This window comes from Triplophysa dalaica, chromosome 9 (genome assembly GCF_015846415.1).
Source record: "Triplophysa dalaica isolate WHDGS20190420 chromosome 9, ASM1584641v1, whole genome shotgun sequence".
Lineage (NCBI taxonomy): Eukaryota > Metazoa > Chordata > Actinopteri > Cypriniformes > Nemacheilidae > Triplophysa > Triplophysa dalaica.
The window spans coordinates 6,839,166-6,910,713 of NC_079550.1; the positions used below are offsets into that span (position 1 = coordinate 6,839,166).

The following is a 71,548-nucleotide window of genomic DNA, read 5'->3' on the forward strand; positions in this document are numbered from 1 at the left end:
GGTGCAAAAATCTCAAATGACTAAAAACTATAATTACAGGACCTAAAATATACAAGCTCCATTCTTTAATTATATACATTTTAATAAAAAATTCTTAACAAAGTCAACAGATTTTATAGACATCAACCGAAACGATAATATGCAAAAGTGTTATTTATGGGTAGTGCGTGTTTTAGATCTCATCAGTATTAATCTTTTGTTTTGGAGTTAATCCTTGGAAGGCAGATTTACTATAACTGGACTCTTGACCTTTGATAGTCTGATTCTTTCAATGCAGGTTGCACTTTATTTGTTGCTATAAGTGGATCCTGCACATGCTAGGCTTATGCAGAGATCAGGGTCACGATCATGTTGGCTAAACATGTCATGTGGGTTCAGTTTATGTGTGTGCGTGGGTTTTCAACATATACAGTATTGCTGGTGAATTTTAAATGGCACAACTGTAGAAGATTTTCGGGGTTGTGCACTACGAGTGAAGTGATGAATTAGAGAATGAAATATTGAACTATAGGGGAAGCATTACCATTTAGATTCAAGGTTAATCTCTCACTATTCTCTTGTTTGTAATGTGAAGACCAGCACAGCCTGAAAATATCCATAGAACTGTGACATACAAGTTCTGGAATGTATGCAAGGTCTAAATACTGTATGTGCACATCCAAATATGGTACAGAAACAGGAAAGAGGCGACCAAACATGCTTATGCTGACAAATGCTGATAATGCAAAAACAACACCTGTCAGTCAGGGATGCTTAAAGCAACATGGGAGGTGTCAACGTCATCCAGAGGACTTTATATACAGTAAGCATGGGTTTGAAACAAGGCTCTTCAGTTGTTCTGCTGGCAACTCGGCTTTGTATCTTTGATATTGAAGTCTATTTTTTGGCAATGAAACACACAGTTTTTAGAGTTATTCTTCATAGCATTAGAAATTACCACTACACAACTTATACAATGAATATTGTGAATCTAATGTGCTTAATCGTTATGTGCCCTGGGAAGCCCACTGTTGTAATACTACAACATCCATTTTAGCTCCACTAATATAAACCTGTACTTATTCTGTTCTTCTTAAGGCAATATATACACAATTAATAGGCTAGGTCCTATTTTTCTGTCCTGCATTGTTGTTTGGGTCTGTTTACCTGCAATTACACAACCTGCACACTTGCTTAGAGGAACTTTATTTATTGGACTGGATATATCAACGTACAAGTAAAATGCCTAAAATATTTTTTTAATCAATAGCAGCTAATATGTGTTGATCTTGCAGAAATCAGATTTACATAAAAATATATTAAGATATTGCAGTTTTTTTCTATATTTGCGTCTTGCAGGGTTAATGTATTAGTAGTATGCTAATAATAATTTATGTCACAGTAATATTTATCATAAACGCTCAATGTGGATGAACGACAATTGGTGACAAAAAAATATTTTTAATCATGCTAGTTTCCATAAGTTTTTGATATTCAACTGGTGTTTTTATTTGATAGTATTTTTTGGCATAGCAGCATTTTCCTTTTATTTTATAATGAGTGTTGGCTTAAAATTAAATTCTTTCTTTTCATGATTTCATCAATCATGATTTACATATTAAGAACAGATTACAATAATATAATTACAGGACAAAAGATTATTTGGAATATTCTATTGTTGTTTGAATGTAAAGCAGATTTTTCATTCGTGATTAAAGATAAAGGTGTCAAAGGCTATTTATTGACTCTAAAATGTTTTGTTTAAATTTAGCTGAACCCTTCTGTAAATAAACCCTTTTAAAATATATACATTTATACAATGAACTCAAATGGACCCAGAAACCTCCTTGTTCCTCACAAATCGTAATTTACTCTGGGAACCACCTTCATCTCTCTCGCCATGTACCTGCCGAAATGTTCTTCAATTCTTGGAAGAGTTCAACAGTTATCCAATTAAAGGGTTATCTCTCCTTTTAGTTGCCTTTAGCTTTAAGCTCTGTGCTGTCATCCGTAGTCAATCCCAGCTCAGAGTTAGAAACAGCAATCAACCACAGATACCGCACATCTGAACCTGAGAAATCAAATCTCCACATTTGAGGCCGACAGAGGTTTGTTGAGGAGTGATGGGTGCTCACGGATCCAGTCTGGATGAGGTCTTGGCTGAAGATATGCATCACTGGTACAACAAATTCATGAAGGAATCCCCATCTGGTCTCATCACGCTGTTTGAACTGAAGACCATGCTTCAGATGCAGGGTATGACGGAGGAGGCCAATGGTTATGTGGACCAGGTGTTTGTCACCTTTGACATGGACGGGGTGAGAGAAACATTTTTCATTATATCACTAGGTTTGGATGCTTTATTGAGGTACAAAACACAAAAGTCCTTTGTATTGTTTTAGCACAGAAGGCACTGAGACTTCTGAAAGAAATTTTGCATTGAACAATATCATTCTAAGCATAATTTCAAACAAATACTTTTTGTTCAACTACATTGGTTTATGTCATTTATTTTCTCCTCAGGATGGATATATAGATTTTGTAGAATACATCGCAGCTGTAAGTCTTCTATTGAAAGGAGAGATCAACCAGAAACTGAAGTGGTACTTCAAACTCTTTGATCAGGATGGAAACGGCAAAATCGACAGAGATGAAATGGAGACCATATTCAAAGTAAAGCATTCGTTTTGTCAATGCTCAGTAATCTGTTTATCTGGTGTAACGCCGCTAGTCCTGTCAAGAGTTTTGTTTTAAATACTTGGCTGCAGTAGAGATTAGTTCTAGGAAAGTCATTTGTATTTAATCCTCACCTAAATCCATCATTGGCCTTTGCTTACCTGCCTAGTTAAAAAAAAATGCAGTTTGTATCTTACTAAACCTCTCCGGGGTACAGTGGTCCTCAGATCTATCCCATCTTAATATGCACAACTATAAGTATAAGCCATTTCTTGACTGATTTTCGCAAAATGTGTAAACGGTGTGACTCTTGGCAATATCAAAGCATTTCTTTATTTGGTAAACCTTTCCAACATTGACTCAAGTGATGGAATAGGTTTGGGCAGGACTGTCTGTTTGAGAGAAGTGTTCTTGAGTTTGGTCACATTAGTAAAAATGCATGCATTACATATTTCATGTTTAATGTACCTGCTATTTCAATCTCAAATCTATACACAAGTAAATTTCACATTATTATCTAAAAAATACTGATTAAAATGGAAGCTAATTCTTATCACAGTTTCTGAACAATTTATAGACCTCTTTACCGCCGACGTCACGATTACGTCAAGGCATTAGCTGAATGCAAAACAAGATTCGCCTTCCTACACAAGGAGTTTAAAATATCATCTTGATATGTTATTTAGTGCCACAATCGACAGAATACATTATACAATTTGATATTTTATGGTTCTGGATTATGAGTTGTGTCTAAAAATATCTCAAGGAATGCCAAAATCTGAAACTTGGGAACAAGGTTATTTTTCACGTAGTGTTAACTTTTGAACGCATAGCTTATAGCTTTATTAGTTATACAACTAGCAGTTAACTATCGGCCAAAGACTAAACATAAAGGAAACTGTTTGTCATCTCGTTTTCTTTAACGTTAGTTGTCACAAGTGCATTAGTAAAGGAGAGGAAACATTGAGAAGTTTCTTGTTTTGTGTCAGGTTTGTGTTCAATTAAATGCATTTGATAAGGTTTGCCACTGTTACTACACGCAGGCATAGTTGTTTACGCTCTCAGTTTATCTTAACTATACACGCTTGGTTTCTCTGTCTGGTAGGTAGATGTCAGACCACTTAACGTCAACTGCAGGTATCATTAACGTTAATCCAGTCAGTTTGTCTCTGGGTCCCCTGAGTGAGCGTGTACAAGTCGGCCAGGTTACTTGCGTCAAGTTAACTTTTTCAAAAACAATTGCGGTGAAAGTCAGTTATTGACCCTGCATGTTAAAAAAAAATTCTAGTCGTTGTCAAAAAGCAAGCCAACAAAACGTGCTACCCAGCATTAGTAATGCGGTCAGCGGGATCGTTCTTCCTCCACCTAAACTCTGCCTACAAAAAACGCGTCACAATGTTTACAAACATAACATGCGTCTGTGGGTAGTGCACTCTTTTCGAGCATTCTGTAGTGCTTTATAACGCACAGTGTCTTCCGTCAAACACATAAGATGTTTAACAGAATGTTTATGCCTCTCTTTCTTTCTATTCAATTAAAATTTTATTTTTCTATTAAATTCCATTCATGGCTATGAAAAGCCCAAATCTTGTGACTGAAGTCCTCTTCGTTGTAACCTTAACAATTCTAATTGTAAAATTTAAGTGCGTCCATAATCACATTTGGGACAGAAGTATCTCCTCTTTAACATTTTTTTTATAATAAAATATAAATTTTCAAGTAAGTGAGAAAGAAACATCATTTTCAACCGTTCTCAACTGTTTTGTTAATGATGTTGAATACTAAGCTCACAGAAGATGAAAGAAAAATATGAAGTTATTGGCTAAAATGGTAGAGTAATAAATATATTTATTTTCATGCAGGCCATCCAAGACATCACCCGCAGTTACGACATCCCTCCAGATGATATTGTAAGTCTGATCTATGAGAAAATTGACATCAACAATGAAGGTGAGAACGGCCATATGCAAAATACAGTACAATCTCCAGGTTATATCTGAAAGAAGGAATACTTCAATATGTTATTTTGTAGACAAATAGGTGCAGTCCAACTCATCCTAACAAGTACAATGTTTTGTTAATCTTTTAATTTGGCTTAACAATTATTGTATATCCAAATGTTTTTAAATTAAGTCTTAAATTTACACAATGTATTTGGCAGACACTTTATCTAAAGCAACTTAGTGCTTTAAAGTATACATTTGATCAGTATGGGACATTTTCACTGTAATGATTTTTGGTTAGTTTCTTACTGCAGAAGTGTAGTCATGTGACAATAGAGACTTGCTTGCATTATTTGCATTATATCTGTAATTGGGCAGGTGATCCTCAACATACAATTCCGTTATAGACGGTTTCATTGGATGCATGCGCTAGAACCTCCTGTCTCTGTTTGGTTATAATCCAATCATTTATATTGATATTATATTGTATATTAATTGTATTCAATGAAATAAAAATTACACAACAGTTATTCATTCTTTGTGGAGGTCTACCGGAAGTTAAGTTTGGGCCACGTAACATTTGTTTATGCAGTTGCCGCTGAAACCGTCTATTAAAGAAATCTGTGATTTAGGACCTGCGAGAAATAAGCCTCGTTCATTAGTGCAAAATGTAATCACTGGAATGTGTCTGGACGTCTAGTGTTAGCATCGAGACTATAGAGGGTGGGCCGATAAACCCCTTCAGATCAACCTGTTGGGGTTTACTGTATATTTTGATGATGATGGACTGTATGTTATGACTTAATTTGGCAGGTGAGCTGACATTGGAGGAGTTCATCACGGGGGCGAAAGAACATCCAGATATCATGGAGATGCTCACCAAAATGATGGACCTTACACACGTGCTGGAGATCATAGTCAATGGACAGCAAAAAAAGGAGTGACTTGTGCATCGCGATTCAGACAAACATGTGAAACAATCCCCTCACAGTTAACAGATGACAAGTGCGTGGGCTTTGAAAGAAAGCGTAAAACCGACTTTCATGGTAGAGAGCAAAAGTTGGTAGCAGCATTGAAGAAGTGGACCTCAATGAACCTCATCGTGTCCAAACACATTCTCTTTATCTCTGTGCCTCTGTGTGGTCCATGAGAAAAGCTCTTTGATTATAAATTCGCCGGGGTGTGATTATGCACATTAAAAATTCATCACAGTTACAGTCAAATTTACATTTAGGCATTTAACAGACTCTTTTATTCAAACAAACTTACAAAAGTGAGGAGTATGACGCGACTCATCCTGAGGAGGCAATAATATGAGAAATGCTGAGATACAGAGTTTTAACAAATGTTAGAGAAACACCTTCTGAGAATCTTCCATGATTCTGAGTTTTTAAGATGATTCCAGAAGTGATGAACATTGAAATGGGAGAGCGCTTTTCTGCCCATTTTAGAGGAAACCACAAGGCATCGTGGTACACGTTCAATGACCACAGGGTGGGATGCTATTCAGACACTTATTGCACTACTGAATCAAAATTGTCCCATGTTTTATTTCACTCAAGCTATCCTTAACGAATATGACTTTCTTCTGGAGGAACAATACAGTCGTTTTTATAATCTCAAGTATCATTTTACTAGGATGCCTTGAGGGCGAGTAAAACATGGGGAAATTGAGAATTTTGCCTGAAATATCGCTTTAAGCCATACTTCCAAATGTATGAATGCCATTGCGAAATTACCAAAAGGCAACTTGAGGGCATTTTCAGGCAGACATTTCGCTAAAGGGAGTTTGTTTTAAACAAATATACAGTACTACACAACCTTAAAAACTAAAATGACATTATTGTCACAACAAAGTATTTCATTTTGAGAAAAAGCAAATATGCACACCAGGAAATCAAAAGCAACCGTCAATCTATTTTATGGGTCGCCATGACATTCATATATTTAAAGAGTTGCTTAAGTGTCCTTTTGGGCCCTCTGTATAGGAAGGCACCAGTGTTAAATATATAAGCGTACAGTTTTCTATTAATATTGATTTCGTGCAAAGTCATATAGAGTTCTACAGTGTGGATCTTGTAACTATTGCCTTGTATCAATAAATATGTTCACTTAAACTTTCAAAACTGCTTTCGTGTGTTTTGTAAATGCATCACTAGTATTACTCATATTAAAAGGGATTTAAACAAAACTCTAACAATGTTTATAAAATATGGCATGTTTGAACTACATACATGAATGTTAACAAAAGTGATATTTTCTGTGAGCAGACATCAGCAAACAAACCACATCTCATTTGTTTAAATTGCAGGGCAACGCCGTCCCAAAACATCATTCTCCAGTCTAGGTAGACAAATAAGTCAATTTGTAAATTTGATGTCTTTCACTCAAGCTTATTGCTGTTAAAGTGTCATATAGACAAATAATAACAAATAATATATGCAGTATTTATTATAACATCATCATTTGTTTTATTTCTGTCATTACAGCTCAACCCATGTGTATAATATATTTTTTTTATATATTTTTATAAATATATTTTATTTACTTAATAATCATAACAATAAGACTTGTGGAAAATATGCAAATTCAACGAGAACCTTTTTGGATGAATTGTTCCTTTAACACAAAAGTTGAACTAAACGAAAGGCTGCCACCTTGTGGCAGGAGTGATTATCACTGCCTAAGCAACAAACTAAGCTCTTGCTCTTAAAGGGACAGCTCACCCCCCAACAAAAATGAAAACGTCATGTACTCACACTCGTGCGTTTAAACCCATAAACGTTATCATTTTTCTTCCTAAGTTAAATGTTATTAAAAAAAGAGTCGTGCTGCTTTTCTGGTTACAATGGTAGTGGATTGTGAAGCCTCTCCTCAAGATATGAAAGGATGCAAATACATAAATTGCAAGTTTGTCATGATAAATCAGACAGAAATACTAAAGGCCCATCTGTTGCATGTGATGAGCATTTTTTATTCCCAAACATTTGCAAGGGAGAACACAAGCAGCTCTCCAAAATCTGAAAATACAGCTGCGATTGCTGCTCAATGGGGCGCAGTTAAAAAATATCATATGTTTGTTTCTTCTAGTATCTTGTAGACATTCATACAGTTCTTTTGAATTTTTTCAAAGGTTTTCCTCTTTCCTCATGTAGACTTGATGATGGTGAGACCAGATCACTGTGTGGAGCACCGGCTGTTGTCACACTTACCAAAATCTCACGGGATCATTACAAATAATGGCTAAAGGAATAAAGGGATAGTTCACCCAAAAGTAAAAATGCTGTCATTAATTACTTATTTTTAAACCTTCAAGGCTGTATGAATTGCTTTGTTCTGTTGAATACAAAGAAAGCTAGTTGGATGAACGTTTGCAACTGAGATCGCTGGGGCACCATAGACTACCATAGTAGAATATTTTCTGTTAAACACAAAATAAAGTATTTTGAAGAATTTAGGAAAACAAACAATTTGGGCACTTTTGACTACTCCAGAAATATCAGTTGCTGACATTCTTCTAAACATTTTTCTTTGTGTTCAACAGAACAAAAATAATCTATACCGGTTCGGAAAACCTTGAGGGCGATTTTTGGCTGCAGTATACCGTTAACAATGTAAACTGATGATGACACACTCCTGCAAAAGATGTAAATAACTGACTTCAAACCACACAAAAATGAAAATTCTCTCATCATTTACTCAACCTCAGGTTGTTTCAAACCTAAAAAAATCTTTGTTCTGTCCAACACAAAGGAAGATATTTGGAAGAATGTTGGTAACCTAACAGTTCTCATTTCTGATTCACTGCCATAGGGAAAATAAATACTATATGAGAGATCTGTTTGTTACTGACATTCTTCCAAATATATCTTTTTGTGTTCATCAGAACAAAGACATTTATACAGGTTCGGAACAAATTGAGGGTGAATAAATGATGACAAAATTTTCATTTTTGGCTGAACTATTCCTTAAGACTTTTGAATAGTACTGTATACGGCTAGTTCTGACCAGAAGTGGAGGGGGCTTGTACCTGAAGGGCTTTATTTTGTGATGCACGCATTTTCAGTAGGAAATCCACTAGACAAAACAATGTGAAAAAGGATTTCCCTGGTGTTCACAATATTCTGTGCACCGTACTGTATAGAGAAGAAATTTAATTGATTTCATTGGAGTGACATTGTTTCACAAATGCTGTTCAACAGTCAGGGAGTGATTCATTTTCATCGTTGTTATAAATGGGCTTTGAAATTAGGTCACTTTATTGGTTTGGTATATAATAATAAGTATTCTGTTTATATTTGAAGAGTTCATTTGATAACGTTTTTATAAATGTTCAAATATCATGTTTTTTATTGTGCAAAATATAAATCAAACTGCCGTAGGGTTGTTTTGATTAAGCAATAATAACTTAAAAAAATACAACTGACTAATGTCTGGAATACACTACAAGACTTTTTGAAACCTGAACAGATTTTTTTAAACAAAACATCAAACACTTGCAGACTTTTTGAAAGTTTCAGATAGAAACACACTAACTGATCAAATCTGCAGACTGGCACAGACTTTCTGCAACAAGTCCAGACTGAAAATCTGGGGAAAATATGAGCAAAAGTCTTGTAGTGTATTTTAGCCTCACAATAAAACATGATAACACAATATTTTTTTAAATCTGTTTTGCAAATTAACTCTTCATTTATTATTTGTGATACGTTGCAATGTAGTGCAAATGGACTGAACTGTGACTTGACGTGGAATCCAATAAGTGGCAGTGAATTATTTTGCTTTCATAAACATTATTTAATCAGAATAACGACCTTTGAACAGCCACTGGTGGAAAAAGAAAAAGCCAACTTGTCAAACCTTGACCTCTTGCATTTGGCTTTCTAAAATATATGAAGAGTTTGGTTCCAAAATGAGATAAATCATGTTTTTTATTATGCATTCCAATTAATGTCCATCAAACTGCAATTGGTTTGATTTGATTTAAGCCATAACAGCAAAAAAATACAGCTAACTAACATATTTAAACACATTTAATTTTGGAACCAAACTCTTCATAATATATCCTCATTGTCCTTGAAATGACTTCAGTGAATTTTAAAGTCTGAAGTTTTATTTCCTCACAGATATTGTGCAAACAGACTAACTGCTCTTTCCACATGTACATTCATGACTTTGTACAGTCTGATACGCTGATGGCGGTACTGAACCATTGGCCTGTACATGTGCAATCTGTATTCACAGCCAATCCAAACAGATCTGACCTTTAAAGTCTGCACTTCAAATTATGAGATATTCATCTTAAATCATATCTTAAATCATATCTGACTTTTCTTGCATTGTCTCTCAGCACTGCAAAGTTCCTGTGGTGTTACTTTTGCAAATATGGCCCTTCTTTTAAGTAACTTTATTAGCTAAATTAACTCATGTTTTTTTAAGATATGGCAGAAACAGTACAACGCATTAATGGTCTGTGGAAATAGATGGTCTTATCTTAAAATCCAGAAATCTTGGGGTCAGTGTCCTCCTGACTGGCAGAATGTCATGCTGTGAAGAAACAGACCACGGGGAGGAGCGTGTCTTGGCTCAAACGGGTGCCTTAGATAAAATCTACCTCCATATTCGAGCCAGATCTGGTCACGGTGTTGCATAACCGTCCCACACGGCCCCTCTGGACACGCTATATAAAGACTGCCTTTCTCTCTGAATCTTGCACTGCATCCAGGCCCTGACAATAACACCATCTTATCAGCCCGAAGCCATCAAAAGTAAACATGCAGTTTGCCGATGCTAAGTTCAACAGAAGCTCGCTTTTGATGGCCCTGAGGCGCTACAGCTCAGCCGTCCACAACATGGAACAGACAATCCTGCTTCCAAGCCTCCTGAGAGATGTGCCGTACGACGACAACGACGACGCTCTCGATTGTGAGGCCGCCGAGAATAACAAGGATCTGTACGAGTGCTACCTTCAGCTTAAAGCCATCAAGATCACGGTGGAGAGCGGGCTTGTGCCCTACGACGACGCCAAGGGCAAGAGTCACGCAGTCCTGTATAAAAGCCTGGAGCCACTGCTGGAGGCCGATCCAGAGGCGCTGTTCCAGTTCCATCTCAGAGGCCTGTTTGCAGTCATGGCCACCCTGACAAAGAAGTCTCAGAGCTTGACGAAGAAATATCTGGACATTATCGGGGTCAGCCGTTAAGATTCAGCACATCCGGAGGATATCATCTTAAGGACAGAAGCATGTAGCTGGGAAGCTGTTTACAGTTTAGTCGCTTTCTAAATGTGACATGCAATAAAAATGATTCAAATTGAACACCGTTTTGCTTTTTGCTTTAGCACTTTATTCAACTAAACATTTCAGCTTAGAACATAAAATGGAAATCCTGTGTTCAAGATTTTATTTTGTAATAATATCGTTGAAATGTTGGTTACAATCGTAAATGCTTTTGTGAACGTGTCTACTATATTTATCGGCTATAATATAATCGGCCTAAAAGTTATTATGCGATACCAATATTTCGACAACATTACATTCATGCATTTGGGAGACGCATTTATCCAAATTGACTTACATGGCATTATACTATACTAATGTTTTTAAGTATATGCAATTTCTGGTGCTAACGCCATCCTCCAGCCACTGAGTCACAGTAAAGGCTATTAAGCCTATTATGGCCGATAATTTATCGTCCATCCCTAATTGAAACATTTAATTGTACATCATTTGCATACCATATTATATTCCATAATGTAAGTAAACTTAATCTGTTTTTTAAAATCATGGTAATAAATTTAAAATAACTTCATTGTGCTGAAAGTATGTATACAATGTAGATTGTATAGATCAAAATTGCAAAATTACTGTCGTTTTGGAATGTGAATACATAGATCAGAATACTACACTTTCACAGTCAAGCAAGTTATGATGACTTTATTTCAATTATCAAAACTGAAAGAATGAAGAATACTGATTCGACTTTTAAATAGTTTAATGAAACATTAAAGACAAAACTCAAACCAATATACGAGTATTTATAACAGCTGTTTTAAGGTCTGTTGAACCAGATTTCCAACTATTATCTTAATTTCTTCTGACAACCACGTCCTTTTAACGGATTGGATGAAACGGCTCCACAATTTCTGCAAAAGTCTTTTTATCTGGTTTGAAGAAAAGAAATCAAAGTTAGAAAAAACATTTCCGATTTATAAACTCTAACGTGACATTATGAAAGGTGCAATGCTTAAAACTACACAAAAGTATTACCATACACATTAAACAGGGGAAACACAAATACAGTAAATATTAGTAAAATGCTAAAAAAACATGTGTTTTTACCTTTCTCTGGAAAGTTCTCAGGGTGCAGCCGGATATACTCATTCATGTCCCGGTCCAGCCTGGCATATGTGTAATTCTCATATTTTGTTAGATGATATCCAATAAACCATCCAATGGTTACGAACAGAGCTTGACGGTGAACACCTGTTAAATAAGAAGAAAGCTTAAACCCATGTTCAAGAGACACTCACTGGCTTCCCTTCTGACAAAATACTGTTGTACAATAATATTTAAAATTCCAAGACAATATATAGTAGCAATTTTTTTTAGACCGGTCTTTGGCAACACTGGTTATTTTGCATGTGAATATATATAGATTTTATAATGCTGTTTTAAATGGACTATGTAAAAAATACTCAATAAGAAAAGTCAAAGTTATTAGTCATTGATTACGCAGTACGTTGTGCAAATGCTATGTGCACTTGGTACACAATACTATGCTTTTATCTTTGTTGTTACAATTATCAAAGTACTTTAACTGCAATGGTTACGGTTAGACGTAAAGTGGTTTGTTAATCTAGTTGAGCTCATACCTGCTTTGAGTGCAGGCCTGCGGTTCAAGCTGTTGTGAAGCATCGCAGTCGCCCATCCGCACAGCCCGAGCCATACTGAGTTTCTGTTCACGAGCCCCGGAGGAGGCAACACCTTCGCTTCTTCAGGCAGAAGCCCCATAGTCCCAAATAACAAGATTTCCCAAAGTCAGGACAACCCAGACAGTTAGCTTTCCATAGGTTTATCACCCCCCGAAGGAAATCAAGGGCAATGTTTGTCCGGGAGTTAAAACGGTCCGGTGGGGAACAAGTGCAGCGTCTGCGAACGTTCCGGACTGCGTCTTGTCTCGTCTTTGGTCCTGTAGCGTCTGAGTTCAGAGCAATAGCGAATTCGTTTTTATAATGATATTTTTTCTCTATATAACAATTTTAAGCAGCACAGAAAGTTTAAAATAATAATATTCAAAGGAGGATTGAAAATATACAAGTACGCAACAACAAACTGGATATTTCACTATTATGCAGGTTCTTTAGGATATATCTCGTGTTCACGTTCTGTTATGACATCATACAGTAAAACAATGCTAGAGATTAATAACTGATATTGACACCGTATCTACACACGACACGACTTTCTTTCTAAACTAAATACGCAAACCATATAGAACTTCACCATATATTACACCGCCATATAGATGCACAAGCTATTGCAGCTCTAAAAATTCACAACCGTTTGTATTTTTGTTATTTCCGTGAATTCCGTTATATGTGATAAAATAGAAAATCGACAGCCTTCGTCAACTTTTCAGGTGAAGGAAACACTGTGAATAACAGCAGGCTAACGAACTATCCAATAGTATACAATAGAGCTACAGCTTTAAAATGACAACACAGCAAACACAGAACGTTCCCCTAACGTTAGTTTTTGGTTCCCTTTTGGTTATTTTTTAGGAAACCAAAAATGAACGTTAGGGCAACGTTTTGAGAACCAAAAATTGTTAGCTGGGAATGCATCTATGATATGTGTATAAAAAACAAACAAATATAGGCCTACGTAGGCTACGCAGGGCACCGCATATCAATTTCGCATAATAAATGTGCATTATATAAAACCACGACACAAGTAAAAAATAGAGATGAGTAAATAGTGTCGGATTTAAAAATCATAATCGTTACAGAAGTAGTAGGCAACATTCAAATTAAATGAATTGTCCTGCACATACATCTAAACTATAGCAAATAGAAATATATATATTGAAAATAGGCCGGTATTTACTTGCGAACAGTTTATATTTATCAATATTCCTATTCCAGTCAACTTGTTTACCACACATATGCATCCTCAGCAGTGCGTTTAAAAAGAACTACAAGTCCCAGAATGCATGGCCCTCTTAAGTTCTGCAAAGGGTTGCGCTATTATACCGCACCAAAACTAGATGTTTATCAATTATACTATATCATTGCCAGCATATAGTCAGATTTTCTCATATTAGATCTTGTTTCACAAATTTTTTTAAACACAACTAGTTACTGGTCAATTAAAGCTGAACTACATATCCCAGAATGCCTTTATTTCTTGATGTTATTCGGGCTCGTCTGCCACTGGGGTATGGAAGCATGATGTCATTGTAAAAACGAAGGAAACTCTGCGATCATTGTGCAACACTGAAGCCGAAAATCTGCCGCGATTGCAGGCGTTGCAAGATTGCCCGTGTCGTTCAGATCGCATCCCAGAAGAAGAGGCCGAATGCATTCGCAGTAACAGAAGCAGCGGGGTAAACCCCCTGTGTTTGGTAAGTGTAAAGATGATTTAATATGACCTTTAATGTCCAGCAGCTTGTGCAGAGCATCCTGCTAGCTTACTAACGGTACATGGCTGCTGGTTTTTATCTATCATGAATTAAAATGTGTTAACATGCTTTTACGTTTGAGAAGGAGTTTAAAATAGAGAAAAAGTGCTTAGGCCACATACGTCGTTTTTCTGTATCAGAAGTATGCGTTGCATTGCAATATTCCTATTTCCACTATTGATCATTAATGCGTGCCGTGGATTTACATTTTATTTATTTACAATACTTCGATCCCCTAAATGCAATGCAAATGTTATATAAAATTAGATTAGGAGTTCCATAATTCACATATCAGAAGCATGGGTGAGAAGTGCATGTTCTATAATGAACAGTAAAATTGCATTTCATTGTTTTCAACATGTTGATTTCAGTATTCAAAGGAAGTGAATGTAGTAGAGAAGGCTTGTGGTGATTCATTGTAATGTAAAATAAAAGTTTGAAGATAGGGGTTGTTGTTGCATTATGTTGCTTTGCAATGGATCTTTAATTTCTTTTTATACATTTTTAAGTCTAATATATTGTATAATTCAGTCAAGACAAGCACAAGTCACATAAATGAATATTAAATATAAACGTGACTGGCTAAAAATTGCAGGGTGTTTTTTAAGTCATATGTCCACAGTTGTTAATCAGCTGTTGAAAGCATGTTTGCGTGTGCATGTGTGTGCATGCATGTGTGTTGACAGGCCTATGGGAGGTCTTTATTCCTTGTGTATTTATTGCGGTCCTCACAGTATCCTACCACAAGCCTTGGCAACAGCAGCCTTTGAGCACATGCATAGCACTTTCTCCTATAGCAACACATGAGGAACAAGCGCAGGAAATGTGCCGTTGGAAAACACACAGGCACTGTTGATTCAATAAATTAAAGAACGCTTGGTTAGAAAGGGGCCTTAGAGACATGAGGCATGGTTGATTCTCACTTTTCTTTTCAGTAATACATCATTAGAGTCTCTGAAATGTTTGTTCTGTGAGGGCCGTTTTATCAGTGAAGATGAAATGTTGCTTTCACTTCAAACAGTGTTTTCATGAGAGAGATATTTGACATTCGTAGCTTGAACACGGGCTCTAAACACCCACACATTCTCTCTCTTTATCTCTCTCTATTCATTTTCCCTCAGCTGATCATGAGCATGGAGGATTATGACTATTTATTCAAAATTGTGCTGATAGGAAATGCAGGAGTGGGGAAAACCTGCCTCGTCCGACGCTTCACTCAGGTCTGTGGTACAACTCGTATCATTTCTTTTCTTTCAAATATTTTTTCTTTGGAGAAATTCTAAAGACTGTTGGATGCCATGAAGACAGTTTTTTTGCATGCAAATATGATGAATAGAGATTGAAATATCAAAAAGATATTTAAAGTGTCACTTGGCACTTTAATCCAAGTGTTCTAAATCCCATTTTTAACTTCCCCATTGTGCATTGCCAATTTATGTATGTAAAAAAAAATATCACGATTAATAATACAATAATAGAAAATTAGCAGGACAGTTGTTAACATTAATGGGTAAATTATGGTCAAAGGTAACTTATCCCACAATGTACTTTCACAACCTGAATAGTTAATGTGACTTATGGATCTGTCTGGTGTAATATACACCATGCATCAGTGGGATACACAAAGAGGCTTCCAATATTTCTTCTTTATTGTATTTTAGGGCCTGTTCCCTCCTGGACAAGGTGCCACCATAGGAGTGGATTTTATGATCAAAACTGTTGAAATTAAAGGAGTAAAAGTAAAGGTTGGTTTAACACTTATAAAGTGAATTTCTGGCATCATAATAGTATTTGCATATCAATTTGTAATTGATCTTCTGTGTTATATTTTCCTAAAAGTTGAATCCTGATTTTTAAAAATTTTCTTTGCATTCATTTGTACCATACATTGTCATTGGCCTATTTGAAATAAAGGGATAGTTCACACAGAAAAATGAAAATTTTGTCATGAATTACTCGTCCTCTACTTGTTTCAAATCCTTTGAACACATTATATCCAAGATATTTGGAAGAATGTTAGCAGTTCACAGTTCTGGGGCACTATTGACTACAATAGTACGAATAATAATTGTATAGATTTTTTTTGTTCTTTTTTTACACAAAAGAAGATATTTTGAGGAATTTAGGAAAGCAAAAATATCTGGGGTACCTTTGACTGGCATTTAAATGTTTCTACCATGGTAGTCAATGATACCCCTGAAATGTCAGTCACTTTTTCCAAATATCTTGTGTTCAACAGAACGAAGACAACAACTGTTGTAATTCATGACAGAATTTAGATATTTTGGGTAAACTATCCCTTCATTAGTTTTTTTGCATTTGGCAGATGCTTTTATCCAAAGCCACTCACAATGCATTCGAGATATACATTTTATGAGTATTTGCTAAATGTCAAGTAGACCCACAGCAATAAAAGGACATTAGGCGGTGTCTGGGCATGCACCTTTTTTTGGCATATTTCCACATTTCAGTCCACTTCCTGGTAATGAATTGAATTTGAAGCTCTGCTAGTATTGGGTTCTGATGGAACTGCAAGAGTGGGTTTGCTGATTATTTGATCCGTTCACCACCCCCAAAGCTCCAGATCTGGGACACAGCTGGGCAGGAGAGGTTTCGCTCAATAACCCAGAGCTACTACCGCAGTGCCAACGCCCTCATCCTCACCTACGACATCACCTGTGAAGATTCCTTCCGGTGCCTTCCCGAGTGGCTGAGGGAGATTGAGCAGTATGCTAACAACCAAGTGGTGACAATCTTAGTAGGTGAGTATTGATAAAAATTTATAGATTTTTATTCATCCTCATTCAGTTAGGTAGACGGACTGGTTTAAGATCAATGGCATGCACATTTTTTCTCCTGACTGCATCAGTCTACAGTAAGTATCACTGTTGTTGCATATTTGCTTCTTGTATGTTTGTTTCTTCTGTCGAAAAGCAAACTGAGGCTTTTGAGGAAAGCTTTCCAGGGTTCTTCTCCATATAATGGACCTTAACAGGGGCTGTTGGTTAAGGTCACAATTCATGTGCCCTAATAATCTTCAATTACAATCTGAAAATGCACTTCTGCCCTCTAGTGACTATCCATCTCAAAGGAAGTAGGTTAAACGGCTTGGGCGGAGCATCCGTTAACTCCTCCCCTTCAACTGTCAGTCAACTGTCCATTTCAAAATTAAGTGGCTTTTTATTAACATCCAATCAAAATTGCAGTGAAATAACAAGCCATGCCTACTATTTTTTCTTATTCTAATTTTTTTTTTTTTTTATTCGTCAGTACACGGAAGTATAAACGATTGCAACTTTGAGGACTTTAATATTGTTTTTAGAGCCGTTAAATAAACAAACAGCTCACTTGTAAACCATGAAGAAACGGCTAAATTTGAACCTGTTGTTGTTATTTGTAGGGAATAAGATTGACTTGGCCGACAAGCGGGAAGTCCATCGGCAGCGAGCGGAGGAGTTTGCGGAGGCTCAGAGCATGTTGTATCTGGAGACCTCTGCCAAAGAGTCGGACAACGTGGAGAAGCTCTTCCTGGACCTGGCTTGCGAACTGATCCGCGAGGCCAAGCAAAACACGTTGGACAACAACGACTCCACCCCCATGCCCGGAGAAGGGAAAAACATCAATTATTTGGGTTGCTGCAGCATGAACTAGTAGACTTGGCCACCCTGTACCCCGCTGAAGATGAAGGCAACATGGATTGCATACAAAGTGGTTGTATTGACCATGACCACTGTTGGTGGAAGTCTACTACTTTTACCCGTCTTCAAATCCCGGGGTATTTTTAATCGTACTCTGTACATTCAAAATAAGTAAGATCAGATAAAGCTACTTTCATGAGGGGGGACCGAAGCACCTAGGGGCTTTTACTGCTAGCAGATAGGTCAGACAATGAGATTTTTTACACTTCTGTACAATGCAGCCGTTGGGATTACGCTTCTGACTTGGGAGCCAATTCATTTGTTTTAATAGTGATTTGGGAAAAAGATAAAAGAAACAGGTCTTCATTGTCAATCTCATCTGTTTAAGGAAAAAGTTCACCCAAAAATTTAAATTCTGTCATTTGCTCACCAACTTTTACTCCTCTGCAGAACATGAAGGATGCTTTGAAGAAGGTTATGGCGATCTTTTTTATACAATGAAAGCATACAGTGATCAGGGGTTGTCAAGCTCCAACTGGGCAAAATAAAAACCATACCGATCAACCCCACCTATAGGTCACACTGCATATTGTCGCTGTCCCTCTGAAATCAGATGTCCAATTTAGCTGTTTTTCACTTTTTATATGATTAAATACTGTGTTGTCAAAGTCAACAGAAACTTTTAAATATGTTTTATTGATTAAATATTTGCAGAAAACCCAGGGACAAACACAAAGGGTGACTAATACTAATGATTTATGGCAAAAATCATAAAAACAGCAGCGATATTCATAATTTTTTGTGTAAAAATCAGTGCAGTTTGGCATCAGTGATGAGGATGGTGTGATGCTTCTTGACATTTAAATATGCACATTCGTATATGAGGCTAGTGTGAATAAAGTCGATCAGATATAATAATTTACATTTCTCCTGAATAAAGTCAGTCGGGTTTTGAACATTATGAGGATGAGAATTGACAGAAGGTTTTTGGGTGGATTATTTCTTTAAAATGCATTGCCACAATGCTGTGTGAAAGCATTTATTATTCACGCAAAATGCTCTTGCTTGTGAAATCATGAATTACGCATGTCCATTTGTTTGAGAAAGAAAGCAGACACCAAGTGAAATTAACAAATATTTTAATTCTCTCATCATTTAGTCACCCTCCTTTTTATTTCAAACCTGTATGACTTTCTTCTGCAGAACACAGAAGAAGATATTTTGAAGAATGTAGGTAACCAAACCAAATTGACTTCCGTTGTCACAAAATGTCACAAAACCACTCAGACATTTCTTTTATGTCATATACTGGTTTTGAATGACATTTGAATTAATAAATGGTAACAGATTTTTTTTAGTTTTGTGTGAACTATCCCTTTAAATCATGTTTTATAAGAATATACACTCTCCTTAAAGCTTACATGGAAGTTTGTTTGCCAATACTAAACACACATTTTTGAAAACCATTGCAAAAACCCAATGAGCCTCTGTCATGTTTCCATCCTGCAGAAAACAGCATTCTCGTCTAAGTTATAATTATAAATGATTTTTAAAGGGACAGTTCAATCAAAAGTGAAAGATCTGTTATCATTCATTCATCCTCCTGACGTTTCAAACCTGTTTGACTTTATTTTGCATTTATTTCGGTCTTCACAATTTGGGCCCCACATAATAATAATTAATAATTTGTTACATTTATATAGCGCTTTTCTGGACACTCAAAGCGCTTTACATGGAAGGGGGAATCTCCACATCCACCACCACACACGAAAACTAATGCCATTTAACATCAATTGAATCAAACATTTCGTGCTATATTTGAATACGGTTAATTATTTAGGTTGTTTTTAGGCCCTTTAAGAGATGTTTCTTTTTATGATATTATTTTCTAGACAATTAAGCACATATTATCTCCAAGTCTCATTACTGTGACTTTTATATATTTGCTTTGGAGTTTGAAAATCTTGTTCTCGAAGATGATTCTCGAATTATTCTTTCAGGACACAGTTATTAAAACTATTACAACACAACAAATCCTACAATTATAAAAAATGTTTTAGAATTGCAATATTTGAACATGGGAAGCAATGTTCTACACTGTGCAATAGGCTTTGTTTTTTTTATGCAAAAAATATTTTCTTGTTTGTTTTTTCATTGACCTGGTCACAGAGGTTTCCAGCAGCCAACCTGCTGAAACCTCCAAAGTCAACAGCGTTTTTTTTACACCCTAGCCAATGGCACAATGCACTGTATAAAAGTCTTATTTCATTCCATTCTTAAATTCCCCCCAGGAGTTTATTTATAACTATGGATATTTTGTCTTTCGGAAGTATTAGAACTGAAATGTACCAAGATGCTTCTAGTTCAATAAGTCCTGCTTTGGTAATAACCGTAGCGATGTGTAAAGCTTTTTGGTACTCGAGAGGCAGAGAGAACAGTGTATGTGTGTAGTTAATGTATGGATGAGAGAACTGTGTATTTTCTAGTTGTTGATAGGGAATTCCTGCACAATTGGTTTTGATGTTTCAATGCATCATATTGAGGAACACATGGTTGAGTTTTGTCATGGTGTGGAACAGTATGATCCTGACTTCATTTGATCTTTGTTTTGGAATTGTGTTGTGCATTTTGTTGGCTTTTAAACGGTCTGGTCTGTGCTGTAAGGTTGTTTGCCACGGTGTCATTACAATGGAACTGTGAATTTACTCTTTTATACACTTTCAGTATTTTACTTGCTGCTAAAGAGCATTTTCCTGCATTTCCTGCTTTTTTCTTTTAAAACAGACTTTCACCCAGTTCTTGTTGATGATTTAACAATGATTTATTGATAATTTTGGGAAAATCCATTCACTACTACACTGAACAATGTCTGAGGACCAATCTTTTTCATCTTATTTTGGTTGTCAATGCCAATTACTTTGCAGTATAATGCATTTTCATAGCTGCTTATCTTATGATATTACGTCTTTTTATTAACACATTTTTTCAAGTAGATACCTTTTTAATTTTGTGTAAACTGTTTTCTTTGTTACATGACGTGCCATGCACAGTATTGTGTCTGTCGGGTATATTTGTGTCGCCTTGTTTTACAGTTACTTGCCATATTGTGTTACATTATTTACCAATGACACTTGGATTATTTTTATGTTCAAGGCACTAATTTCCTATATTCTATTATTACTAAGTGCTTATTTTCCTGTATAGACATTTTATTATATGAAGTACACTAAATAGCAGGAGGTAACAAGTCCTTGTGTAGTAACGACAAAAACTTGCTGAATCCACCAGATTGTTAAGTAGATCCATTTGTTGTTTTAGTGTGTGATGCATTAGAAGGTTGTGATGCGTTATGTATAATATCATAACCGAAGAGCTGAACCCACAACTGCAACTCAATTCAATACCTAAAATGTTTCATTTAAGCAATTCTGTTTGTGTACCTTTTAATTTAATTTTCTCTCTATATATATAGACTGTAAGTTAATACATTTCATCAAATAAACATGGTAATGACACTATTATGTTGTGTTTGTAGGAACAGGAGTATATATTATTGTTGCCTAAAGACTAAATGCTTAAAAAAATCATATTTGAAAAAATATGTTACATTTATACAAAATAACTAAGTGAATAACAAAATTTGGAAAATACAATAAACAATAGACTTAATTATAAATAAGTTTATTTTAAAAGGATAAATTAATTATTTCATACTTTATCTACAATTACATTACATTTAATAATAAGGGTGACATGTTTTGATTGTGATTGTTGTGCCATTTATATTTTATTGAGTATTTTTGAGAAGTCTATTTTATGTTGCTAAAAGGTCTGATGAACTGTGCTTGTTTATTGTTTTATACTGTTAAATGAGGGTACTTATGACGTTCGTGTGGTTTTTACATCAAAATCAATAGGCTATTTTCTACCCAGGTTTTGAGGCCTGCTCTGCAAACGCTCTGTTTTAATGGGTTAATGTCCACCACATTGATTGGATAGCAGTTTGCGTAGTTGGAGGCTTCTGTGAATTTGGTTCGAGACTTAACCTTAGGTTACAGTTTTAGCACAGCATCAGTATTATCCGGAGACCTCCTGTGATTTATAAATGACCTGCCCACATCATTATTTTATGTGACACTTAAAATACAGATCAAACAAAATAATACCAAAACACTACAAAGCAGTCTCCATTATTTGCAAACGGTGTATAAAACCTTGAAAAATTATATATTATTCCACCAAATCACAGAGAGTGCGATAATCTGGTTGCGCAACCCTGGTTCTGTCATGCGCTATCCAGTGGGCGAGTCTAGAGATGTAGTCCTTTTCTGTGGAGGTGGTGTTCAACCTATCAATGTCGTCATAGATAGGTGCATTCCCAGTGTCAAGATGTAATCTCAGTAACAAGTGCGTTTTCAGTTCTGACACTTACATGATGTTCAGCGTGAATACGATTCGCTCTTATATAACAAAAGTTTGGGTTAAAATTGGGATTTTAATTCATGCCTCCTATAAACTTACGAAATTCTGTACAATGGAGGTAAAGTTCATATTGTATAAAGTTACATTTATAATCATTTTAATATTTAATTATAGACGGTTTCAGCGGCAACGAAGTAGGCAAATGTTGGCCTAAATTAACTTCTGGACATCTGCAAAGGATCATTTACTTAGTTGTTTTTATTTAATTCGTATAATTAAATATTTTATAAATTATTATTATTTTAGCCGCTATCCAGACCGAGAGCGGACGTTAATTTAACAATGAAGATGGGATTTTAGATTAGCAGCTATTTGACATGGGTATGGAAACAGAAAGACTACAACACCCATAAACCCCTGCGCTGGTCACGTGCTTACGATACGGAAGAACGTTTTGTTGTTAAACCAGTTAAACTACACTTTACCCAAACACGCAGAAATATAAGACAAAAGACGCACGGACTGAAAAGACACTTTAAATTACTGTACACATATGGTGAGCACATTTTTCATGGAAACCGAAAGATAAACTTCTTGTAGATTGAGTACGAAAACCTACGACCACAGTGTCTGTTATACTGTAATTGTCTAAAAAGTTGCACGTCTCGCGTCATGAATCATCCACAGTAGCAAGTAATTTGACAGCTCGCTTCCTTTTCCGCTATTGCTTATAAACCATGGGTGTGATGTTTCCACATGGACAGTCCAGTCATTCACTCAGCTCAACCATGAGACTGTCCTGCACTGCTGTTTTCTTCATCTCCATCTTCTTCATCTTCAGCTGTCATGCACTGGCTCTCAAACCACAGCTCTTAAGCAGACACAGGATCAAAATCTCGCCTGATCACCGTCCTCTCTCATACACAACTTTCTACTTTGATCAGCAGGTAGTTTTTTCATTATTTCATTGCTTTTCCTTACTGTAGGTTAAAAGTATGTGAATCAAAAATGCATATTTACTAGACTACTAACCAACATTGCGTGCACATTAAGTGAGAAAGTAAACTTTTCTGTTGAGTGGTTCACTGGTTGACTAATAAAGTTAAATGTCCTTATAAATGTCTCACTGAATTTGTAAGCCAATATTTAAATACACATATTACCTTAATGTTTTTTTTTTGGAAAAGATTACTACTGATTATAACTTATAATAAATACAATATTTTTAAAGCATTTCCAGGTTTAAAGCGGTCAACCATTATTGTTAATGTAATAAATTAAGGACAATATAAAACTTGTGATCCATCATATTGTTATCACTGTGTTATTTTGCAGCTCACAGCGGGTTTTATCTTTATAGTCCTCGCATGTCTGCTCATTAACTTACTACTCATCTTCCTGTAAGGATTTCCTTTATTCTATGTGTGCATAATCTCTGCGCTGTATTGTGTCTACAGGAAATTTCCTTTTCCTTTCAGCCCCCAATGGCACAACCAGATTTCTAGGCTTGGTCCTGCCTGCAGAGACTTATCATTTGATGCATGGCGTTCTGCCAAAAGGGATTTTTGATCGGCTGAAAGGGAAACTGTAAAAGTCCCTTTATTTTTGTTGCAGTGTGATTGTTTCAATTCCTTAAAATCACACTTGCAGTGTTTACTTCAAGTGATTTGCGTTTTGCTTTTATGTAATTATTGAAATGAAATGCTGTCTTTGGTACAGAGCTTTGAGTTGTTTAATAATTTACATTTCAGGAATATTTAATCTCGCGCTCAGCCTGATGAAACGGCCTGGAACTGAATGTTTCACCTGATGTCTGTATGAAAGACAGACACAGGAAAAGCCCTGCGTCTCACTTTAGACAAAAACAAGCCTGTTAGGACTTATTGTGAGATTAATTACTGCTTGACCTGTACAGACTGAAATGAAGGCCATTGTTTCATCCTCTGAGCCCTCAGGAAGATAAGGCCATTTCCTGACTTCTTGCTCTTTATTGATTTGGTTTTGTTCTTGTCAGCAGTTTGTGTGCCTAACAGCAGCCTTTAGTTATATGGTAGCAGTCAGGGCTCTTAAAAACTAACGCAAAGAATATAAGAACAAAATAAACAGGAGGTGTAGTGTTGTCCATGGTTTATATTCTGTCTGTGGTTGATTTTTCTTGAACCATAGAATATATCCTCTAGCTCTTTTGCGGTGCATGAGAACGTTTTTTTTTTAATTGTCATTATTATAAGTGAACACAGAGAAAGATATTTGTAAGAATGTCTGTAACCAAACAGTTCTGGGGCACTATAGACTTCCATAGTAGCCAGGAAAAAATACTCCGCTACAGTAGTGCCCCAGAAATGTAAAGTTTCCCACATTCTTCAACATATCTTCTTTTGTGTTTAGTAGAACAAAGAATTTGATACAGTTTTGAACAATTTGAGGGTGAGCAAATAATGACAGAATTTTCATTTTTGGATTGAACGGTTCCTTTAAACTAGCATGTTGTAACATAGTGCAAGATATGCTAGCTTTTGTGGTGAATTGTTGTGCATTGATCTTTTCTTTAATAAAATAAAGAAGACTTTCTTTCTTCGGCAGAACACAAAAGAAGATATTTCGAGGAATGTTGATAACCAAACCTCATTGGCTCCCATTGACTTCCATTTTATGAACACAAAACCGGGACATTCTCAGAATATCTTCTTTTTTGTTGTACGGAAGAAAGAGCCATATACAGATTTTTCGTGACAAGATGGTGAATTAATAAAGACTGACGTTTTATTTTTGTGGCATTTTTATCTATCCTTAATATTAAATGTGTAACATTTAAAGCACATGACAAGTTGTGCCAGTTTTAGTTCAAATCTATATTTGACTCTTGCTGGAATATGTGCTACTGTGGTTTTATTGTTCTCTTGGCTGGTACACAATATGATAAAATAGGTTACAAAAGAGTCATGTGACACCTTGACTTCCACATTTTTACATAGAAACAGGTTGTAGACTGATGTCTTGTGACTTGGTAACAGCCTTATTCTCCATTCTTATATTTTTGTTCTCTTTGCAAAAAAAATGTATAATTGAGAAACTAAAATGACAAATCCCTTCTGAAAAAACAATTGAAGCCTGCCCAAAACACAATAAAAAATGTAGTGTTTAGTGGTTTTATTAGTGGTTAGGAGAATTGCATTTTATATGATGGAAATTTTCTCTGGAAAAATTGTCCCTAGGGTGTGAGTGCGTGAGTGAATGAGTGAGTGTGTGTGCCCTGCGATGGGTTGGCACTCCATCCAGGGTGTGTCCTGCCTTGATGCCCGATGACTCCTGAGATAGGCGCAGGCTCCCCGTGACCCGAGGTAGCTTGGATAAAGCGGTAGAAAATGGATGGATGGATGGATGATGGAAATTTATGGTGTGGTATGTGATAAATTATTTTGCGGGGTGTTATCTGGCAGATAATTCCTATTAGAATAATGCTCAAAACACACAGTAGTTTCTCTTCTGTTGTTTTTTTCAGCAAGGATGTGTGTGCCAGAGAATTTAAAACAACCAGAAGGTTGCGCTGCAGAGTTTTGCACTACTGAACTACCGCGCTTGTTATGGTCCAAAGTACACTGAACTGAAGCTAAAATCCTTGTATTGGTTTGGAATTTATAAGATTGTGTTTATTACTTGAGACTATAATGGTCCTTTTAAAGCTCATAACAAAATGTTTATGATATATTTTAAAATGTAATTATTCACAAAAAAATTGATAGAATTTCTCACAGTTTTAAATGATAAAAAAACACACACAAAAAGCAAAAATCGCCTTAAAATAACCCTTTAAACATTACAGCCCACACAAAATAACTCACTAAAGCATGTGAATATATCTGACACTCATTTGACCCGCAGCCAGCTTCTAACTGCTGTTGAATGAATGTAGCTGTGAGCACTCGGAGTCCTTTTGCTGTCACTGGCTCATAAAATTTCTGCCTCTTTTGTGGCCAGCGCAAGGAGAAAGAGGGTATTTACAACAAAACAAAACACTGGAGAGAACATTCTTTATTAAGTGTTGGGTGGGATTCAAGAGGGAAAACAGCATCGCAGCTCTGGGAAGAAAATTTAACAGTCTTTTTTACTCCTTTCCTCAAACTTGGAGAGTTTTTGGAAATGGAGGACAGTGGACAAACCTTGGACAGAATGAATGGATATCACAGTTCGGCTAAAACCGGAACTAATGTGGCATCCCTGACGCTGGCACTAGATTTTAATACAAATTGAGCCTAATTATCCCTCCGTCCTGCGTTAAGGTTTACACTCAACAATACATGGTGGCTCAGGGCCAGAAGATTCCCGAGAACACCCAGGAATGAAGACAGTGGAGCGTTATTACTGTACTGAGTAATAGAGGCCCTGTCCTCTTTCATGTCCGACCACTTCCGGCCATCTTGGATATCCCCTTTTTCTATCACAGATTGCATGTAGACTTATTAAATATAACAATTGTTTTCGTTATTGATTTAATTACAGATCGACCATTTAGGGTTTTTGGAGAATGGCACATTCAAGCAGAGGTACCTTCTCAATGATCAGCATTGGCACAAAGAAGGAGGTCCAATCCTGTTTTACACCGGCAATGAGGGAGACATCGCTTGGTTCTGTAACAACACTGTAAATATACCAGTCCCACTATAAATGTCACTTTTATATGAAGAAAGAGTGAAGTAGAGATGTATTTGTATAAATGCAGATGTGGCTAAATATACAACTGAAAAGTGACCATCCAGAATAAGTCAATTTCATAAATCCGTTAAACAAAATGCACTAAAGCTGAATTTCTCTATCTCTGATTTTTTTCAAGGGTTTTATGTGGGATGTAGCCGAGGAGCTAGGAGCCATGCTGGTTTTTGCCGAACATCGCTACTATGGAGAGTCCATGCCATTCGGAGATGAGTCTTACAGCGTAAGCCCCGACCGCTGATCACAAAGAACAAAAGTGTGTCGCAGCTAACCAAAGAACTAACTTTCTTTATGTGATTGTTGTTTCTTTCCTTCAGAATGCAAAGTATCTGAACTACCTGACCTCAGAACAGGCTTTAGCTGACTTTGCAGTTTTAATCAAAGCTCTGAAAGGAAACATTCCTGGAGCTCAGAAGAGTCCAGTCATCGCCATCGGCGGCTCTTATGGAGGGATGCTGGCCGCCTGGTTGAGGATGAAGTATCCCAGTGCTGTCATAGGGTGAGGTTTCATATGAGTGCATTAAAGGAATAGTTCACCCAATAAGGAGGGGGAGAAAATTATGAGAGAATAAAAAAATTTGACAGGCTGAAATATTATTTGTATCTACAAATTATCTACTTTAATTTGATTGGTTGAAGGTTGCAGTAGAAAGTAGAAAGACACAACATATTATAAGTTGCATATATGTAAACGTGACATGAACAGTATGTCAATAATACATAAGAATCAATAATAGTAGTATAAAATCTATATAAGCGCTAACATTCAATTAAATTTTAGACAGTCAGTTATATTTCTAATTATCTGCTATATAGATTGATTATTCAAATTATTAATAAGTCATCTGCTGTCCACACTAATCCATTTTGTTTGAGGTACATTTAGTGGCCATTCTCACACCATGTGTTTTTTTTGTGAAAGATTTCTCAATTATTAGTCTGTTTACACACATGCTCACATCTTCTACCGTTGCCTTATTTCTCTCTGGTCTTTCAGTGCTCTTGCTTCATCTGCACCCATCTGGCAGTTCATCGTGCCCTGTGGAGGTTTTTACCAAGTGGTCACTCGTGACTTCACCAGTGGGGGTGTCAACTGCAGCAGTAACATCAGGAGGTCTTGGAAAGCTGTTGACGGCATCTCAGCAACAGGTTAGTGAATGTGATGTCTCTGCTGCTTGTCCCCAGATTCCTGTATAACTTGCGTCATGTTGTATCTTGCACTGCTGCTTTAAAGTCTCCCACCATGAGCATTGTGTACCATTTAGTACCACTCTGTTTCGCTTTCTCTAGTTGTTTCAACAAACACTGTGTTTTAACACAAACTGAATTTTGGTGTAACAAAATCATTGATTTGTTGTTGTCATGTAGTTAAAGGGCTTCAGTGGCTGTCTCAGGAGTTTGGACTATGTTCTCCTTTAAAGAGTTTAGAGGACGTATACGCATTCAAGGCGTGGCTTCAGGAAACATGGGTGAATTTAGCCATGGTGGACTATCCGTATGAAGCCAACTTCCTCCAGCCACTCCCACGCTGGCCTGTCAAGGTACAACATACTTAAACAATGATATAGTACTACTAAAGCTTGGTAAATGACCAAAATACCATTGTACTTTCACATATACACTGGTACTGCATGTATACCCTGGTATTTACATTGTACTCCAATGTATTTCAAAAAAGAAATCTTGAAATACCACAAAGATGTTTGTCTAATGCACAAAATGAGCTATTGTGCTCCTTATTGATCAAGTTGTCTTAAAACAAATCAAACGTCATTAACAATGCAATTTGACTTTAGGAGCAGAATTTTAATGCTACTTCACCTGTATATTTTTGTTGCTCAGATGATTTCCTCAGTAATGTCGACTTACCCCTGATAAAACTCAAAATGATTTGTTGTATTTATTAGCATCAGAATGCTAACACCTTCATTAATGTTCATAAAGGTTTATTGTTATGTCACCCTGACTATTAAGCTGTTGTTCAGTGCCGGTCAGAAGCTGGTATTATGAAATACGGTTTCTACTGTATTATGAACTTATAGTTCTTTTTAATAGTTAATTTTAGGACGATTCCTTCACTCTTGAAGTGGAGATGTTAGCGACATCCAGTGGCGAGGTTTTGAATTGTAACCAACGGCTCACTCCATCCCTTTCTTTTGAAGCAGTCCGGCAACTGACACAGGATAAACATGTCGGCATGTTTTTGCTTTTTTGCTGAAGGAGATTTTACTTACGAAACGCGCTCTGTAGAGCAGTTTGTCCGTTTAGGGCTACTGTAGAAACAACATGGTGAATTTCATTTAAGGGGAACCGTGGTGTATATGTAGATAGAAATAGCTCATTCTAAAAGAATGAAAACATATCGCTTCATCATGTAGGGTCTTTATACACCTCTGAAGACATAGTTGTGCATATTATATTGCATTTCTGTCAATAGATACTCCTATCACACAATTGACCTTTAAACAGTACGCTTGATATTTAAGAGCTTTCAGGTATATCATCTTCTGTACTTGCTCTTTCCAAAAAACTTGTTTTGAATGTGAATTTGCAGACTGTTTAGACAATACAAAAGTTCAGTTTGTTTACTCTTGTGTAGTTTTCTTCCCCCCTCACATCTGATAATATATGCAACCCCTATGGGTGGCTAAAGGGGTTTAGGCAGCGGGTTGAAATAGGAGGCTTTTTAATGACAAAGCTAATGTGATTATGTGAGTGACTGGGAGAAGGGGGTATTGAAAGCTTAAGAGTGGGAAATCTGTTGCCGGAGATGAATGTGTCAGCTTAATCCCATCTGAAAAGTAGTGGTGCTTTGGACAGCCAGTGGGGATTTTGTCATAGTACACATTCTGCTCGGACATGCGTGTAGCTCATCTCATGCACGGAAGAACCTTCTCAGACGAAAGCCTTAGTGTAATACTGTTCAAAGTAGGGAAGGAAGGAGGCGGGAACCGACGAACATTGAACAACTTTAATTCAAATAAACAAACACCCAAACTAAAATTCCAAAACCAAACATAATGTCCTGGTCCTCTCTCATCGTACAGCCCTGTCACGCCTCCGTTTATGCTTCCGATCTCCTCGGTGAGAGATGTGAGACCGGTGCTACGAGCAGCTGACACTTATCACTCGCGTCACCGGCCCCGCTTCGTTCCCTTCGTTCCCGCCTTGATCGTTACTCTTAGCGACACCATTACACGAAATCAAATGCATCTCATGGATTTCTCTTCTGTCTAAGGTCACATTTGAATAAATCCAGATTAATCACGTTGTTTGCATTTTTAAATGTTTATGAGGGTTTTTAAAAAGTCGCTTGTTTGCACTGGAATATTGCAATTTTTTCTAAAAGCTACTTGGGACACATCTAGCTACTTTCTTAATAAGTCTTAGCGACTAAGCGAAACATTCTGCTTCACTTCTACTGCCCTGCGAGAGCGAGTTTTTGACTTTTGCAATGCCTCTCTTGTCTATTCCTTTCAGTGCCTACCAGAGAGAAGCAGCTGAAGACCGCACTGATGCTTGAATGAGATTTGCAGTTTGCATGTACAAAAAGTGTTTCCAAGAACTAATCACTTATTGATCTTTTTTGAGCATTTATGGTTACGAAGCGTGATGAAACCCCAAGACTATGGACGTGTAAACATGAACACAGACGGATTTTAGCTGTTCGATGAAAATTACTGCTGGCGTGTAGTGTTAAGGGGTCCAGTTCACTCACTATTACGTAGTTTTTGTTGTCTACCATCAGAAACACAAAAATAATTAAGTATAAAAAATGATAGAACTTAAAATAACTTTATTGTGCATTTGGGTGAATTGTTTAAATATAAAATTATATACGAAGACATAAAGTTCTTAGCTTGTCAGATACTACGTGATGACGTAGCTGATATGCAAATTAGCGAGTGGCGTCAACTGGCGACATTTAGCGACTTTTCGGGCAGGCCTCAGCTACTTTCCGTTGAAAAGAGTTGGCAACACTGGGTTTATTAGTTGAGTTTTAAACCACGACTAAGTCCTTTTTTGTTTCACATGAGTTTATCGTTTCACATGATTTTCGCACATATCTGCATACCTTCATATGTTTTTCAAGGCTTGTTTGTCTTCCGAATGTTTTTCTCTTTCGTTCCAACTTGTCGGTGATAGATCCCGCTATAGTGGAATTCCTTTCCACACAATTTCACATGCAAATCAGATGATGCCACACAAAGCACAGCAAGATCTTTTCACAGCACAATCTTTATGTACATTCTCTAATGTGAACTGGAACATATGGAGCGTTCTTGTAGACAAATAAATCAATGTGATTTGTGTTTTTCTTGTGCAGTAAAACATTTCATCTCTTTGAACACAAAGCAGCTGTAATCTATAGGACTATAGCACGTATTCCTTTCATCTCGGATGGATACTTTACTCTTTAGAGTTGTTTTACTGAAAGTTTAATTTTGGGATGGTGATTCTCAGGAGGTCTGCACACATCTTCAGTTTGATACTGGCGTATCAGACAAACAGCTGCTGCACGGCATCTCTCAGGCCGTAAGAGTTTACTACAATTACTCGGGAGATTCGCCCTGTCTCAACACCTCACAGTCTGCCACTGGGAATCTGGGCATCCTGGGGTGGTTCTACCAGGTAGATATTCACACATTGATTTTTAAATAATGTTGACAGTGTGTACTAAATACCAATGTATGCCAATACCATTAGTATTTTTAAACTATAAACTTCAGGTTTATTGTAAATTGGCAACAGTTGTAAAGTGAAGAAGTTAAAGGTTCTCTGCCGAATTAGCTTCATTGTGTTGAATGATGTTTATTTGAGAACTCAATGTCACATGATGTTTTCTTGTATTGTGCAGTCCTGTACAGAGATGGTAATGCCAATGTGTACAGATGGTATAAATGACATGTTCGAGCCACAGCCGTGGAACTTTCAAGCCTTCTCTGATGAGTGTTACGGCCAGTTTGGAGTACGTCCACGAAAAGACTGGGCCGAAATTGTGTATGGTGGAGGGAAAATAAGTGCTCACAGCAACATCATCTTCAGGTAGAATTGTACATGATGAGAACAACTATTTTGGCCACACACGTATTCACGCGATGCCATAGAAGAACCCTTTTCGGTTCCACGATGAACCACACTTAACTTCTGGTTCACTTTGCTGTATTCAAATGTTTTAATGTTGTGTGGGATATATTTTGGTTGGTGTAGAGTATTTTCACGGTAGCATAAAAATATCTTACGGTACTATACCGTAGGGCTGTCAAGTGATTATTCTTGATTAATCACATCCAGAATAAAAGTTTGTGTTTATTTTTGGATTTAAGAACACATACATATAAATGCATGTATACAATTAATAAACGTTGATATAGAATTTCAATTATTGGTAAATATAAATTAATACAATTAAATATATCCTAAATATATATATATACACAGGTATGTGTATATATATATCTTTATATATATATATATATATATATATATATATATATATTAATACACAGAAATCACAGATAGAAATTAAAACTATTGTATTTACTATAAAACTGCATTGTACTCTATAATATAGTATAGATATATAATATAATATAGTTAACTATATTAATCGGATCAATTGTAGCAAATACTGTAGTATACATAAGGATAATCCACGGCAAGACGTGCATTAAAGGATTTTAATGGACGACGTGGAGGCGAAGAACAACGCGAAGTGTATTAAAATCCTTTAATGCATGGCTAGCCATGGATTATCCCGCTTACACCAGGTTTTTTTGCCAAATTAAAGCTTTAATTGATGTTTACGGTGTCATTTTATATCAAACGGGTGAAAAGGACGGTTATTTTACGGTTATTATTATGCTTTACTGTAGTAAATACTAAAGTGCACTAGAAACTTTTCACGTGAGAACTCATTCAAATGCGCAACAAATTTCATTCATGTTTATAAAGGGAAATGTTAGGCTTCCTTTAAATGTAAAACTAAAACGTTCAGTAGATGGTGGCAATGTTGTTCTGATTTAGTGAATCATTCAACCAATTCATTCAAAACGACACATTTTTTAATTCAAGAACAAATCAAGTGTCTTGATGAATGCCTCACTGAATCATTATTTTGGAGGGAAACACAGCAAAAAGGTTAATGTACGAATGCAACATAACTAACGGTACCACCTTTAAAAATACAAAGCGGCATCGCTGGTAATTTGAAGCTTTAGCATCGCGATGCTACAGTAGCATCAGTATACCGTGCAGCCCTAGTGTGCAGATGCTATATTTACTGAAATCTTACTGGGTGTTTTATTTTTCAGCAATGGAGATCTTGACCCATGGATGAGTGGTGGAGTAACCAAGAGTATCTCTGAATCTCTGGTTGCCATTATGATTGAAGGAGGAGCTCATCACCTCGACCTGCGCTACAACAACGAGTACGATCCTGAGTCAGTCATCAGAACACGAGCACTCGAAGTGCAGTACTTTAGAAAGTGGATCAAACAGGCAGCAAGTACTCTATGACCATTTGAAATTTTATTTTTATAACACACTTGAGGAAAATTGGAAAGACTAAGAATAAAACATCTCAGTCGCATTGACTGTGTGTGTTGAGGTCAGCACAGCAGGTGCAGGCTGCTTTGTGCCAAAGTAAGTTATCGCTGCACTGGTACTCAAACCAAAGCTAAGAATGCCAAGATTTGTAAAGTTTTCGGGGGGTGTAGGGTTGTTTTATTTCTGGTGTTTTGGGAATTTGTTAAAAAAAAATCTAAAGTGTTTAATTTTTGTGCATGAAGTGTGCAAATGAAGGATGTGCTTTGCAATTTTACACATTGAAAGTTTGTTTTACCTGTTTGGATCTACAATAAGTTATTTGCTGTTTAAATTGAGCAAAGAAAGGATTCAGAAAATACCAAAAGCAACAACACTCAGGGTAAATAATTTTGACCAACGGTAATAATGACAAATATTTTCTATCAGCCATGTTTTTTTTAATAATGTACCTAAAATACAACAAAAAACACCACACCACCAAAAGTATTATTGCAGTCAACGACAAACCATATGTTGTGGAGGTCTAAATTTTGGAGAAAAAAAACTTGAGTATCCAGACATGATCATCATATTGTCTTTATTGTAGATTGCATAGATGAAACTCAAATCACTGACATTAGCTGGACCTAATAAGTAATCAGAGTTATTTTTCTCTTCATGATTTGATTCACTCTCAAAATATGACGTGTGTGTCGCCATAACACGAAACAATCCATTACGGAATAAACACAAATGAATGAAATGATCATTTCTTAGTCTGTTTCTCCTTATCTCTACTCCAGTGTGATTTAATGAAAACCCACAGACAGACACTGAGCAATAAAGTAGCTAGCAGGAGGTATGCGATGTAAAATACTGACATTGTGCCCCGTGTAGACAGAGCTGCAGGACTTCTTCAGACCTGCATTCACTCGCTGGCAGCTCCTGCTTCTCTAAATTGCAGTATCTAGACATTATCTGGTCCGTGGAGAACTGCCTCCTGCTAATATTATTATTATTATCACAGCCAGAGAGCAGAGAGGGATGTTTTGATGGTCTGGGGATGGTCGTAAGAATTGATGTATGATGACTTCTATTCTTTGTTGTTTATGAAACAATCCTGTTTAGTTTTTGTGGTAATTTGTTGATGTCTTTAAGGGGGTAGGTGGGAACTGTTGATCGAAGCAGTAAGCTGTTGTTTTTACAATGGTTGCACAAACAATTCATCACGATCGACTAAACGCTTAGAGGACGCATAAATTAAAATCACAGGTTTAACCCAAGCTTTTGTTATATAAGAGGGAATCGTATTCATGCGTATGTCGTGTAAGTGTCAGAACTGAAAACGCCCTTGTTACTGAGATTACATCTGTTATTGACACCAGACTCAGCGACCAGCAGGTTCTGGAATGCACCTATCTATTGATATCTATTGATAGGTTGAACACCACCTCCACAGAAAAAGATAAACAGCTATTTCTCTAGCCCCGCCCACTGGTTCGCGCATGATAATTCTGAAGTAAAACAAGTGGCGCGGAACCAGATAGATCAAGCTAGCAATAAACAAACATGCCGTTAAAGATAGCTAATTATTGTGCCGCCCCTGGTTGTGGAAGAACACAGTCGCTTCATAACCTTCCTTCAGATTCCGATATTAGGAATCGGGGGTTAAAGTTTATTTTTAAAGACGTTCTAGCTCATGTGGGAAAAACATGGAGCCTTTGTGTTTATTTCATTTCTCAGAGGATTCCTTTGTGAACAAGGTACAGGTCGACACTGAATTTGTGGAGAGACTAAAATTAAAAGCAGTGTTGTGCCGTCAATATCGGATCTGATAGTAATGGCGCAGCAATCTTACGTGAGTACGACATTTTTGTACTATGCATCACTATTGCTTTGTTAGACATCGCTTGATGTGTCATGAGCACTGCATTCGCACAAGATTAGTATTACCTGGCGACCTCTAGTCATTTGTATTAATAGCAGAGGTTGTCTGGGAATTGTGCGAATTAGGATCTCTGTGATTTGGTGGGCTCATAAATACATTTTTAAGGTTTTATCCACCGTTTGCGAATAAGACTGTTTTGAAGTGTTTTGGTATTATTTCGGGTGCTGGTGATATCCATAAGTTCTCGGGAGTCTCCCGTTTGTTTATTTTTCATGGAAACTATCGTAACATTTGAGACCCGCGATCGCGGTGATCTTGTGTCTGGTTCGTGATCAAGAGTCTCAAATGCTGACAGGTACGGTCATATATCATTAAACACCATACAACTATAGGCTATACAAACTATACCCAAAGCCTTGCCATCACATCTGGGAAATAAGTCAGTAAATTTGAGTAAAATCATCCCGTTCAAATGCATCACATGAAATACTGATGTCAGGAGGTCATTTATAAATCACAGGAGGTCTCCAGATAATACTAATGCCGTGCGAAAACTGTGAATGGTGCTAATGTGTAACATAACCTCACAGGAGGCTCCAACTACGCAGAGCCATTGAGGGAGAGAGTTCTGCCAACGGATGTCCGAAACGCTGGAGTGTCACTTGATTAATGGAGCCTTCAGATAATACCAGGAAGTTGTGTTTTCTCTTTGAATGCTTTATTTCTTTCATTTTTCTATTCATTAAGTTAATTTCGTCTTTAAATGGGATAAAAGTTTACCTCAGTTGGTCTGTTTAGTCGCAGCTCCGTGCGTAACTAATAACTTCAGGGAACTATTGAGAGCCTGTGCCACATGATTCATGGAGCCTTCAGATCTTTCTATTTATTTTCTATTCATTAAATTGCTTTCGTCTTTAATTGGGTTATAAGTTTACCTGATGTGGTCTGTTTAGTCGCAGTTCCATGTGTTACATGTAACTTCCAGGAACTATTGAAACTGTGAAAAAACTGTTGCATTGGAGTCAATGGCTCTGCTGCTACGCAAACTGCTATCCAATCAAAGCAGTAGGCGTTTACTTATAAAGTCTTCAGCACGCCCATTAAAACTGAGAGTTTGTAGAGCTGGCCTCTAAACCCTGGAACGCAAACCTCATAAGTAGACCTCATACAACAGTATTAAACAATAAACAAGATCAGTTCATCACACCTTCAATTCTTAAATGTGCGTGAAAGATCACGGTATATACTCATAAACGTTGCTGCTGTTAACTTTTGACATGTTCGTGAATGTACACCGGTCTGTTACTGCTGGGACATATCCATGCCTCTAAGCATGACAAGACACAAAATAAAACGTGATTGGTTGCTTCCATGGCCATACCCACCATTGAGGTCCCTAAGTCCAGACCTCTGTAATTTTGTCTCGAAAAAAATGCCAATTTAGTAGAAAACCGGATCAGATCTGATCTACCTCAGCTGTATAACAGCACTCTTAAGTGTCAATCTGATTGAGTTGGCCAATCAAATGAAGAAAGGCGAGGTTTACTTTCCAATCATATGAAAGAAGGCGTGAGTTGCTACTGACAGAAGTCATGCTCGAGTTAAGTAGCTAACTGTTTAATGTTTTATAGAAATGTTAGCGTCCATTCACATGTCACCTCTACAAAATGCATTCAAATTTTGACAGCTTCACTTTCTTCCTCTTTCCAGAGCGCCCGGGAGTTTATACTCTCGTATTGAGCGTGTTTGACCCGCGTCAACATGTAACAACAAACCAGGGTAAACGACCTATTGTAATATCCAGTAATCCAAACTACAAAACGCCGAAAACATATTATTTACGTGATTAATGTTACTTTAACACGACAAAAACATTACCAGACCTTCACTAGTTCATGCTAAACTGCGTGGCTTTGACTCAGGTGTGTATATGTTGTGATCAGTCTATTAAATCAACTATATGATTTGCAAATAATTCAAATGCTTCACTTTTAAACAAATTCTCGATGTTAATTCTGTTTCTGTATTATTTTTAGTTGACCTATTGTTAATAAAAACCTAAGTTTATGCAACTTCTGTAGCTACACAAAAAAGTTAAAAGGACTGTTCACTCAAAAATGGAAACCTTTTAGCTTTATGTATTTTCAAACCCAAATGGATTATGATCCTTCATGAAAGACAGTTTGTATTTCAATCTGGTAGTATTTGTATACTTTCTGGCCAGACAAACGTGGACTTTCTTTGGTCATCAAAGGGTAAACCCCATTCAAATATCCCAAACATGTGATGAGGAATTAAGCAAATCTCGTACTCATTCAGAATATTAACTTCTTAATGTCTTTTAGCATACAAATGAAGTCAAACACGATGGATAATTGGTGGGGGGTTTCAACACTATTCCACTTTTCTCAGGACCATTCATTTAATGTCCTTTCTTCTTGTCTGACACTTTCATCAATCAAAAACGTTACTGGTATTTTGCTGACAGAGAAAGCTGGGTGTCTAGATGTGTCTGTGTCACTGCTTACACTGAGACCACACACTAATGGACAAGAAGTGTGTTTGTGATCATGGAAAGAGTGTCCGGGGGGATCAGGGAGTCAGAGGGAACTGGGTAAAAGCGAGTGGGTGCTGAGTTTGTAAATTCCCCGGGTTGAAGGGCGGGTGCGCGATGTGTAATGATAACCAAACAATACTCACTTTCAATGGTCCGTTTGCTTAAGCAGCTTTCCACAGACGTGAATCGAAAGCGGAAAGATGAATGTTGTTCCCTCGGCCGCCTCATTTGTTCTCACACCCCACTGAGTTTGTTCAACTTAGTTTGACCTTGATTGCATTCGCCTCTATAATTTCTTTTTTTTTTTGCAAATGTTTTTCCCAAGAAATTTGTATATGTGGAGTAGATCTGCAGTGATGTTCTAGGTACAATCAAAGTTGACCTAAATAATAGGTCCAAGATGATAAAAAGAAATGTGTATGTTTGTTGCATGTTGATTTTGGTTTCACGTGGTTTTTGAAAACGTTAATTGATTTACTGACTAATGATATCAGGTGGTGCAATCATCATAACATGTGTATTAAACACAGTTTCAGAAAGCTTTTATGCATTTTCTAGGTATAACATTATTGAATAATATCATGCATTTTTTTTTTAAGTTTAACAGGGCTTTATTCTCAGATATAATTCCATGATATGATCACACACCTTAAAACAGACTTCAAGTTTATTTTATTAAGTATGCTTAAGTAAAGTTCAAGTGTATTTTATGCTTTATGTAGAAACTAATATCAAAAAACTAGTAGTTCTCTTGTAACTGTACTTTAATACTATTTTAAAGTAAATTGGCCCACTTCTTAATTTATAAAAGTGTACTTTAAGTGTAGTTAACTCACTTTCTAACACAACTAGTTCAACAAAACTTTTGCTTGTCTAATATTTGAAGCACCTGTTTATTAAGTTACAAATACAAATCTTACGTTATTATTTGTATTGTTTTTATTTATATTATATTGATATATATTTTTCCTTTTAAAGTAAACTAAATATTTTTTTTAAGTATTACTAAAACTATTGTATATATATGTATGTATGTATATATGTATATATATACATATTGTACTTTAGTTTTGAAGTATATCTCGTGCAAGTATAGGCCAAATATACTTAAAACCTCTATTTAGTCAAGTATACTGAACTGTATTTTTTTGTACACAAGTGAACCCTTTTTTACCAAGTAAAGCTTTTGTTTAATAAAAACAAACAGCAAGGGAGTGTGACGTCATTCGCTCATTTACTTGTAACCTCATGAGTTGGTTCCAGCCAAAATTGCCTGGCCGTTTCTGCAAGTTCAAGTGTTTAGAGATCTCCTCTGCCTCTTTTCTTTAATGTCATGCAATTCTTTTCTCTGTTTTCTGTGTCAGTATCCCCTTGCCCAGCCTCTTTGATCCCCTCGGCTTTTATGTGGCCATAGAAACTTGTTTCCGGAATCAGTGCGTCAATGCCCTCAAACGTGAATGACTAGCATGTACAAAAGCTCAGTGCGGGAAGACGGGAAAATATCAGCCGTTCGTCTGTTGATGTCACCGTGCCAAAATTAGGCTCCTGAAGAGAGAGAGAGGGCGGTCTGGAGACTTGTTGAGAAAGAAAATGAAAGAAATCCAATACGCACCCCAGGGCCTTAATGTTTAGAGACCAAGACCAAGCAAGTTTTAATGTTATGTCTTCATCAGTGAGGAAAGAAATCCATTTCTTACATGCTTTTCAGAAATACTTAGTAATTGTACTTAATACTTAATTAAGAGAAGCTGTTTATATATATTTATAGTGTAGTTGACGTTTACAATAACCTCAACTTTGAAAATGTGAAAGTGAAAAAAGCCAAGAAAAACTTGTTTTTACACTGTTGCTGTTTTTCTATTGTGCTACAACAGTTTATTGTGGAGCCGTGGCAGCTTCTCCGGGAGCCCCATTCAGGGCCGGGGCTTGAGCCGGGCTACAGATAATTAGATCATCGCTATCAGTTTCACTGTCCCTTTTCTCCATCAGAATTTACATGATAATAACACTCTCGATGGTCCCCCACTCTCAAAAGCGCTTAGACTTTCTTTTTCTTTTCCAACATCCAAATGATTCACAGTCTCACCTTAAAATGCACTTATGGGGAGGGAATAAGAAAAGAATTCCCTGGGAAAACTCTGAGAGTGAAAAACAGAAAGGGCATGTCCGTTGGCATGTGATTTCACGACATGCAAAGTGAAACATGCAAGAAACTTTGTTAGCGACGTCGTAAACACGTTTTATGTCTGGGAAAGTACAGTTTAGTGGAGTGAATCTGAATCGAATCCAGTTTGGCTTCGAGTCAGCATGTCCTTTAAGTCCTTTAACTGCTTAGTGAGCACTGGAAAACAAAAACTCTGTATAGGTAGATAAGAACATTTGAGAATTAATTAACATAAAACTTTTTACATATTTACATTTGATTAAACTTTAAAATGAGTTAAAATATAATTTTGTTAGTTATTCTATAATTTTACTGTTTATTTAATATATTACATTATAATCAAAAAGCATAATATAATAAAATATAGATTTTAAAATGTAAATTATTCTATACTTTACTATATTACATTGTATTATAATAATAAAAATGTAATCATTCTGTTCATTGCAGAAAAGATAATATTATACTAAAATCAATGCTATGAATCAATAGTAATCCCTCTATATAGTGATACACTCGGTTAATCCCTCTATCCTGAAATGTTTTTTTCATTGCTCAGAATCAGAGCTACATCCTTTAAGCGCTTTCACTAAATCAGGATCCGTTCGGACCCCTGCGAAACTCCCAGCGTTGGATCTCTCTTCGGCATTCACTGCCGGCCAAGAAACTTCCTGCAAATGCTAAAATGTTTACAGCGGCTATTTCCCTCATACGCAGGATTTCTTAAGGTCAAAATTTCTTCTGCCACACTGGGCTTGAACTGCACTTTATTCCCCTTTAATTTAACAGCTCCGGCAGCTTTTCTAGTTAAATCGACTGTTCATTATTGAGCCTCATTTTACGAAGGGGCTGTGAGGTGCAGTTTAATGAATCTCTGGCACAAAGATCCCTTTCACTGCCCGGGGGAAGAATAGAAGCTATTTAGACCATGTAGAGCTGTATGTCAAAGGCAGCCTATAATAGTTGTCAGACAGAGGCTAAAATTCCCACTGCTGCGGGAATGCACAAGAAATCAACTTGTAGCACCAACAGAACAACAAACTTAAAGGAAGTTACAGAATATCACATGTCTGTGTATCTCCAGTTATGCTTATTCATATCAAGCATTTTATTTTGCAAGATATGAACAAAACGCATGTTTCACATCAATTTGTGTGTGTAAAGTTTGTATAGTGTTGAAAAAGGAAGGGCTTCTGGACCAGTGTTGTTTACATTTTTTTTTAAATGGTCTCTTGATGCAAAAAGCATTCAAAGAGTTATGTGAAACATTACATAAAAATATCAAATAAAAGTATATGATGACAACCACTCTGCATTTAATGAAATAATTGAATGAAATGATACTAAGATGATATGTCTAGTATTATTTTTTACATCTGAAATCTAAATATTTTCTGTAAAATCATATGAAAAGTTAAATCAAATCATTTAAAAGATAAATTACGTAAATGATGTGTAAACATATACTGTATTCAGTAGGATTAGAAACTTTGAAAAGAATTAAAGTCCCTTATTTTTATGTTATGTTTATTTATTTTATTTTAAATTTTATTTAACGTTTAAGCTTTATCTTAAACATATTTAAAGTAAACGAGTTTAAAATTTGCAAAGAACACACATTATTTGTACTATTTAAATGAATGTAAATTTACATGCATGTTATATACATTTTTTTAAACAAATAACAAAAAGAGATCTTCACTTTATTTTAGGTTGAAGAAATGTATACGATTTTTTTAGACTTTATTGTGATTGTACAGAGCGCATAGCCAACAAATTACAGTTCTTATCTAACCGTAAGTTAAAAAATATTAAGGCAAATTGTGCCATTTACATTGAGGGAAAGGGACAAAAACATGCAAAATAGCAAAGCATTCACATAAACAACAAGCCATGTCCAAGACGGTTAAACCCGAGTTTATTGTTCTTTTGCTCAGTGGGAAGTCTCAGACAAATCCCTCTTAGTTGCAGGTGGTCAGGCGTGAGCAAAGAGTTAAGTCCTAGGGTCCCTCTGCCCCTCCCCTTTGATGTTCTGACATCATTAGCCCTGCCCCCTAAAATAATCCTCCCTTCCCCCAAACTCCAGTTTTCGGCAGAGCGGAGGGGAGCTGTGAGAGTGTCCTGAGCAGGACCGAGGGTAAGCACGTCACCCTGGAAATGCAGATCAGAAAAATGCTTTAGAGGATTGTTGCAAGCATCTCGGGAGACTGCGCTTGAGAGAGATGGCCGTTCAAGCTGCCATCATGAACTCACAGTTCTTAAACTTCTGCTTTCCCGGCTCGGTCATGGAGTATGAGGTGGAAAAGAGTCTGGAGGGCGGCTTTTTGGGTGAGGTGGACTGTGAAGGTGACTTTAGGGAAACCACTAGAGACCTGCTAAGCTTCATCGATTCGGCGTCCAGCAACATCAAACTTGCACTGGACAAACCCGTCAAGTCCAAGAGAAAAGTCAACCATCGCAAGTACCTGCAGAAGCAGATAAAAAGGTGCACGGGCATCATCTCGCCAGGGGCCGCACCTGTTCAGGAGCCGTGCAAGCGACAAGGCTCGCCCCTGACCCCGACAAGCAGCCTGGCCGGCAAAACGCCTCCCAAGAGGGACGGGATGCAGGCCAACCTGCAAAGCAAGAGTCTGGCTGCCCTGTTCAACCCGGCAAAGGATGTACGGGGAGAAAAGGCCAAGAAGCCCCCGCTGCGACACCGAAACCTCCCTCCATCTTTCTTTACGGAGCCGGCCAACAACTCCAGAGTTACATCCACGTCTGGCATGTCGCTCAAAGACCTGGAGCGAGGGACACCGGAAGCAGCAGAGTTTTTTGAGCTTCTTGGGCCCGACTACAGCAGTATGGTTTCGGAGCAGGATCTATTTCAAGTGGCACCTGTCAGGATCCAACAGGATGCCACAGAGTCGCTTTTGTACGACTCGCAACATTTCGTAACCGGTGGGTTTTTATACACAGAGCCTTGGGGAACTTGCAGCGGCACTCCCAAAAAGTCCGGGGACATGCGGACGGCAACCGTCCAGCCGAACCTTTATACTCACACGGACCATTCTGGCGCTTTGCCTGTGGAACAGAGCTCGCCATGTGCACTTACCTTTTCAAACTTCTTTACAGACTGCACTACACCTCCGGTCTCCTACGATCTGACCAACGGATATAACCGAGGAAGTTTTCCCTCTCTTTAAACAGGAGATTTCTTAGTTTTCTGACACTTTGAAATAAAAATAGACTGTTTTTAGTATGGTCTTAACAAAAGACAAACCTAAATGTTATGACCGTTTTATTACCATTTCTTCAACATATGCAAGTATGATAATGAACCTTTTTACATTTTTGCTTGGTGTTTTAATGTATGCATTATAACAATGATTATTGCATCCTAAAAGTTATAAAAATCTTAAAGATGACCTTGCGTCTCTGAATGTTTAACAGGAAAGGGAAAAAAAGACATTTCTAATCGAATTAACAAAACTACACCTCAGGAGTTTGTGTTACTGCTCCCTTGTGTAAAACAACAGTCAAAATTGCTTAAAATAGATGGGTCACAATACAACTCTACGTAGACATTGTCTGATTGATAATCCTCCTAATTTAAAATAAAATAAAAGCAAACAAGGTAGGAAGTTTCTTATAGAGTTGATCTCAGGGGGTTCTGCTTCTTTGTTTAAATATAGTCAAAGACAAAAAACGGCACCATGAAGTATTTGGACACTTAAGCCACACTGAAAATGTATTCCAAAATATCAGACAAACCCGTAACGTCTTTTTAAAAAAAGTAATTTTTGATTTAAATGATGGGCTCAAGTATTATTTTAGACTTTTCCTTCAAGTTCATCACTTGAAGGAGTAACCACAGGTTCATTTAAACACATTTACTATGGAAATGTAACATACATTTTCATAACCTGAAAACTAAAATCACTACAGATGAAAAAAGATCACTTGAAATGAACAGTATGTCACCTTAGAATGATACATTTCTGATATTTTTGGTCAAAATTGAGTTATTCACATATTATGTAACTTATTTATGTCATGCAATGTTTCTTTTTTTTACGTTGTGTACATTTTAGGACTTTTTTTAAACAAAAAGGTTCATTTCTTCATTTATTAAGGGAAATGGAATGCAAAAACTTTGAAGCTCAATATCTAAAACTGCTCCGAATGCAAATAGAGCCTTATAATTCCAATAAGGTGACGATTTGTCTTGTGCTTATTCTTTTAATTTTAAGGCTTTTTTGTTTTGTTTGCTTTCTTTTAAGAATAATTTCATGGAATAGAATTACTTGTACACATTTCAAGTGTAAAATACTTTGTGGGGCCACGCAATGAAACACTGCAATATTAGCAATCAAGACAATCTGTCTACATTGTTATTTTGATTATTGCTCATTTATAAAACAAAAATTGTTGGGTTTGCACACCTAAAACAATACTTAATTCTTATAATGTAGAAGTTAGTTTGGAGTAAAACTGTGCACGTTGCTATACTTGTGTAGCATTTGTCTACATTGTTGTGTAATACAGAAAAGTAACACAATCTCATTCATCAGAAAAGTGAATGCGGGCACAATACAATATTGTTTTTGTAACTCTGTGGCCTAACATTGCTATAGATCACATTAGGTAGCAGACGTTTCCAATTGCGATGGGAAGCAACAAACAATTAAAATAAATGACTCTACTGAACTTGTTTATATTTAGTTGTAGTGTATGAATTTTATATGGGAGGCATCAGTCAGGAGTGAATTTTCTGTTAGTAATTTATAAGCTGTATCTAGTAGGCTACACTTCACATGTGTTTAAGACATGATGTATGCGGGATTGTAAAAAACAAATTCTTCATGTGTGTATTAATGAATGGAGTCATCTATGGAGTACAGAGGCACTCAGAGAAAGTTCTGTTCATTCATAAAGATACAAAATAAAGCTGGTCTTTAAGTCTGTTATAGAGATGATCTCTTGGTTAATAGTTGTAGTCGGTCATGTCTACTGTCTACATGTTGAGTGAATTGTTCAAAAAAGAAAGTGGAGCATTTAAAAAGCATCAGATTTAACAAATAATTAATTCATGTGTACACATTTTTGTATTTCTAAAGGCAAAACAAATTTTAAAACAATAAGGAATCAGATGGTCTTACACTTTTCAAGCGAGGACTCCCTCTGCTGGCTTAAAGTGTTCAGAATGAATTCTACACTTCATTAGATATGAACTGCTTGTTTCGAACTAGATAACGTTGAACTTTGAAGTTGAAGAACATACTGTAGTTGATATTAATGACACAATGAGAATGTATTTGACAAGATGGTTTGCTATCTACTTAACAGGTAATCAATCAAAATATAGAAATGATTAAAAAACTATTATAATACTACAATAGTAAATCAATAATATATAAAAAAAATATGTATTTAAATTCTGACAGTATTAGCACATTAGTTTTTGTTATTAAATTGATTCAATAATCCAAACCTCAGAAAATCTCAAGGCTTTTTATCATTTAAACGCAGTTGGTGCATTTATAACAATGGTTATGAGATACTTTTGAAGATTCAAAACCGAGTATAGTGCATGTAAAGTTGTATTTTCAGTGGTTTAACCAGCATTTGTTGGTCTCTGAAACGAAGAGACCTGTTTTGGCCTGTATCATAGATATTATGCCACATTTCCTTCACTGGGTTGGCAACAGCATGTGGTTAGTGGTCACCAAATTGAATGTGCTTGAATATAAAAGAGCCCTGATCACTACCTTCAGAAGTCATGCAAATCAAAATCAAATGTATCCAAAAAAAGATCTGTGTGTTTAATGTGTGCCACAATAAATTTTGCTGTGTACAGGTTACAATAGTGGCTAAGAAATCAAGGTTTTATTGAAATATACAAAAACCAAGAAAAAAAGTCAATTTTATTTTTTTTAGTCAAAGTAATTTTACAATATTATCTTTAACATGTGTTGTTCTCATAGGCCGGAGTGTTATTTTTTGCCAAGCCTTCTCAAATTCTTGCCAAAGCTAAACTTTGGTTTTAACCCAGTTACAGCAATATAAATACTAAGTTGTTCCTACATAATACATATTTTATAATATATTTTATAAAAAGCAAAATGTCACTTCACTTTTTGTCCACACATTTAGTATTAAATATTACACAATTTGTACAGACTACTACACAATTCAAATAATGAGTTTATAATAGAAAACATTTAAGTATTAAAGACACAGACTATTACCGAAGCCTTTTTGTTTAGCCAAAAACAGCAGTTTATGCTAATAAACTTTGGAATAATTATTTATATTTGTGCATACAGAACCTCAGTCCAGTCATCTTGTCTCTTCATAAAATTATTAAACATATGTGTTCCCTGAAAGGTAATAATATGTATTAATAATAAATGAGAATGCTATTTACAATTTGAGACTTATATTGTGCTGCTATAACAAAATAATGTTAAAGAGTTTCTGACCTGTATATTTGTCAATCCTGACGGGATGCGTGTCATTTTTTTTAAACAACCTTTCATTTTGAAAAGGTTTATACAAATACACATGATCAAACATTAGACATTTAATACTTCCTAAAATGCAGTGGATATAAAATAATTAACCTGTTGTAACAGGTTTTCCTCTTAAACACCCACAGATATTTGACACCAGTAACATAACCACACAGAATTACAATCAGTATTGGACCATAACTGTCTCCTCTGTATTTTCAGTGTGCTCATCTTCATCGCCTAAGAAAACATATGTAAACATTTTCATCTAATTTTAAGTGGAAAATTTGCCTTTAAAAAAAGCAATTCAATGCATAGGAAAAAGGTCATACCTTAAAAAGTCCAGTTTTCTGCAGTGTAATTGCTCGTATTTACAGTCGATGCAGCAGTAGAGCATCAGTTCAGTGCTGGTGATGAATGTGTGTGTGAGAACTAAACGCTCGAATGCCATTCGTAATCTGGATGAATAAAGGATTGGTCAGGGTTACATTTACAAATACAAATCTTTAAGTCTCAGAATTGTAACAAATGTTCGGTTTCTGATTTTAATGATCCAACTGATCTCTTGATCATCTTTAATGGTACAGAAAAGCCTAATGTTTCCTCCTGTATGAACCTTCACTGATACTCCTTCAATGAAATTTACTAACATAACAATGAAACCTGGAGACAAAACAATGTTAGCAATAACTTCATCAATAAACTACTTAAAGAATCGTATACAAAAAACTATTTACTAAACAAATTGATAATGTTTACCATGGATCTTAGTAAAGTCATACCGTTGCCTATTTTTACATACAGATCTGTATACAATATTCAAGTTTTTGGGTCTCTTTCTCAGTCTGTAGTTATTTGTGTTAACCTCTTTAATTAATTAATTCATATTTTTTTATAATTTATCAAAATAATTAATTGTGATATTACACATACCCGCACATTAACTGCTTCATTGTCATATTTGTAAGTTGCTTCTGCGTCTTCTAAATGTGAAATGATCATTGTCATCTGCTTCACTTCCTGTAGTTTTACAACACATTAAAATCCTTTTTCAACTTATGAAACCTATCACCTATCAAGATCTTCATGAGTAAACAAACATTTTACAATGGTAACACACAAAACAATGGAAGATCAGTTTTGCACACTTAACACAAATATATATTACTTTTAAACTCAAGTGATGAGACTTTTTCTTGTTGACCACTTCCTGTGGTTCTCAGCAGACAGTCACATGGAGTATATAGAGCCATGCTTTGTGTTTTACCATATTAACAGCAACAAATATGTGGACTTCAGGTCATTAGGAAAAGATGCCCTCACTAGCATTTCCATGTAATATTCAATTTGTATCAGAAAGTATTGTTTGTTCCAACCAAATAATAGGTGGAAGATTGTTGTGCGTGTAATGTGGAACGGTCTTTTGCATGTCTTGTTGTTTTACAAGTGCCTATTATCTCCGCTGCTTTAACTAAGGCAGCGTGTGTCATTCTCTCCATAGGGAGGTGGTAAAATAGTTTCAAAATAAGTTTTTTACTGACAGCAGAGATTTGCGTGAGAATGCTAGCGTGTGTGTGTTTTGCGCAATGACGAAGCAAACACACAATCCTCCCCAAGAATAATACATAACTGTTTTCTGTGTGTTTTATTTTGGCATAGACCCCTGCAGTTTCATCATGGTCCAATGCTTTGTTGATTTATTATTTGTGTGCTACAAATTATAACACTAAGAATGTTACACAAATATCATTTTCAAACGTAAACCATACATTTACATTTTTCCATTTGGCAGACGCCTTCCAAAGTGACTTGCATTGTGTTATACTATACATTTGAATCTGAGTGCAACTCCTGGTATCAAACCCATGACCTTGCCGTTGCTAGCGCCATGCTCTAACCACAAAACTACAGGAAAGCTTTGATTAATTTATTAATCAAAAGCTGGTTGATTAATTTATTAATAATTTAGATTAAAATGACATTTGCTGTATGTACTGTTATAGTCAAATGCTTCATTTTTATTGACTTCCAGTATCTTATTCACTAATAAAATATCTACATTTTCAAGTTCCTTTAAAATGCACTACAGGTATAAAATATATTTTCTCAATATGGCCCACTAAATGGCACCAATATTTTATTTTACCAATGATGCCAGATTATCATTCTCAACTCAGGTAATCTGTTACCATTCTTTAAATCTACAATCTACAAATTCTGTCTTTATATTATACCGTCTTGCCATTTCTGTTTGAAACCACTTCGAAAGATGTAAACAGTGCTTGTCCAGAAGAACTTCTTGTTTTAGTTTTTTTACCGCTACACAGACGTCTGAACAAAATACATTAAACAGATAATTTACAACCAAATGATACCTATATTTAAAGATTAAATCATTGTGTAAATAAAATAATAATGAAACGGAGTGCTGCTGGACAAGTCTTGCTTAACAACTGCTTTTTGTTTGTTTTAACAACAAACAAACAAGCAAAGTTACGGATTGCAACTTTAAAGTTCAGCAATATTTTACAGGTTAGTTTCAGAATAACGTCTTGGTTACGTATGTAACCTCAGTTCCCTGATGGAGGGAACGAGACGTTGTGTCGAGAACGACAGATGGGGTTCGCCCTTGAGAACCAATCAACTCTGACTACTATAGAAAAGGCCAATGAAATTTGGCGAATGCAATTTGCATGCCGGGCTCCGCCCCCGGAAATCCGGTATAAAAGGAGGCCGGCGTGCAGCATTCACTTACCTTTGTTCTGAAGAGCCTGAGACCTCTCAAACTGCAGCAGAATACGATACGTGTTCGTGGCATAAGGGACACAACGTCTCGTTCCCTCCATCAGGGAACTGAGGTTACATACGTAACCAAGACGTTCCCTTTCTGTCGGTCTCTCGACGTTGTGTCGAGAACGACAGATGGGGTTGCCTATGGAAAACGCCACAACGCTGTATCGCGTCACAATCTCTAGCGAAGCGACGGTAACAAGCCTGGGCGTGTCATCTCGAAGCTTTCGTGAGACTGTAACCTTCCAGTGTGGTGGTCGGGGGGTTCCAGAGCTTTCTTGGAGAAAGATGGGTACAGCCCTGACCGGTAACTTTCACGGACGGGGCCTTAGCTCTCTATAGGCGAGAGGCCATCCAGATCAGTTTACACCGGGTAAGCGCGACTCTTAATCAGAGAAGCGCTACAGAGGCCACCTCCTACCCGTGGGGAGGAATATGGTGGATATAGGTATGGTCTCGTCCTTGGAGGAGAACGCATGGAACGTGCGGACTGAGTAGTTAACCGCGAGGTGGAGGCCCACCTGGGGAAGCTCATGGGTTACCAGGAGTGGGAACCATTCTCATGAGGATACATCAGACGGAACAGCCCACGGAGGGGGTGTTACAGACGTCCGGTAGCACTAGGTCCGGTTAGAGCTATCTGTGATAGCTCACATGGTATCCCGGCCTAAGGGGGAAGGCTGCTCTGCCCAGCCAGCCCCCAGGGGGTGCTTGTTTGGTGATGGATGGAATGCCTATTCTTAACCAGTGTCTGGGTAAGAAGGGAGGCTGGTGAGGTACCAGTTTCTTAGCGATGTGTTCGGGTAAGAAGAAAAGGTAAATAGCACACTGACCCAACCTGTTAGAGGGTGGAAAGGTGCTTTCGCAGGCATACGCCCCCCCGGATGCCAGTCCTACATGTCGCCACGCAGGACGTGGGCTGACACCGGGTTTACGCGAAGGTTGTTAACCCTTGCGAAGGTGTTTGGGCATAGCCCAACCCGCAGCTCTACAGATGTCTGCTAGAGAGGCGCTTCTGCCAGTGTCCAGGAGGTGGCTAAACTCCGTGTGGAGTGAGCCCTCACTGCCAATGGGCATGGGAGATTCTGAGATCGGAATGCCGTCGTAACGGCGTCCACGACCCAGTGCGCCAGCCTCTGTTTGGAGACAGCCTTCCCCTTCTGCTGTCCTCCAACAGACACGGAGCTGGTCAGAGCTTCAGAGCTCTGCGTGCGGTCCAGTACGTACTGGACACAACACTAATCGGGTTGGGTCTTCCTCCCCTATGGGGAGCGCCTGCAAGTTCACCACTTGGCCCCGGAGGGAGTAGTGGGAACTTCTTGGGCACGCATCCGGGCCTGGGTCTCAAGATAACGTGAGAGTTTCCAGGGCCGAGTTTAAGGCAATCCAGGGACACGGAGGATGCTCGGTGGTCCCCTACCCTCTTGAAAGAAGTGAGCGCTGTCAGGAGGGCCGTCTTACTCTATGAGGAAGATCGGAACCTCCGAGGGGCTCTTTGGGGGGCCCTGAGGCTCCCCAGGACCACTTAGGGTCCCAAGAGGGTATGGAGCGGAGATGAGGCGGATACCGCCCTCTCGCTGCTTAGGAACCTGGTGACCAGGTCGTGTTGCCCTAGAAACTTTCCACCGACTGAGTCGTGATGAGTGGCAATAGCGACTACATACACTTTCAGTGTGGAAGGGAGATGTTAGTCTCCAGTCTCGTGAGGAGGGGAACACAATCCTGATCAAGCACCTCAGTGGGTCTTTCTCGTTGAGAAAGACACCAGGACGAGAAGAGGCACCGTCTAGAGGCGTGTAACCGCCTAGTAGATGGGGCCCTAGCCTGGGTGATGGTCTCAGCCGTATAGGGGGAGTAGCCATCTTAGGATCTTCTCGTCCCGTCTAGAGACCAGACATGGGTGTTCCAGAGGTCTGATCTGGGATGCCAGAACGTGTCCTTCCCCTGAGAGAGCAGGTCCTCTGTCAGGGGAATGGTTCAGGGGGAGTCGCTGTCCAGAGCATCGGCTCTGAGGCCAAGTGCGGTTAGACCGGTGTGGTGTAACCAATAACACTTGGTGCTCCTGCTCCCTGACCTTGCACAGAGTCTGTACAAGAAGGCTCCTGGGGGGGGAAGGTGTGCTTCCGCCCATCCCGCGGCCAGCTGTGCGCAAGGATATCCGTGCCGAGGGCAGGGACTATCAAGCGGGCAAATGGTGGTGTTACGGGAGGTGAACAGGTTTTACCTGGGCCTACCCGAACAGCCTCCAAATGAGCTGGACTGCACGGGGGTGGAGTCGCCACTCTCCACGAGGCATAAACTGGCGAGAAAGCACGTCGGCTGTCTAGTTCAGTTTGCCCGGGGTGTGTGGCCTGCAGGGAACGAGTCACCTGTTGACTCCACCGGAGGAGGCGTCGAGCAAGTTGTGTTTAGCTGCTGTGTGCGAACGCCACCCTGACGATCTGTATTCGCTACAGCTATAGTGCTGTCCTCGGAACAGCACGTGCATGTCTCGCACGAGAGGCCGTAGCCTGCTCAGTGCAAGTAGCATAGCCCACAACTCTTGGCAATTGATATGCCAGCGCAGGCGGGGGTTCGTCCAACACCCCACCTGCGTGCCCGTTGCACACTACACCGCACCCCTGCAGGGAGACTTCAGTCGTCACCACGACCTGCCTCATAACCTGCTCAGAGGGACCTGAGTCCGTCGAAAAAGTCATAAAGACTAGGGGTTATGGTGCGTCGGCAGCAGGGCGGCATCACCATGCGCCTGCTGCCGGTGTGCCACGCTCTCCTCGGAACTCGACTCTGAAACCAGTGTTGGAGCGGTGTCATGTGCATCAACTCGAGGGGTATTAGCCCGCGAGGACGCCATGTGTCCCAGGAGCCTCTGAATTGTTTCAGGGGGACCGCTGTCTGCCTAAAAATGTTCATTTCAGACAGTTCAACACTGGTTGGGCACAACTGCGGACAGGTGTGCCGACATGGTGACAGAGCTGAGTTCCATACCGAGAAAGAGGATGCTCTGCACTGGGGAGAGCTTGCCCCTCTCTTGGTTGACCTGGAGTCCCAATCGACCTAGGTGCCGGAGCACCAGGTCCCTTTGTGTACATAACAGATCTCGCGAGTGTGCCAAGATAGGCCAGTCGCTGAGATAGTTTAGTACCCGCTCGCCTTCCTCCTCTCAGGGAGAAAGGGCGGTCAGGGACAGACCGAAAGGGAGGACTCTGTACTGATATGCCCGCCTCTCGCACGCGAACCGTGGGAACGGCCGGTGTCGAGGAGGATCGAGACATGAAAGTAAGCGTCCTTCAGGTCGATTGCCACGAACCAATCCTGACACCTCATAGATGTCAGGACGCGCCTCTGTGTGAGCACCCTGAATGGCAGCTTGTGAAGGTGCTCTGTTCAGGGTACGCAGCCTTTGGGGGCAACCCGCCGTCTTTCTTGGGAACGATGAAGTGCGGGTGGTGACCCACTGAACATCTTGGTTTTGAGGGACGAACTCGATGCCTGTTTTGCCAGAAGGGTGGGGACCTCTACCCGAAGTACGGAGGCGTCCCTGCCTCTGACAGAGGGAGAGATGATGCCCCGAAACTTGGGTGAGTCTCTGGCGAACTGGATCGAGTAACCAAGACGGACCGCCCTCATTAGCCAGCGAGACAGTGTGGGCAGCTCTCGAGCTCCCAGGGACTGTGACAGGGTGACCAAGGGGACGGTCTGCTTCATCATTCCCACGGGGGGTGGTTCGTCGGCTGGCGGAGCTAACCATGTCGCGGGGAGTCCCCGGAGGGAAGGTTTTTGCTCCGCCTGCTTACCTGCCTGGCGGGACAACGGCACGCACTGTCGGTTTGAGAGTGGTGACGGCTGTCGTATATGTGTACGACCTCACGCCTCGCCAGGGTGTGAGGTCGGTTCGCCGAGCACAGTCCAGTGGAGTGTGCGATCGGCTGCAAGTAAACCCGGGGAGAACAGAAAACTCAGTGAGTAAGTGGGCGCCAAGCCCTAACAAGGGCCCGGCTTTGGTGACGAGGCAGGAGTCGTCCCGTACCGACCGATCAGAGCCGTGGCTGTGAAGGTTCGGGCCCGATGTTGTTCTCCCTGGGGTCTTCCCGTCAGTGTCCCTTCTCGCGAGGAGGTTGCTGACGGGGTGGAGGTTTCCCCCTCGACCTCTGCTTCCGGGGTGCCGCCTGTGGGGGCACAGGAACCGGAGCCGATGTCGAAAGGGTCCTGGGTTGCAGGGAAGCAGACGTCACGTGAGATCTCGGAGGCCTGTAGGCGGCCGAGTCGCGGCGTGAAAAAAATGTGGTTAATTGCCACTGTCTGCTTCGCCGTCAAAAAACTGCTGAGCGCAGTCCTCGACGGTGTTACCAACAACCCACCCTGCGAGATGAGTGCATCAAGAAAGCGGACTTCCTTGCTGTCACTCTTCTGCACAAGGTATAGCCGGGGGTGTCTCTCCTGGACCACTACCGTGGACATCGTCCGACCCAGGGCCCATGCCGCCGCCTTAGTCGCCCGTAGAGCGCTGTCAGCGGTGGCACGGAGATCCTGCATTATACCCGGGTCGGCCTTACCCTCGTGGAGCCCTCTCAACGCCCTGGCCTGGCGGACCTGCAGGATGGCCAAGGCATAGAGAGAGGAGGCAGCCTGGCCCGCAACATCGCAAGCTTTCGACACCAGTGATGCCGAAGTCTTACGTGCTTTGGACGGTAGGAGTGGTCGATCCCCCCCCAGGTGGTAGCCGTCCGCGGCACAGGTGCACCGCAGGCGGACGTTCCACCCGGGGGATCTCGACGCAGTCCTTGGCTGCCTCACCATCGAGGGAAGTAAGGGAGCCGGAGCTGGTTTCACTGGAACGGTCCGTGAGAGGAGCGTTCCAAGTTTTACACAGCTCCTCATGCACCTCCGGGAAAAACATGGCACCCGGGGTGGGCGCGGTTTGCACCGCGCACCGACCTCGGGAACCACGTATCCCCGGGTTAGCACGGATGACATCACTTCTGCTTCCTCCTGAACTCGACCGCTGGGGGTGGAGTTTGGATTCGGCAGAGTCGGATGCCAGTCTCCCTCCGATGCTGCGAGCGACATCTCATCTACGTCACACATCGTTTCCGAGTGTGTGCGTGAGGATCCGGACGGTATGCCACCGCCGGTTGGGGAACGTTCAGAAGAGCGAATCGGGGTGCGATCGGCCCGTGAGCACTTGGCTGGCGGGTTTACGTTCGCAGAGTTCCCCGTATCACTAACGCTGCTAACGTGGGTGGTCATCGGGGCCGTAGCCACAGATGTCACAGCCCGGGTAGCAGACGAAATGGTGGCTGGTTCCCGTAGGAAGACAGCCACCCGTGACCGCAACTTCTGAATGACAATCTGCCCGCAGTGCAGGCAGATGTGTCAACGAACGCTGCTTCAGTGTGCTGGACGCCCAGACACCTAATGCAGCGATCGTGTCCATCCCCCTCCTCGATGAGGGTGCCGCACCCAAGAGAACAGCGGGACATGCCGCGCTGGAGAATGCTCAGTCAGTCCTGAAAAGGACTTTTAGAAAAAATCTCTAACACCTCCGGAACCGCCGAGACGCCCAGGGGAAGGTCGCTGCAGGAAGGGACGATCCGCTGTAACACGTCGTATCACCAGCGTGTAGTTGTAGAGGATTGAATCCTGAGTTGTACTCATGAGCGATGGCTCTGAAGAACAAAAAGGTAGGTGAATGCTGCACGCCGGCCTCCTTTTATACCGGATTTCCGGGGGCGGAGCCCGGCATGCAAATTGCATTCGCCAAATTTCATTGGCCTTTTCTATAGTAGTCAGAGTTGATTGGTTCTCAAGGGCGAACCCCATCTGTCGTTCTCGACACAACGTCGAGAGACCGACAGAAAGGGAACTGTTGTTTTTTTGTCTTTACACAAGATGGCAGTATTGCTGTTTAAATATCCTAACCATCAAGGCGTCTTTCCCGTCAAAAATGGATAGACACATCCCAGTTTGTTTCATTTAACTTTTGTTCTGATCTTATTCAGTGAACCCGGAAACTAACATAAGGTAATTAATGTCCTTACATTTCCAACTGTTATGAAACAGGACTTTTACCTGAGTACTTTATTATTTCAAATATGAGATGTTTTATTCATCATATAAAATGAGATGTATTTTAATATCTGTTTCATTGCCTCAAGCCCGCCTGTTGTGTAGCTCTATGTTTAATAAGATTTACATGAGACATGATGGTATCATGGGGTGGTGTTCTCTCATCAAATGCATCCAAGCATTTCTTGTCCTCCACTAGAGTATCTTATTTCTTGAAAGATGAATATTTGAAAAATCTATCACAAATGCCTGGACGCTTATCTGTGCGGTTATTCAAAGCAGTTCTCCGCTGTTTTTACTGCACTGCAGGACCCAGAATTTAAATTGATATCAAGTGGCGACCCAACACACCATCAAAATTGTTTATTGTACCGTATTTAATGTAGCCTGGCTCATATTTTTTTTATTTATTTTTTTATTGTGTAGTGTATTTTAAGCAATCGAACATAGATTATGCAACCTGACCATGTACTATAGATATCTACTTCACATCCCAATCTAATAATTCTAAAATATAAATGTATGTGCATGCAGCATTGTTTCTCTATTCAGGCCATTTTTGCAACACTCCAGTTGAAAAATGTTAGTCGTAATCTATGTGGGCCTCCTATGGAGATGTTTGTCACCCGTCAACATGGTAAATACTTGACTGCTGCTATTCACTTATTTCCCAAGAGAGAAAAGAAAAACATATACAGAGTTTCACACAAAGAGCCATTGATGTTAAGGTTTTCACTGATCAGTGACTTGATTGTAAGCGACAGTCTTCTTCACTCTTTACCTTCAGTTGACCCGCTCTTGGCGAATTAAAGTATCTTATCTCACAACATACATTAAGGTTATTCTATTCTCTCATGCACTAATTCTTCAGGATGTATGGTGCGTCAGCTGGTTTTCAGTCCTGAATAACTAAGACCAGACTCGACAGTCAAAACCCTTTTAAAATCTGCCTGCTAAACCAGAGAAAACCTGGAAGACCAACTAAAACCAACTGTTTTGTGATAGCTAAGAAGTATTTAACGGGTTTTCTTGTTTCCTGTGTGATTGCAGAGATGTTCTGGGGGGTTGCTAGGGTGGAGGAAGAACATTGTTAGTCGATGATAGGTTCCTGTGTGGTTGCAGAGATGTTTTGGTTGTTTGCAAGGGCGTTGCAAGAACATTGCAACCACAGAGGAACCTATCTACGACTAGCAGAGATGTTCTGGGGGTTGCTAGGTCGGTGAAAGAACATTGCTAGTCGTAGATAGGTTCCTATGTGGTTGCAGAGAAGTTCTGGTAGGTTGCTAGGGCGGTGGAAGAACATTGCTAATCGTTGTAATGTTCCTCTGTGGTTGCAGAGATGTTCTGGGGGTTGCTAGGGCGTTGCAAGAACATTGCTAGTCGTAGATAGGTTCCTATGTGGTTGAAGAGATGTTCTGGTTGGTTGCTAGGGCGGTGGAAGAACATTGCTAATAGTTGATAGGTTCCTCTGTGGTTGCAGAGATGTTCTGGGGGTTGCTAGGGCGTTGCAAGAACATTGCTAGTCGTAGATAGGTTCCTATGTGGTTGCAGAGATGTTCTGGTTGGTTGCTAGGGCGGTGGAAGAACATTGCTAATCGTTGATAGGTTCCTCTGTGGTTGCAGAGATGTTCTGGGGGGTTGCTAGGGCGGTGGAAGAACATTGCTAATCGTTGATAGGTTCCTCTGTGGTTGCAGAGATGTTCTGGGGGGTTGCTAGGGCGGTGGAAGAACATTGCTAAACCTTGATAGGTTCCTCTGTGGTTGCAGAGATGTTCTGGGGGTTGCTAGGGCGATGGAAGAGCATTGCTAATCGTTGATAGGTTCCTGTGTGGTTGCAGAGATGTTCTGGGGTTGCTAGGGCGATGGAAGAGCATTGCTAATCGTTGAAAGGTTCCTGTGTGGTTGCAGAGATGTTCTGGGGGTTGCTAGGGCGGTGGAAGAACATTGCTAATCGTTGATAGGTTCCTCTGTGGTTGCAGAGATGTTCTGGGGGTTGCTAGGGGCGGTGGAAGAACATTGCTAATCGTTGATAGGTTCCTCTGTGGTTGCAGAGATTTTCTGTGTGGTTTCTAGGGCGGTGGAAGAACATTACTAAACGTTGATAGGTTCCTCTGTGGTTGCAGAGATGTTCTGGGGGGTTGCTGGGGCAATGAAAGAACATTGCTAATCGTTGATAGGTTCCTGTGTGGTTGCAGAGATGTTTTGGGGGATTGCTAGGGCGGTGGAAAACATGGTTAATCGTGGATAGGTTCCTTTGTGGTTGCAGAGATGTTCTGGGGGGTTGCTAGGGCGATGGAAGAACATTGCTAATCGTTGATAGGTTCCTGTGTGGTTGCAGAGATGTTCTGGGGGTTGCTAGGGCGGTGGAAGAAAATTGCTAATCGTTGATAGGTTCCTCTGTGGTTGCAGAGATGTTCTGGGGGTTGCTAGGGGCGGTGGAAGAACATTGCTAATCGTTGATAGGTTCCTCTGTGGTTGCAGAGATTTTCTGTGTGGTTAGTAGGGCGGTGGAAGAACATTGGTAAACGTTGATAGGTTCCTCTGTGGTTGCAGAGATTTTCTGTGTGGTTAGTAGGGCGGTGGAAGAACATTGGTAAACGTTGATAGGTTCCTCTGTGGTTGCAGAGATGTTTTGGGGGGTTGCTGGGGCAATGAAAGAACATTGCTAATCGTTGATAGGTTCCTGTGTGGTTGCAGAGATGTTTTGGGGGGTTGCTAGGGCGGTGGAAAACATGGTTAATCGTGGATAGGTTCCTTTGTGGTTGCAGAGATGTTCTGGGGGGTTGCTAGGGCAATGGAGAACATTGCTAATCGTTGATAGGATCCTGTGTGGTTGCAGAGATGTTTTGGGGGTTGCTAGGAAGGTGGGAAAACATCGTTAATCGTGGATAGGTTCCTTTGTGGTTGCAGAGATGTTCTGGAGGGTTGCTAGGGTGGTGAAGGAACATTGCTAATCGTTGATGGGTTCCTGTGTGGTTGCAGAAATGTTTTGGGTAGTTGCTAGGGCGGTTGAAGAACATTGCTAATCATTGATAGGTTCCACTGTGGTTGCAGAAATGTTCTGGGGAGTTGCTAGGGTGGTGAAGGAACATTGCTAATCGTTGATTGGTTCCTGTGTGGTTGCAGCGTTGTTCTGAGTGGTTGCTATGGCGGTGAGAGAACATTGCTTGTCGTTAATAGATTCCTCTGTGGTTGCAGAGATGTACTGGGGGGTTGCTAGGGTGGTGGAAGAACATCGTTAATCGTTGATAGGTTCCTGTGTGGTTGCAGAGATGTTTTGGGGGGTTGCTAGGGTGGTGGAAGAACATCGTTAATCGTTGATAGGTTCCTGTGTGGTGCAGAGATGTTTTGGGTAGTTGCTAGGGCGGTGGAAGAACATTGCTAATCATTGATAGGTTCCACTGTGTTTGCAGAAATGTTCTGGAGGGTTGCTAGGGTGGTGAAGGAACATTGCTAATCGTTGATGGGTTCCTGTGTGGTTCCAGAGATGTTTTGGGTAGTTGCTAGGGCGGTTGAAGAACATTGCTAATCATTGATAGGTTCCACTGTGGTTGCAGAAATGTTCTGGGGAGTTGCTAGGATGGTGAAGGAACATTGCTAATCGTTGATTGGTTCCTGTGTGGTTGCAGAGTTGTTCTGGGTGGTTGCTATGGCGGTGAGAGAACATTGCTAATCGTTGATAGGTTCCTGTGTGGTTGCAGAGATGTTGCTAAGGTGCATTAGTCATTCCAAAAGAGATATTCCGTGATGTTCTGGTCTTTTCCTTAAGAATACTTTGTTTGTTTCATCATCCATCCATAAGTTCTAAATCTAAGGTAATAAAACACCCAAACAAACATATTCTTCAGCACACCACACAATTTGAGAGGCGACCATTGTTGCAGTAACACAAACTTTACGGGATGAGTTATAGACTCATGTATATAATACCAATGGGGTTTGATAAATACGCAACCCTCGATATAAGCATTAATGAGGCTTGTGTGGTGCGCGTGAACATAGAAATTTTGTGGGGCCTGCATTTCTTCGTGTTGCAACAATCCCATTCAGTGTTGCTGTCATGAGCTTTTCCACAATCAAAGGGAAATGTTGCCAAACAGCAGGAATAGCAAATCCCCCTTTAAACCGACTGACAGAAACCTCCAGGCTAAATCAAACTAATAAATCTTCCTCTAAATACTTCTTCCTGTTAAGCTGCCAGATGTCTTTTCGAAATCTAAAGAGGAAAGAAGAAGGAGTAAATTAAAGAAGAAGAAACTTTTATACGTTTCTATGCGTGAAACTCTGAATTCACACCATTTGGAATCATTTTTGCAAAGGAGACTATATGCTTTGGATTATAAAAAAATAAACATGCGTGTTTTGATCAGGTTGCAAAGAAAATATAAATATTTTTCTTGTTCTAGTGATTATATTTTGAAGGGTCCGAGCCGAGGTATCGTACAAAGATTATTAAAGGGTATATAAACAATCTTTTTAGTCTTCAGGCTAATTTGCAAAGCAGTGAAAGTATTTTAACAAGCTGCCTTGTTGCTTTTAACGGCTGGCAGTAGATTCAGAAGACACCTTTAATGAACACAGAGATTCTGCACGCTGTGCCCTGATGCTGGAAGGTCGCGGTCTAAAATAAATGTCAAGGATATCATTATTTGAGATCAGATGTAATGAGAAATGCAATTCTCCAATGTGTTTATACATTAGTGACTTTACTGTTTGTGTGCTTTAGATTATTATATATATATGTGTATTAGGTATGGCATTTATATTAAAATTAAAAAGAATATTGTTGGTTCTTTGTGCATTAGCAATATGCCAGACATTTTAAAGTGGTTCTTAACTTGTCAACCACTTCTAATACACTAGATAAAATACTGGGTTCACTAACAACATATTCATAATAAGTTCATTTTTAGAACTGTTGGTGCTTTCCAAATATTCCATAGACATGTAAACATATGACCACTCCTTACATTTTGAAGCTTCCACCACCTCGAATGCTACACAATTCAGATGCTATTGCTGATTCACAACCAAATCAGTTCTTATTAACTGTCATCACTTACATTTAGTGGCGCCCAACACAGTACCCAAATTGTTTATCATACAAAAGTTACACATGTCAAAACATTGATCTAATCATTTATTCACCTTTATGTTATTCCAAACCTGTATGACTTTCTTTCTTCTGCAGAACACAAAAGGAGATATTTTGAAGAATGTTGATAACCAACCAACACTGACCACCACTGACATCCATTGTATGGATACAAAACCACTGAAACATTTCTCAAAAGATCTCCTTTTGTGTTCCACAGAAGAAAAGTCACATACAGGTTTTATCCACATGAGCGACTATTCCTTTAATGGATATCAATGTTCTGACATTAATATATTTTGTTTGATAAAAAATTTTAGTACTATGTTGGATGCCACCCAATGTCACCGGATCCTAAAGTTGAGTTGAAAAGCACTGATGTAGGTTATGTGTCTCAGCCCATGATGTAAATGGTCCACCTCCTCCACCTCACAGCAGGTTACAAGTTGAAAGCAAGATCCAATCTAAAATTGCAAACGATGTCCCGATCTCCTCTGGAAAAAAGAGTGCTTTAATAACCCTGAAGAGTCCTTAGAGAGGAATAAGATCTTATAAAAGTGCAGAAAATCCCATTCGCTATCATGGACCTCTCCTTCGTAATTACCAGAGCTGCCCCCTTCTCAAAGGTGAAGGACTTTTCTCTTTCCGAGCTCTCCAGGATTTGGGCCAGTTCACTTTCAGCTCCGTTAAAAATGCAAAACTATTTTTGTCAATCTGTATGGAGCATTAATGACATCTTGGATAAAATGTAGTTTATTAAAGTGAAGCAACAATGTATGATTGCATTGAACGGTTTATGTGCTTTTTAAATATACTATATAGAATATACACATACATATAGTAGAAATAGGGAAATATAACACATTTTCCATATAAGTGAATTGGTTGGTAAATTTGTCTAAAAGGCTTGGGTTCCCTCCTTTAATGTCATTTTACTAAATTTAATTTTGTCTTCCAATTACTTTGTTTAAATCGTGAGTATGAGCAATAGTGATTTCACATTAATACATTTTATTAGGGGACATGAGTAAATGGCTGTTTTTCATATTAAAGATCTCTTTGAACAACTTGAATTGTCTGGCACATTGTGAGCATCATATTATATAAGCAGAAGGATTGTTAGACTTCAAATAGTCATAAGCATACAGTAGTTCCTGAATCTCAAAGCTTTAAAACACCAATTTGCTCTTTTTCTCACACCACTGCGCTCAGTTTGAATGATGTTCAAAAGAATAATACCCATTGGATGGTTTTCTCCTCTTTGTGGCGGTTTTTCTGCATTTCCTGTCGTGAGCGTTGAACCCCTTCGTGTTTGTGGATTGGGGGCAAGCTCCACTTTTAATGAATTGTTTACCTAGGGTGCCTTGTTGCTCGCCGCTTTTGATGTTTCTTGAAAGCTGACAGAGAAAGCTGAAAGCTGCTTGTTTTGTTTCATTTCTGATCTCTTGCAATCGGCAACATGAAACAGGACGGTGCGAATATTGCAACTGAGATGAAATATGTGGGAGGAATAGGAGATCTTTGATGGCTTTTCAACTAAATATTTCAAACCCTTGGAGATGTTGCCAGCCTCCCCTCACTAAATGTTTGGATCAACGATGACACCTGCGTTGTGACTCGAGCAAGAGTTGTGCGTCACAAAAGTTGAGAAAACCTTTTCAATTCCAGTTTAATTTCGTAAATTTGAGTGAAATTTAAATTGGGGTAAACAGGATGAAGAATTGAAATGAAAAGAAAGGTTCAATTTATAAATAATAAACTAAGCTTCTTTAGATCTTATTCAGGACAAAAGTGTAGATCGTTTTGCTGCTTTTGGAAATGTATACGCTGTAGAAATTTAGGAGAATAGCACCACCTCCTGTATAATAGGGAAAACATGGATTTCCGGACATTGTTGTCTCAAAAACGACGGTTAAAGGGCTTGCACACTTAATATGTGAAACTGCTTAGAAGCACAATTATCGTCTTTTTGAGTGGACTTTATAAGTATCTTTATAGTAATTGATCTTTAGAAAATCCTTTAAAAGTTGTTTATATAGATAACTATAGTGCTTTTAATACCTATGTATCAAGAAATAAATGCATAATTTATTCACATGTAATTACATTTAGCTCGAACAGCTAGAGTTAAACTATTCAAAATTCTCTTTTGTGTGACTAAGTTTTCTTTTCACATGTAGTAAATGACACTTTTTGTCATTCCACTGTAACATATTGAAAGGTGGGGCTAGTTAATATCATATTTCAACTGAAAGAAAAAATTGAAAGAAAACTCTTGTTATCCGAGCTTCCACCAACCGTGCCCGCAAAGAAATCTTAGTTTCTGTCGTAACTTTAAAAGAAAAAAGCCTTCAAAGACAGACATCTTACAATATTAAAAACTTGTTTCTCATCTCAGCGCTGGCAAGCATCACACAGCTGTAATCCTCCTTCTCCGATATTTAACCTCTGTTCATTTAAAGTAAAGGAAAGGATCTGTCAGACAGCAATGGTTTGGCTTCGCCTCGTTCCTGTAACGCCACATTCCAAAAAGTGCAAAGCGCTCCGTTTGAGTCTTTTCATAATTCTCTGCCACTTCATCTGTGCAATAGTCTGAAATAGATTAATTTCCCCAGGTGCAACCTCTGGATGGCAGTCTGTCTGCTCAAGGTAATCCTTCCAAGGCAATGACAATGAAGAGTGTAATCCTTCCTCATTAACGCCAACATTGCTATGCCTTTATTCTAATGAATAAGGGAAGATACGTTTGAAAATGGAAGCGTCGCCACAGGTTTCAACCCTGACATCGAAATTATTAGCCACCTCAGGTGGGTGCGTTAGTTAGAAATGGATTTCTGGGATGACAATAATTGGAAAATGTACTCAAATGAAAATCCCTCTTCTGAAAAAATATACAGGACGAGTCATTAAAGCGGCCAATTGTTTTTCTTCATATACAGAAGGACAAGTTGTTTTTTTTACATTTCAGTTTTTCAGTAGGCTTATTTTCTGTGGTATATAAAGAACATTTATGAGATTTAATGACAACATGCCCCAAAAGTGGCCAGTAACAAGTTTTGATTTTGAGAATGTTTTAGTAAATGAAAGAGATTTATATCGGCAAATAATCGGTATTTTTTGCACTTTATGGCTATAGGCCACTAGTTTTAGAATAGCGGATGATCACTGCTGATAGATTCTATCAATCAAATAAGGAAAGGAAAATGCAATGAATTTCTGCTCTGTATATAGAAATTGTTAAGAGGCATCACCAGTTTGATGTTCAATATTAATAGTTAATTATACGAACAAAAAATATTCAGAAACCTAAGAAATATTCATTTAATCTTCAGAATTGGTATGGGTATGGACAGATATCACCCAATAATCGGCTAACGGTGGAGAAATTTTGTTTCAGTGCATCTTCAAATGATACAATTACCATGAATGGATGAATAGGAAGTTGATGTAGAAGTTTGGTTCATTGTTAGTTCTAACGCATTAACTAATGTTAACAAATGCCACCTTATCGTAAAGCATCACCACTTAAATTTTGCTTTAAAATCACCTTCTGCTGCAACCAATTTTATTTAATGACCAACGCGTCAGTAAGCCTAATAACCTCATTTACATTTGTACAACACAACTTTTATCTTTTTGTGTAGTGCTATTGTTAAAAACAGATATCTAGACGCTTGAAATCTTCCCTAATACTGAATCTTCTGAGCTTGATCATTTTTAATATGAACAGACCTCCTTTATTCCTACATATGAGCTGGGTAGGAATGAGTGGCTTATTATACTCAAAGTAAATGTTCATCTCTTCATCTGCATAATAATCACAGTGCAGGGGTCTTGTGAGCCTACTGTTCTTGTTTCTTAGGGAACAGAACATTAATACATTTCATTATGCATAGTAATACACTGTAATTATAGACATCTGCGTGCTACATTAGTATTCAGAATTTTAAACTTATGTAACATAGGTATTTTGAAAAGGTATGAAAATGTGCAATACTTAATACTTTTAATAATTCAATACTTTGAATAAATCGTATTAAGTTTATTTTAGAGTGTCATCAAAATAGCCACCATTCATAAGGAGTAGACAATTAATATTTAAACAAATACTATGTCTAATTTAAACATTGAAAATAATCTTCATTGTTGACAATAGCATTTTAATTTTAATCATAGGAGTCTTTCATATATAAAACATGAAAGTGTTTGTTTTAAATAAATGGATATTTACACTTCTGATCCAGCCAGGGGTTTGAAAGGGACAGTCGCATTTTTCTGCACTGAGAAGTAACCTTGTATTCTGATGGAAAAGCATTTTGCAGGCAAAATATAAACCAAAAAAGCAGTTTTGCAGTGCCGGATTTTTTTAAGTTTAAGTTTCCTTGATGTCACAGCTTGGGGCAGTTCCTGTTCTATTTCGTTCTTACTGACCGCCAGAGGCAGTGCTTCATACTGAAACGTATCTCTCTTTGCTCATACAAAGGTCGAGTCTAAGAGCAACAACGTCATACATGACCCGGAATGCCATTGGGATCCACCGCTATTTAATCCAGTGACATCCATCGAACTGCCTCTATAATCTTCATGCATACGTGCAAAGATTTAGGTCAAAAAAGAAAAAAGGAAAACACACATTCATAAAAATACCACCGGCTTCGTCTGACAACCCTGTTATAGTTTTATTGTAGAAGTTACGACAGACTTCATAAGTTTCTTCTGTTGAAAGCTTGATATTTGTTTACGCGCGCTGCAGTGCTCATTAATGCTTTGCACGGTGTTCAGAAGAGTGTTTCTTATTGGGAAAAACTGAAAGACTAGTTATACAGCATTTAGAGTGTTCTCACTTACCTGTTAATAATATAAATGATATAGCAACCAGATTGTTCTTGCTCAATATAAGTAATTTACTCCACAGAATCCAGGGTGTACTTACTCTGTGGTTGTTGTTATTGCTACTAGTTGCAACCAAGGTGCTCTGGCTCACTATAAGTAAGATTACTGCTACATCAACCAGAGTGTTCTCGCTTGATATATATTAAATTGTGCACAGTATGGAAAAAAAGTGCCCTGGTGTGCAAAATATGCAGCGCTTCCTTACAGGAGTATGATGGACACGACTGCTGTCCGTCGTGCTTGGGATTAGAACATCGGAAGCAGGGCCTCACATCAGAGGCTTGCATGAATTGTAGTACTATGACGTGGGAACAGAGGACTTCCAGAGTGGTTGCAGTAGATGAGCTCCTGAGGGCAGTTAGCCAAACTCGACGGGCAAGGCGACATCCAAATGCAAACGAGCAGAAACAGTGAGTTTGTCTGGTGATAAAAGGCTTAAGGATAAAAGTGCGATAAAGTCCCTGTCATTAAAACTAAAACTCCTTGAGACACCACCATCCGGAGAGGAAACGCAAAGTAAGGAATTAACAGATCCTGAAGAAGATGTGATTCAATTCAATTCAATTCAAGTTTATTTATATAGCGCTTTTCACAATGTGTATTGTTTCAAAGCAGCTTTACAGGGGCAAACAAGAAAAACAGAAAAGTTAAAACACAGCACAGTGCATGGTATTTATACAACGAGTAAGTTCATTCTAATAAATAACATCTAATTTCTAAATAAATAAATGAATGAATGCAGTCTCCCGGTGAGCAGGCCAACACTGCCCTGCTGTGGCGAGGAACCCAAACTCCAATGATTGATTAATGGAGAAAAAAACCTCGGGAGAAACCAGGCTCAACCGGGAGGGCCAGATCCCCTCTGACGTGTCATAGCTGCACTCAGACTGGTGACATGTGATTTTAGTTTAGCATTTAATACCAAATATTGTAACTTCAGCATTAATAAGACAAATAGTCCGTCTTTGCTCTTGGTTGGGGATGTAGTGGTCTGAGCTGGGATGGTCCGATGGTCATATTTCTCTTGGCAGCTGGTGGAATTGCCTTAGATGGAGCTGGGATGGTCAGTCAGTCTGCAGCTGTATCTGGTGTAATCTCAAATTGGGGATGGGCATCTGTCGGTCGTCTGGACATGGTGGAACTTCTTCCTACCTCGGGATGGGCATCTGTCGGTCGTCTGGACATGGTGGAACTTCTTCCTACCTCGGGATGGGCATCCCGAGGCAGAGGCGGAAAGAGAATAAAGAGAATAATTAGCGTAGCTGCTGTTCATTAACTATGCATTAAGTGAAAGCTTGGCTGAAAAGATGTGTCTTTAATCTAGATTTAAATTGGGAGAGTGTGTCTGACCCTCGAATAGTATCAGGAAGGCTATTCCAGAGTTTAGGTGCTACGTATGAGAAAGCTCGTCCACCTTTGGTGGATTTTGTTATTCTAGGTATTGTCAAAAGTCCTAAGTTTTGAGATCTCAGCGAGCGTGATGGGTTGTAACGTGATAAAAGCTCGGTTAAGTAAGTAGGTGCTAAACCGTTCAGGGCTTTGTAAGTAATTAAAATAATTTTAAAATCAATGCGATACTTAATGGGTAGCCAGTGAAGCGATGATAAAACTGGGGTTATGTGATCGTATTTTCTTGACCTAGTAAGAACTCTGGCAGCTGCATTCTGAACTAACTGTAGTTTGTTTATCGATGATACAGGACAACCACTAAGTAGAGCATTACAATAGTCAAGCCGTGAGGTCACAAATGCATGAATAAGCTTTTCTGCGTCTGCAACACATAAACTATTTCGTAATTTGGCAACATTTCTAAGGTGGAAGAAGGCTGTTTTTGTGATATTTGAGATGTGATTTTTAAATGACAGGTTGCCGTCTAATATAACGCCTAGGTCTTTAACTGTATTTGTTGGAGTAACAGTGCAGCTTTCAATTTGCAGGCTGTAATCGGAGATATTCGGTTTACTTAATTTTGGTGCTATAAGTAATATTTCTGTTTTGCTAGAGTTTAAAAGGAGGAAATTACTAGTCATCCAATGTTTTATGTCCTCGATGCACTCTGCCAGTTTGGATAGCTTAAAGGAATCCTTAGCAGGTCGATGACAACCTGCTAAGGTCAGTTTGGGGAAGAAGCTTCAACTGGGAGTCACTCTCACACCCCTTATGATGACAAAACACAATACGGGGATTGGCGGAAGGAGGGGACATGGACCAGGATGGTGCTAAATATGCCGACCAGATTGCATATGCTCGCCTAAACTTGGATGCTAGTCCTACTGTAGCAACTCCTTCCAGTGCCTTTTTTAGAGGAACAGCAGAGCCTTCTGTGCTGAGTATACCACCATCTAAAGACTATATGGCAGAACTTCACAAGTGTTGGGCTAAACCCAAATTGTTAACTCGCCACACCAGTGGAAAAAGGACTTTTAATGAATGCAGGATGCAGAGTCTTATAGACTGGGTCGAATGCCTAAAGTAGAGCCGTGTATGGCCTCATTCATTCTCTCACCAGAGAAGAACTGTAGATCTAATGCCCGATGCCCACAGCCACAGTGCAGAATGACAGATGATCATCTTGTTCATACATATAATTCTGCAGCATGCATGGGTTGCATTTCGCCACGCTTTCCCATCTCATGCTGGCGCTTTCTGAATCGCACCAGGCTATTGGGCGTGATTCTTCACTGCTAAGCTTAAGTAATTCTTCGCTACAGGCATTCGCGTTTATGTCAAGAGAATTGGGTAGACTTATGTCTACGCTCACTCAAGCTGGGCACCAGGTGTGGCTGGCAAAGTCTCCGTTATCCGAAGTCTCTAGTAGTAGTACCCAGTAGTTCCTAGTGCAACTGTTTGAGTCGGTGGCACGGGAAACTCTGGAATTTAATGTGCAGATGAATAAAATGAGGCAGGAGCTAGCGCACTTAAGAGTAGCCCCCACAGCCTAGATTAGGGGTTACTGGGAGGTACCCTTCACAGGGACAACCGGATAGTGCAGTCTGGAGCCGCTTATAGAAGCAAACCGGGGCAATGGGAAAGGCCTGCACAATGTTATAGAGCTTATGGACATCTAACAAACCAGGCTTTGAGGACTAGGGGTTCAGGTCATTGTCCCCCAAAGGAAGTAAAATCCAGGTTCGTATAAGGGGTTCCACCATCGGATGTTTCTCTCACCAGCAGCTTAGTTCCTGGAAGGAGACCACCTCAGACCCATGGGTTATACAGACACTGTCTCGAGGATACAGTCTGCAAATCCGACGGCGGGCCCCTGCCTTCACCGGGGTCAACATGACTACAGTGAAAGACCCCAGCAGTGCATTGGCACTAGAGCAACAGATAGAAGAGCTACTAGAGAAGGACGTCATAGAACCAGTAAACTGGTCAGGACGGTTAAATGGATTTTACTCAGGGTGTTACATAAGACCATCCTCGATCTTTGGGGTCTAAATCAGTTCCTCAAAGTTCTACCATTCCACATGTTACGCATAACAGATGTCCTCCAGGCAATTACAATGCATCAGTGGTTCATTAGGATAGACCTGAAGGATGCTTATTTTCACATTACAATGGCAGCATAGACAGTTTCTCCGCTTTAGATACCAAGGACAGATCTTCCAGTTCAGGGTCCTTCCATTTGGCCTATCTCTGTCCCCTCAAGTATTCACCAGATGCATGACAGCAGTCTTTTCACCGATTCAGGCCCAGGGGGTACAACTGATCCCCTATCTGGACGATTGGCTTCTATGTGCTCCATTTTGGGAGCAAGCAATAGAACAGGGCAATCGTCTGATTTCTCACATCACTCAATTGGGCCTCAAAGTGAACTACAGCAAGAGTCAACTGGTCCCATGCCAGTCTGTAAAATTTATCGGCATCATTCTAGACTCAAGATTGATGAAAGCCACACCACCACCCCAGAGAGTGGATAACTGTGAAAAGGGGGTTGTGGTTTAGCAAGGTCTGCACAGAGGGGAAGAAGCACGGGGAAAGACGCTTAGTAAATAGGTCAAGTGCATAAGATTACCTGCGTCTCGTTACAGTGATTGGTGAGGAGACGCTTTAAAAAGCAAGCAGTAAGCGGACGAAGGCTGAGAGAGACCGGTTGGGAGATGTCTGACCGCTACAACACCTTCAAAATATTCTTGCGGACAAAGTTCCAGGAAAACTGTTACCAATTATATGTTGAGAAGGGCAATGGCGCTACGTTCATTTTGGTAACGAAGTAAAGAATAAAAGAGAATCTTGTCTCCCAGCCACTCCTTTCTTCCATACAGCTACGAACAGTGTTACACTGGTGCCGAAACCTGGGAAGAAAGGAATGAGTTGCAGCCGTGCCGTCTATATTTTCGGAGACAGGTCCGACTTCCATTCAGATTGGTCCTCAGGTTTATGGGCATGCTGGCAGCATTTCCCCATCAGCATTCACTACGCCCTTACCAGAGGTGGACTTACAGTCTACACCTGAACCTTACATGTCATACTGACGGAGCGATGCCTCCTTACCTTGACACCTTAGAGGAGGAGGTCATTCCTTATGAGTGGTGTAGCTCTGGGGGTAATTACCTCCTCACGAGAAGTAATACAGACCGAAACTTCGCTGACAGGGTAGGGCGCAGTGTGACAACACAGGATAGCCAAAGGGAACTGGAAACCCGTACAAAACTCAAAGAACATAAATATTTGGAAGTTGAAAGCCTCACTACTAGCTCTGGAGCATTAAGGACTAGCCTAACAGAGCTGTCACATCCTCATAAGAATGGACAACACATCAGTTGTGTATCATATCAATCATCAGGGTGGTAGGGGGTCCAGCCAGTCCCTGAAGGTGTCACAAGATCTTCTGACATGGGCCTTCCCTTGGTTTCAGAGCATCAGGGCAATGCATGTGCTGGGGGTATGGATTGTGATGGCAGACTTTCTGTCTCGCCACACACCTTCACCGGGGGAATGGAGACTCAACCCAGCGGTGGTTTAACTGATCTGGTACCATTTCGGGAAAGTGATGTTGGATCTGTTTGCTTCAACGGAATCAGCCCACTGCCTGCTGTGGTTTTCATGGACAGAGAAGTCCAGCCCTCTGGGTCAGGATGCTCTAGCCCATACATGGCCAGATATGTCACAGTATGCATTTCCTCCAATATCCCTAATTCTGCAAACTCTCCACAGGATTCTTCATGGACATCTCATAGAACTTTTGGTGGCGCCGAATTAGCCGGGGAGACCATGGTTCCCCGATGTTATGCAGACTCCTCAAGGGGGAACCATGATGTCTGCCCAGGAGACAGGATCTCCTTCTTCAGCTGCAAGGGCAGATTTGGAATGCGGATTCAGATCAACTTCAGCTGTGTGTCTGGCCGCTGGAGAGCCAGAATTACTGTTCAGGGCTTGCAATGTCAGGGTGCAAGATACAATCCTAAATTCAAGAGCACCTTCTACCAGAAGTGTCTACATGAGTGGTGGATCTTTTAGCTGCTGGGTGCACAAAGCAAGAAGCAATTCTAGAACAATGCCCTGTAACAACTGTATTGGGTTTTTTGCAGTCCCTGCTGGACAGCAACAGGACACCCTCCACCCTAAAGGTGAATATTGCTGCGACCTCTTCACAATATGTCTGGGTAGATGGACAACCATTGGGGTCTCATGTCCTATTCAAGCTCAGAGATTGCACACCACGCCAACCATCAAGGTACCAACATGGAACCTCAGTTTGGTCTTTGGTTTGCTTAATAGACACCCTTTTGAACCCATGGAACATTCTGAATTGAAATTGCTGTCATTGAAGACAGCATTCCTCTTAGCAATACTTTAACATCTGAAAAACGTGTTGGTGAATTCCATGCATTATTAGTCAGCTCATCCTGCATGCATCATATTCCTGGACAACACTAAAGGCTCTCAGCATTTTTCAAGAACCAGGCAATTGAGTTGACAGCACCTCACCCTTCTATGGTTGTTTAAGATGACGATCGTATTGAACTACGGTGACCAGTGCTGGCACTGCCGGGCTACCTGAAGGTCACAGAGAAATTG

General features: G+C 39.2%; 6 protein-coding genes across 7 annotated transcripts; 5 read left to right on the top strand and 1 right to left on the bottom strand.

The window, feature by feature from the left end:
• The first annotated feature begins 2,102 nt into the window (after positions 1-2,102).
• Positions 2,103-5,542, top strand: guca1c (guanylate cyclase activator 1C). The gene is made up of 4 exons (XM_056757372.1): positions 2,103-2,297; positions 2,503-2,652; positions 4,518-4,605; positions 5,412-5,542. The coding sequence occupies exons 1-4, from the start codon at positions 2,103-2,105 to the stop codon at positions 5,540-5,542; spliced, it is 564 nt and encodes a 187-aa protein (XP_056613350.1).
• Positions 5,543-10,261: 4,719 nt separating this feature from the next.
• Positions 10,262-10,912, top strand: thrsp (thyroid hormone responsive). Its single transcript, XM_056756942.1, has one exon. It carries the CDS (start codon positions 10,373-10,375, stop codon positions 10,796-10,798), a length of 426 nt encoding a protein of 141 aa, XP_056612920.1. The 5' UTR covers positions 10,262-10,372; the 3' UTR covers positions 10,799-10,912.
• A 658-nt stretch (positions 10,913-11,570) lies between these two features.
• Positions 11,571-12,789, bottom strand: ndufc2 (NADH:ubiquinone oxidoreductase subunit C2). The gene is made up of 3 exons (XM_056756943.1): positions 12,469-12,789; positions 11,936-12,079; positions 11,571-11,757 (listed from the first exon to the last, which is right to left on the bottom strand). The coding sequence occupies exons 1-3, from the start codon at positions 12,605-12,607 to the stop codon at positions 11,708-11,710; spliced, it is 333 nt and encodes a 110-aa protein (XP_056612921.1). The 5' UTR covers positions 12,608-12,789; the 3' UTR covers positions 11,571-11,707.
• A 1,228-nt stretch (positions 12,790-14,017) lies between these two features.
• rab30 (RAB30, member RAS oncogene family) lies at positions 14,018-21,432 on the top strand. The gene is made up of 5 exons (XM_056756993.1): positions 14,018-14,219; positions 15,398-15,496; positions 15,938-16,021; positions 16,855-17,038; positions 17,677-21,432. Exons 2-5 carry the CDS (start codon positions 15,404-15,406, stop codon positions 17,925-17,927), a joined length of 612 nt encoding a protein of 203 aa, XP_056612971.1. The 5' UTR covers positions 14,018-14,219; positions 15,398-15,403; the 3' UTR covers positions 17,928-21,432.
• Positions 21,433-22,771: 1,339 nt separating this feature from the next.
• On the top strand, positions 22,772-34,341 carry prcp (prolylcarboxypeptidase (angiotensinase C)). 2 transcript variants are annotated; one of them, XM_056757271.1, is made up of 10 exons: positions 22,782-22,892; positions 23,101-23,283; positions 26,837-26,977; positions 27,168-27,269; positions 27,364-27,545; positions 28,044-28,195; positions 28,415-28,587; positions 31,511-31,678; positions 31,905-32,092; positions 33,361-34,341. In XM_056757271.1, exons 1-10 carry the CDS (start codon positions 22,890-22,892, stop codon positions 33,563-33,565), a joined length of 1,497 nt encoding a protein of 498 aa, XP_056613249.1. In that variant the 5' UTR covers positions 22,782-22,889; the 3' UTR covers positions 33,566-34,341. The 2 variants fall into 2 exon arrangements, with proteins under 2 accessions (XP_056613248.1, XP_056613249.1); XM_056757270.1 differs by having other exon boundaries at positions 22,772-23,283.
• A 7,921-nt stretch (positions 34,342-42,262) lies between these two features.
• Positions 42,263-45,129, top strand: LOC130428824 (protein FAM181B). The gene has a single exon (XM_056757092.1). The coding sequence runs from the start codon at positions 42,406-42,408 to the stop codon at positions 43,366-43,368; it is 963 nt and encodes a 320-aa protein (XP_056613070.1). The 5' UTR covers positions 42,263-42,405; the 3' UTR covers positions 43,369-45,129.
• Positions 45,130-71,548: the final 26,419 nt, after the last annotated feature.

Bases quoted from the DNA above. Each gene is read 5' to 3' on its own strand.
- prcp (XM_056757270.1), top strand. From the start codon at position 23,074: ATGGGTGTGATGTTTCCACATGGACAGTCCAGTCATTCACTCAGCTCA. The intron at 28,196-28,414 runs GTTAGTGAATGT...GTTGTCATGTAG, and splicing joins TGACGGCATCTCAGCAACAG to TTAAAGGGCTTCAGTGGCTG. The intron at 32,093-33,360 runs GTAGAATTGTAC...TTTATTTTTCAG, and splicing joins CACAGCAACATCATCTTCAG to CAATGGAGATCTTGACCCAT.
- guca1c (XM_056757372.1), top strand. From the start codon at position 2,103: ATGGGTGCTCACGGATCCAGTCTGGATGAGGTCTTGGCTGAAGATATG. The intron at 2,298-2,502 runs GTGAGAGAAACA...TTTTCTCCTCAG, and splicing joins TCACCTTTGACATGGACGGG to GATGGATATATAGATTTTGT. The intron at 4,606-5,411 runs GTGAGAACGGCC...TTAATTTGGCAG, and splicing joins AATTGACATCAACAATGAAG to GTGAGCTGACATTGGAGGAG.
- ndufc2 (XM_056756943.1), bottom strand. From the start codon at position 12,607: ATGGGGCTTCTGCCTGAAGAAGCGAAGGTGTTGCCTCCTCCGGGGCTC. The intron at 12,080-12,468 runs GTATGAGCTCAA...CTTATTTAACAG, and splicing joins CAGGCCTGCACTCAAAGCAG to GTGTTCACCGTCAAGCTCTG. The intron at 11,758-11,935 runs GTAAAAACACAT...TCTTCAAACCAG, and splicing joins TGAGAACTTTCCAGAGAAAG to ATAAAAAGACTTTTGCAGAA.
- rab30 (XM_056756993.1), top strand. From the start codon at position 15,404: ATGAGCATGGAGGATTATGACTATTTATTCAAAATTGTGCTGATAGGA. The intron at 15,497-15,937 runs GTCTGTGGTACA...ATTGTATTTTAG, and splicing joins TCGTCCGACGCTTCACTCAG to GGCCTGTTCCCTCCTGGACA. The intron at 17,039-17,676 runs GTGAGTATTGAT...TGTTATTTGTAG, and splicing joins AGTGGTGACAATCTTAGTAG to GGAATAAGATTGACTTGGCC.
- LOC130428824 (XM_056757092.1), top strand. From the start codon at position 42,406: ATGGCCGTTCAAGCTGCCATCATGAACTCACAGTTCTTAAACTTCTGC.
- thrsp (XM_056756942.1), top strand. From the start codon at position 10,373: ATGCAGTTTGCCGATGCTAAGTTCAACAGAAGCTCGCTTTTGATGGCC.